At 41.7% G+C, this 72,089-nt stretch overlaps 3 long non-coding RNA genes across 7 annotated transcripts; 1 reads left to right on the plus strand and 2 right to left on the minus strand.

Moving 5' to 3' along the window:
- Nucleotides 1-474: 474 nt before the first annotated feature.
- On the minus strand, nt 475-19,002 carry LOC137470178 (uncharacterized). Its single transcript, XR_010996925.1, has 4 exons — nt 18,844-19,002; nt 17,555-17,625; nt 1,623-1,697; nt 475-622 (listed from the first exon to the last, which is right to left on the minus strand). It is a non-coding gene; the product is annotated as an uncharacterized lncRNA (long non-coding RNA).
- Nucleotides 19,003-30,055: 11,053 nt separating this feature from the next.
- LOC137470179 (uncharacterized) lies at nt 30,056-34,924 on the minus strand. 3 transcript variants are annotated; one of them, XR_010996928.1, is made up of 3 exons: nt 34,787-34,924; nt 30,392-30,485; nt 30,056-30,308 (listed from the first exon to the last, which is right to left on the minus strand). It is a non-coding gene; the product is annotated as an uncharacterized lncRNA (long non-coding RNA). The 3 variants fall into 3 exon arrangements; XR_010996927.1 differs by lacking the exon at nt 34,787-34,924 and adding an exon at nt 32,874-33,099; XR_010996926.1 differs by lacking the exon at nt 34,787-34,924 and adding an exon at nt 32,199-32,867.
- Nucleotides 34,925-35,612: 688 nt separating this feature from the next.
- Nucleotides 35,613-54,211, plus strand: LOC137470180 (uncharacterized). 3 transcript variants are annotated; one of them, XR_010996929.1, is made up of 4 exons: nt 35,613-36,093; nt 41,832-41,928; nt 43,595-43,781; nt 54,003-54,211. It is a non-coding gene; the product is annotated as an uncharacterized lncRNA (long non-coding RNA). The 3 variants fall into 3 exon arrangements; XR_010996930.1 differs by lacking the exon at nt 54,003-54,211 and adding an exon at nt 51,268-53,996; XR_010996931.1 differs by lacking the exon at nt 54,003-54,211 and adding an exon at nt 44,219-44,290.
- Nucleotides 54,212-72,089: the final 17,878 nt, after the last annotated feature.

The raw sequence follows: 72,089 nt of genomic DNA on the forward strand, positions 1-72,089 counted from the left end.
CAAGCATGGGGGACAGTCTCTAAGGGTGGGGAAACATCCCAAATGCCGGTTGTCCTCATCTGGACCTAGCTGGACCAGATCATGACTTTGGGAGCTGTGTGCCAGCAGGATGGTGACTGTTGTAGTAGCAGGGCTTCAAGTGGTTTCTTCTCTTAGCACTTGTTGGGACGAGGAAAATCTCCGTGTGTGTCAAAAAATGCCATTTTTGTTCAGAACCATCATGTTTCAGGAGCACTGCAAGCAGAAATTTATTAGAATTTCAAAATACTCTCTGAGTTATGTCCAGCTTAGCCGGAAATCAAATTTAGAAGATAAATAAATGAAAGTTGGAATTTAAAAAGAGAAAAAAAAAATCCCTAAAATTTTGAAATATTACCTTTTGCCGGAACAGTATCTGCTCTAGGCATTGATGGAAGGAATTGGCTAATTTGAACAAAACAGCTTTTTCCCTACTTGTTTCTAAATGAACTGATCTAGCAATCCAAAGACAGAAATGTGGGCTGGGTTCCTCACCAGTGTGTGAGTCCAGTTCCACTGACTTCTGGCAGGATTTCCTCAAAGCAAGTTATTCAAGAATGAGTGCAAAACCCACCAGCTAAATTATTCACAACTACAGTCCCTGCTTTATTAGACTTTATTAGAAAAAAAAAAAAAAAAAAAAGAGAGAGAGAAAAAGAATAATTTATTTTGACTAATCACAAATTCAAATCACTTCTCTAGAAAATGACATGCAAACAGCTCTAGTCAGCTTAATAAGATTTGGGAAGGAAGCCAGGCATTGATTTGGCCTTTTGGAGCTCTGATATCACTCTGGCCACATTGCAATGGTTAGAAAAGTCAGAGATGCAACAAGCTGGATTTTTAGAAATCCCTGCCAGTGGAGACAGCTGCCCCTGGGACTGACACCTCCTGAAGTCACACTCACACAGAGGAGTGTGTATTCACTTGATAAGTGGATGTGTTCACACTCTCCCCACTTGCTGCATTGGCTCTGACACGTTGCTGTGTGGACACACTGCTCAGCAAGCTGCAAAAAGTGCCTCTCAGATAAGGTGAGTCCTTCCCTGATAAGCTCTGTAGGGGTCTGGAAACTCTTCCCTTCACTCAGCAAGGAGGGATTAATGGTAGTGACTAATGCAAGGTGGGCAGGGCAGGCTTCCCTTCATGTTTTTCTGTTTAGAAGTTTTTTCCCTCCTGCTCTTTGACAGGTCTCCACCACACTGAAAAATTGTATAATTAATGGAAATGCAGGCTCCATCAGCAGAAAAGAAAGGAGATCTTGTGGGACAAACACAATATTAGGAGGCAGGAGATGTTAGTTCAGGTTCTGGCTCTCCTACAACCTGCCTGTATGATCCCTAACAATTCATCCCATACCTCTGTGCTTCTGTTCTCCTGGTAAATGAGAAAAACAAATTGCAGACTTCCTTCCTCTCTTCGATTTGTTTAGCCTGCAAGACTCCTTGGAGCAGCCCCTGTCTCCTATTACACATTGATGCAGGGCCTTCCCCAACAGGTTGTAGACTCGGAGAAGATTCCTAAGTGCTACCGTAATAATGAGTCATTTACCCCCAGACTCCCTTAGCAGGTTATTGTAGATAATAAATAAGGGAAAGACTGACCTTTTCTGAAAGCTGAATACTTTTTGAAGGTTTAAAAATCAGAGCATGCCAGGACAGGAATGTCAATTCAGCTCCCTACAGAAACAAAGACAATTATCTCCAGTTCAGAGATTGAAAACTGGACAGCAAGAACAAATGATAGTTTCCCAGCTCCCAATCCCCTGTGGAGTTTCTGAGAATTAACCATAAATCTCTGTTACAGAGCTCTTACTCACTGGTTTGCTTCTTTGTATTTGAAAACAAAAAAAAAGCCAAGCATTTCTCCCAGGTTCCCAGCAGAGTCAGAATGAGACGGTGAAGTGTTTTTTCCAGTCCTTCAGTTTTTTTTGTAGAGAAATATTTACAAATGCTAAATCTAGTCAATCATGGGTCATTTTTTATTAAGAAAATGCTAATTTTCTTAATAGCATTCTTAGTCCAACCACTGGGCTACTATCCTATTACTTAATGAGATTGTGATTAACAGAAATGTAGTTTGAAGTCTCTTACCTCACAATACAGGCTGGGCAGAGAATGGATTGAAACCAGCCCTGCCAAGAAGGACTTGGTGGTGGTGGTGGTGGTTGAGAAGCTCAATATGAACTGGAATGTGCACTGGCAACCCAAAAAGTTCATCCTCTCCTGGGCTGTGTCAAAAGCAACAGGTCAAGGAAAGGGATCCTGTCCCTCTACTTGTCTCTGGTGAGATTCCACATGGAGTTCTGCATCCAGCTCTGGGGCCCCCAAAGTATGCAGGACATACAGAGGAAGCCATGAAAATGCTGTGAGGGCTGGAGCACCTCTGCTCTGGGGGAAGACTGAGATTTGGCATTATTCAGGCTGGAGAACAAAGGGTTGAGGGGAGATCTTAGAGCCCCTTCCAGTGCCTAAAGAGGCTCCAAGAGGGCTAGAGAGGGACTTTCTGCCATGGCATGGGAAAAAAGGGGGAATGGCTTTCAGGTGACAGAGGGTTAGATGAGATATTAGGAAGAAATTCTTCCATGTGAGGGTGGTGAGGCCCTGGAACAGGTTGCTCAGAGAAGCTGTGGCTGCCCCATCCCTGGAAGTGTGCAAGGCCAGGCTGGACGGGGCTTGGAGCAACCTGGGATGGTGGAAGGTTTCCCTGCTCATGGCAGTGGGGGGGAATGGAATGGTCTTTAAAGTACCTTGCAACTCAAACCATTTTGTGATTCTGTGATCCTGATCCTACAGATGAATGTGTATATATTTCCATGCATGTCTATACATATACTTATATACTTATATACTCTGAATTGCAAATGTTTGTCAAGCACACTAAATACTGTAAATGAGAACAGCTACAGCATTCTTTCCAGACATGTGAATAGCCCTTGCAGGATAATATATCTGAATCTTGCCTGTGTGCTTAGGCTTCTCCTGTAGATTAATTTCCTGAATAGGGCATCATCTCTGTAGGAGTCACAAGGCATCTTTTACACTGCTAGGTTCCAGCACTATAATGTGGTCAGGAACCATGAATTTTTTAGGCACCATTCCTGAGGCATTTTATATTCATTATTCATGAGAAGAGAAGGTGGGAATAATGTTTTTGGCAGACACTTGCCAGGATATGGATTGGATTCACGAGAAGATGACTTTTCATGGAAGTAGTCAACTCCACTCAATTTAAACCATGGCTCTTGGGAAGCATTTAAAATATAGAGCTTTAATGGAGCTGCACTGCAAGCAGCACAGAGCAAACTGTCCAGAGTGTGTGTGTGTGTGTGTGTGTATGTATGTATATAAATATATATCTATATTTACATATAGCCAGATGCTCAAGGTCAAAGGCACAGAGATAGCCCCTTGGGGACTGGAGCTATGAAAATGTTTGCTGAGACAACTGGCTGCTCAGAGCTCTGCACCCCTGAGAGGCTGCTCCAAACTAGAATTTGTCCTTGGGGTGAACTACAGGCTCTAAGACACTGCCTCAGCACCCATGGCAAGGGACATCTGAGGATCTCAGGCAGCAGATGCAAAGAAAACAATGGTGCAAGTGGATTGGGGTTTAAAGTGTAAAGTCAGATATCCCTGTACAGCTGCTCAAGACCTTTCACACCAGGACACCTCCTTCCCAAGGAGCTACAAAGCTCTGATCCTTACAAATGGTGCACACACAGCTACATGCTCAGCATAAGTGCAATAATCCATCTGTGTCTCAAGGCAGCACCTTGTGAGCAAAATTGGGGGGGAGAAAAACCCGTCTTGTAAAAGGCACAGTGCTCAGTGAGAGCGATCAGGAGTATCTGGTGCGTGGCATCAGACAGGACTTGGGGATAGCATTGAGAGCTGGGGGAGCTCAGCCTGGAGAAAAAGAAGCTGAGGGGAGACTTCATTGCTCTCTACAACTCCCTGAAATGAGGGTGAGTCTCCTCTCCCCAGTAACAAGTTGAGAGGAAATGGTCTCAAGCTGCACCAGGGGAGGCTTAGATTAAATATTAGAAAAAAATTCTTCATACAAAGGGTTGGAAAGCATTGAAAAGGGCTGCCTAGGGCAGTGGTGAAATCATTATCCCTAGAAGCATAGGCCCTGAGATTGGCTTGGTTGGTCAGAGCATTGTGCTGATAACACCAAGGTATGGGTGCAATTCCCCAATGGGAATATATTCACCTTAGAGTTGAACTCGATGAACCTTGTGGGTCCCTTACAACTCAGACTATTGTGTGATTCTGTGAAAAAATTGTAGATGTGGCACTTTAGGATGTGATTTAATGGTGAAAATGATGGTGGTGTTGGTTTGAAAGTGGACCTGGATGGTGTCAGAGGTTATTTCCAGCCTTGGGGGTTCTATGATTCCACGGAAGCTGAAATCAGTCTTGTCTTCTTAAGTCAGTGGAAACCAGAGAGATGGAGAAGCACACACATTTCCTCACCAAAACAGAGGGACTGACTCCTCAAGACACTGCAAAGCTACAGAAATTCTTATAATCCATTCCTTCTGACCTCCATATCCAGACTGCCTCCTATCTGCCCCAGGCACTTGTCTTTTGGCCTGGCCCTGAGCAGACTTAGCTTTGCCTTTCAGAACATTTGCTATGCAGTCAAGAGAAAGAAAGACATGAAATAGCTTAGCAGTCTGAATACATCATTAACAGATTAATATGTTATTAACAGACTTTGGAAATATGTAATCTGAATATAGTTCCAAAGCCTGTATTTGCCCTGCCTAACTTTAGGCTCACAGTGGAGCCACAAAAATTAGTAGCATAATTGCCTTCAGCTCCTCTCTAACTGAAGAGACAAGCACAGACAGAAGTGATGTGACTCTTAACTGGGCTGGAGGTTTATGCTCTCTTCTTTTCTTCTACAGTGGAGCATTTTGAATGATCTTTCTTGTGATCATTCCTCATTTCAGCCTTCTTGAATTTCCCCAGCCCTGCCAGAAAGTGCATCTTGGATGCTCTGGGCTATTTCTTTAGAGATTAATCTCTCTTAAACACTTGGACTTATTTTCACCTCTTCTCCAATCATCATCTTTACTTCATTAATGCTGTAGATCCAACCCAACCCTTTCCTTACTCTGACCAAATCCAGTTTAACCTCTGTTATCAAATCCAACTGTAATTTCTGTGTGAGGCAGTAATGGTTTAGTAAATCTACTTTATCTGGGTGGCTTCCCTGAAAGAACTGGGAATTAAAATTCTCCATCACTATAAGGTCAAACACACTGCAGGTCAGCCACATATCCTTACTTTGTGGGGCATTTTTTCCCCACAAATTCACTCTCAAAAAGATAGAGAAAGCAAGTTCACAGAAAGAGAACAGATAAGTGTATTATTAAAATAAGCTGTTAAGATTAGTCGTGTACAACTTGAGCTTGTTGGTGAGAGCTCCTACCAGCCCCCTCCAGGAGCAGCCAGAGACCAGAAAGCATCTGCCTTGGGACCAGTCAGTCATGTCTCCATCCGATGCTGGCGCCTGTCCTGCTGAGAAAGGGGGCTTGTCTTCACTAATTTCATGATGTCACCATTAGGGGAGTGGGAAGCATTATTTCCATGAATAATAATATGCCATGAAGGGAAATCAGTGCTTAAGAACAACGCCCTTGATCACTGTCCAGCCAAGCAACCCAAAGAGCTCTCTCCTCATGTAGGAAAACGAGTTATTGATATGCACATTGTTGCAAAGGGCAGTTCTTAATCATAATTAAGCCACTGTGAAAAGTCAAAGCATTCAAATCATGCGAGGGCTTTCACCATTGCAATCTGGCATCCATATGTTCAATGGCAACTCAAACAGACTGCTTTAATTTTTCTGTAGGTTGTTTTTTTTTCCCTCTGAATTGACTCAATATCATTTACCCCTTTAAATATGTCAGTTCTGTGATTTTGGATATGCAGCCCCATATTGTCTTTCAGAAGGCTAAGTTAAAACATAGCACTCTATTTCGATGCACTGTACAATAAGAAATCATTTCTTTAAGAAAAATAAGGCATGACAGTCACCATTGTGTTGTGAGATATTCCCACAAACTTCCATATTTCAATCTCAATATGGGTTGCTTCAGAACCTGACCAAGTTGTTTAAGTAAATTCTGAATAAAAGTAAGAGGAGCCAAAAATTCTTTTAGTTGATTGTTAATCTAGGGCACTGGATATATCCTTCAGATATTTCCAGGCATCGCTCAAATACTTCTAGCCTAAAGATTTAATGTGCATGTTCATCTTGGGTTCAGTCAAGAAAATTTGAAAAAAAAAAAAAATCTAACTAAAATCTCCTTCTGAATGGAGTCTAAAAGCAGTTGAATTCTGGTAGTGAAGATCAGTCTCTCTCATCAAGGAAAAAGAGTTAATGATTTAAAGAGGGGGTTCAAGTGTAAATGGGCTTCTCTTGGCCTGGAGTGTATTTACTATAAAAACTATACGTATTTTTCAATTTTTCAGATAGCTGAGTTGAAATCATCTTACAGTGGGAATGGTAGCAAAATACCTTGCTGGTTTTAAGGGAGAGGACAATCATTTTATGAAAGGATTAAGACTCTTCCTGAGAGAAGGAACAGGATCCCTGAAACTCTGCACCCCAAGTGCCTCCGTATGCAGGCCATGGGAGTGAAGGAGCTCCTCTAGCTGGTCCCCCCCACCCTGAAGACATAAAAACCAGGCCACAGAAATCACTTCCTGGACACACCAGTTTCTTTCCACTGACTCTTAAGTGATCACAGTGTGTCTAGGTTAGATGAACAGAGCTATGCCAGAGGAGTTAGATGATCTGAGTCCCATCAATGAGGCAATATTTAATTTCCCTCTATTACACATATCAACTTTTTATCCAAATCTAAAATTGGAAAAAAGCTCCAGGAATTTTTCAGAGATTCTGGAGTACAAAGTAGAACTGAAGATCATGTATTACATGTATTACAGAGGAAAATGTGTCTTAACTTGTCTGAAAATCACTGGAATACATTAAATTCATCAGTTCTGCTTTGGGTCTTTCTGACCTGCTTTCCTTCAGTTCCCAAATACCTCCCAAAGTGTCCTGCAGAGCACGTACCCCAGGTCCCTCGCTTGCAGAGCTAGCCAGCTTTTCCTCAGCAGCACATCACTCAGCAAATCCAGTAGGAAACAGGAAAACAAATGTCATTTTTTTGCATATGCTCTTGAATCCCATCCCAATGAGGATCTTCTGTTGACTCTATGAGCTGTGTGAGCAGGACTGAAATAAGGTCATTGAAAGGATAAGAAAACAGAAATTAGCCTAAAAGCCCCTGAAATTTTATTATTTAAAAATGCTAAAATGTGAGGCGATCAGGGACACATTTTCAATGTAAGAGAATGTTAGTGATTGAAAGTCTTAATTAACAACAAAGGGGAGAGTTTTAAATCATCTCAGACTACATTTGAATGGGTAAAATATTAAAAAATTGCCACATTCACCATCAGTTCCTTAGAAAGTAAAAGTAGAAAATTTCAGCAATGTGAGACCCTGGGACCACTGAAGGATTGAAGAACCCTCAACTAAACTTAAAATCTAAACCTCAGTTCCTTGGGTAGGACTCATGGCAGTGTCTGTTTAGAGGGTGAATGCCACATGGCGTCTCTAAAAGTACATCTCCAACTCTTCATGGTGATGAACTTCACAAAATAAAATCCTCTCCCTGGCACAAAAAGGAGATAGCAATTAACATAACCACACAAATTCCTGTATTTATGGTGGTGCCAGCCTGACTTAGATGATGTCTTCATGGCTCTCCAGCAGCTGACAGACCATATGTCTCAGCAGAAGAGTCCTTTACAGCAGTGTATTGGCATGACAGAGTCTTCCAGGACAGATTGGAAGCATCACCTCTTTCATAAGGCCTCAGCCTTGCAAACACTGGAAAGGCAAAGCTGAAAATGCCATGTTCTCCTGAAGTCCATAAGCATATAATAGTATGCACTACTCCAGCATGGATAACCAGATTGCGTTCCTGATTTCCTCATGTGAAGCCCAAGCAACCCATGGAAATAGAAAAGCCTCCTCCTGTGTTTTCTTAATGAATTACATTGATTAAGCCTGCTTTAGAAAATTAATTGATTTGATATGACTTAGAAGGACTAACTTTTCCACTTTCTTTTGGCATTTTACAGCCATGCTGCCACATCTAAAAGACTCACGGAGGGCAGAGGAGTTAAAATGAAGGACAGTGGAACTGGCAGCTCGTCTGGCTCCCCATTCCCTGCAAAAACAAGAACCATTCTGCATGGCAGAGTCCTCTGTCTTACCCCCAGCCCAAAATACTATGAATAAGGACCACAGTTCTCTGTTCACTCAGGAATGTCAGATATGAAACCACAATCAAGCTACGATCTCTTTAGCACAGCATGCTCCACATGCCAATCTACGTTTGTTGAAAAAAAAAAGATTCTGCTGGAATAAGTTTCTATTATAAGCTTTCACTGTGTACATTTTTTGGAGTTAGTATATAATTCCTGCAGCAGAAACCAATATCTTTTCTGTTTTACAACTGCACATAAATACAACTGCCTTCCATCTAAAAAAAATAAATATTCACAATGTCTGTTCAGTTTGCCTTCTCGCAGCATCTCTCTCCCTCTGCCCAAATATAATCACACTTTCTAACCCAAATCACTCGTGGAGGGGGGGAGAGCCAAACAAATCTCACATTCATAAACTCAGATGACAGCCACCCTGAGCCACAGGAATAGCACAGAATTTATTGGAGCCATTAGCCCAGTACAAAGCAACTGGAGTAAACAGCGACTTCCAAAGCAGGCACAGTTATTTGGAGCAGCTCCAGCATGCAAATGGTAGAGACATTGATAGCTGGGGCAATTATTATTTCCTTTCCCCACACCCTTTTCCTATTTGAAGCTTGGCCAAATGAGTTTTTCTGCAGATGCTGGAGGCACTGGAATCAGATGAAAATGATGTTGTTTTTTATGGTTGCCCTCAAGTTGTCAATACAAGAATGAAAAAAATTTCCAGCTTGCCCATCACCATGAATTCACGGTGGGAATAGTGTTTACACGTATAATAAGCTCACTGGATCTTGGTTTCTTCTTGGAATTGTGAAGCAGGTTGTCTGACCAAGCGATTTGTCTGTGTGGAGCAAATAGGATAAGGGCCACTTTGTCTAGAATTATTTTTTTTTTAAAAATAACCAAGGACCCATAAATAAGACCCGAACCCAGATGAGCCCAAGTTTAAAGCTTAGACTTAAAAAATAGGATAATTATTACTATTGGTAATGCTGTTACTATTCTTAGCAGCCTCACACCCACAGTTACAATGAGAAAGATGTTACAATGAGAGTTGTGCAAAAACTGAACAGAAAAATAATCTTTGCCCCATAACATACAATATATACAACATATAACATACAATCTTATGCAAGAGACTAACAGGGAAAGTTCACAGACACAGGGAGCAGTTGGCAGCCTGAATGAGATGAAATAAGTGGGACTCCAGAGTCACCTTCTTTTTCTTTCTGGTTTCTTTCCCCTAGCAGACCTCTGCGCCAGGGAGTCTCCCTTTCCACACATTCACACAGCTCCAAGCATCATCTCTGCTCTGCCTGCAAATTTGGGGAGGGTTTCAGCAAGTTTCTAAGTGAAAGGTATGCAAGTGGATAAGACAGACAGCCTGGCCTTATTGGTGCTCTTTATTCTTGTGTTGAATTCATGCATACGTGGGATTGTGCCATGTGTTTCCAGTCAGCCTTCAGACATGGGATTCTGAGCAGGCAGGGAAGGGAGAGGTTTCAGCAGCAAAGGGTGTTGCAGCAGATCCTTCTGGCTCCACTGCTGATATTGCTGTGCTTCTTTTGTGTTGGGAAGAGGAGAAAAGCTGCCCTGGCAGGACGAGCTGAAAAATTGTTTGGTTTGATGCTTTGGACAAAAACCTGAGAGTGAACCAGTGGGCTGAGCACTGAACCATGATCTGCCTGATGCTGTTTCAGTTTCTAGCTCTTGCTGATATCCTTTATGAAGTTTAGGAATACATATACACATTCCCATGGTGTTTTGCCCTACCTGGTACTTCTGCTTGTTCACCACATTCTGTAGTTTTGCTGCAACCCAGACATCCCTAACCCAAGTTCTGTTGCACATTTGGAACATTTCAAAGACTTTTGGGCCAGACACAATTATGCAATTGCTTCACGGATCAAAGAGCTAATATGCATTTATTATTCCCTTTGTAATGCATTATTAATTGGCTGCCTAAAAATTGTCCCTCACACAACAGCAAAAATCTCATTCTTAAAACCATCATAGAAGGTACATGACAGCACACAATCCTCTGACACATTTACTTAATGCAATGTGAACTCACAATGTAGCTTAATGGACATTGTGGACATAATTGATAATTCCACAGCATTCTTCAGTGCCAGTTCTGGTCTTGCATCAAAGATTTATAAAGACCAGTTAGTTTAAAGACCTGCTAAAATTTTACAGGATAAAGGCCAATATTGTGCAATCCAGTACCTACAGGGGTGATGCAGCTGATGGAGGCAGAAGAGAAGATTTCTGCATCAAAAAGGTTGATCAGCACCTGAGCAATTGTCATGCACTCAGCTTCTTTTGTACTTTTTCCAGGTCCAAATTTTATATTTATCTGTTGGCAGGAGGCATTTCAGCTACGAAATCAAACTGATCTTTTCTGAAGAGGTCAGATAGGAATCCAGTTCAGCTCTCAAACCATCACTAATGGGTTTTATTTGCATTTTAAAACTGGACTTAAATGTATTCTGATAGGATTTGTGACTTCAGGTTTTGGTGAATTTTTCAACATAGATAGCTGCTGTCTGTAATTCTCTAAGCTATTTATCAGCTAGATAAAAGCCAGAAATACGAAACGTAGTGTCATCTGGAGATGTTGGTATGTTGGAAGTATTCTGGAGCCATACTTGTGGCCTGCAGCAACAGTTGATAGCAAAAATCACAAAAAATCTCCATCTAACAAGAAGAAAGTCTTAGAGTGGCTGAAGAGTAACTTTAGATGAGATTATGCCTTTCAAGCACCTATTTTATCTCCTGGGGCTGCAATGGGAACTTGGCTTAGATGCCAACATTCCCACTGTGGAGCTAATCAGATGAAATGAGTTCCAGGATCAGGGTCAGGCTGTCTCACCGTTTGTCATGAGCAGCCCTGAGAATCCTCTGAAGGCTGAGAGCCACCAGCCATGGCAATGTGGACTCCATGAAACCATGATATTCTCAGATGGACTGACAAGCCTCAACCTCCTCAGCAGACTCAGCAGAGCTGTACCCTCCCTGGCACAGCCAAGCTTGCCCCTTTCACATTCCTGGGTACTTTTGCCATATATCTCCTGTACACAGTCCCAGTCTACTCTCAACAGTTCATGCCTCAGGCTCCAGCCATTCCTAATTCCTTTCAGGGCTCTTGGTCCCATTTTCCTGGAAGTCATGAAATGCTTGGGCTGGAAGGGACCTTAAAAATCATCTCGTTCCAATATCCCTGCCATGGGCAGGGACACCTTCCACTCTCCCAGGTTGCTCCAAGCCCTGCCCAACCTGGCCTTGAACATTTCCAGGGATGTGGCAGCCACAGCTTTTCTGGGCAACAAGTGCCAGGGCCTCACCACCCTCAAGTATTCACAGTTATGTTGCTGGGATGCCCTAAAAATTCTCAATCAGTAAGGATCTGAATTTCTCTTCTCAGCTCCTCTACCTATATATCTGATTTGGGTTTTTTTAAACCTAAAATATTCATTCCCACCCTTTCTTCATGTCAGATTCCCACTGGATCTCAAACTCAGTGTATTCCATATCTAAAATTCTTGTACCAATTTGTTCTTCATCTTTTCATTTGGCCCTAGATTATGTTCTGTTTTCACTTTTACATGATAGCCTCCTTGCTAAGCCTGAATTTCACACAAACAAAACAATTCCCCTCTTAACTTCCACTTCTTCTCTATTTACTTTCAGAAATAGAAAAAATATTTTTGACAAAACTTAAAATAGAGATTTCAGAATTTCAAAAGGTGAAGCATGAAAGAAGCACTGTAAAGCAAGGCCATGACTGAACATCAGTCAGCTTAGGAGTTGTGTTTAGTCATATTTATCTTCACTAAGGCATCCCTAAGGATTGTAACACACATACACAAAGCCTGGCTTTGCTCAACAGGCTTAGAAAAGGTGGCTGAAAACAACCTGACTGGCTCTTGTCCTGCAGGTGTTCAGGCACTGTTTTAAAGCTACCTTTTACACACTTGCAAGAGGAACTGTTTTAATCAGACCAATAATGCAAGAAATAAACACATCTTTTAACCACTAAAAGGTGTCTGTGCAGTTTGTAAAAGTCACCAGCACCTTGAAACCATTTGAAACTCAGGCTTCATCACTTTTCCCCTTCAGCAAAGTAGTTGCTGAGTTAATGGACACAATTGAATCCAGTCTGGGCTAGTGGGGTGGGGAATATGAGGAGCTACTCCTCAGTCAACAGGAGGCAGGTCTTCCAACTGAATGTCAGGTGAGACTTCTGCTGAGACTTCTGCTGAAAATTCCAATCTCCATATTTACAATCCCCATTTGCTGTGACTCCATATACAAGTATTAAATTCTGCACTCATATTTAAAAAAAAATTGATTGTCTTCACAAATATCAATGTTTTTATCATAACTTTGTAGTATTTTTATTGTCTTTTTCTGGTCACTAATGTCCCTATACCTTAGAAGCCATTAAAATCTGCAAAATCTATCAATTTATCCTCACTTCAAGTGAAAATCCAACAGGAGTAGGAAAGATGAACTGCACTTGTTTCCAGATTAATCTTCGCATTGGACTGTTAAGAAACTCTGTTCTTTTGTCAATAGGCTCTGTCATTCCATCTTCCTTTCTCATTTCCAGGAGCCCATGACTCCTACTGATAAATTCTTCACAAGCACAAATGTTTGGGCTCAGTGCAGGAATAACCAATCAAAGTCCTGAAGATCCTTTATGCTGAGCTATTCGTCAGGATTTCCACGGGAAAGAGACAACGTGGAACAAGCATGTTGTCATCTCTCAGCTTCAATAAATATTTGGAGCCAAACTCTCATGAAACAATAAATTCCATATCCAAACATTCCCTTAGGTTAATTCCAACTGAATTTCATGCCTACCTTCTACTTTCCAGTATTTTTCCCTATTTTAACATCATCCATGACCTTGCTGAGGGGCTGCCTGTCCCATTAAAAGCCATTAATGACAATCTTCACCAGTATCAGCCCCCCTATTGACCCCAGAAGAAAAGTGCCAGCAACTGGTCTCCAGTTGCACATCCTGCTGATGCCCATTGTTCCACAAGCACAGTGGTCCAGTTTTCCATCCCAATTTTCAGTCCATCCATCCAATTCATATCTCTCTGACAGTCACCACAGTGTCACTGCTTCCATTTGTTCCTCATTTTTGTATTGCTTTAGGAGAACTGGAAAATGGAGCTCTCAGGTAAAACAAACCAGAGCAGCAGCAGTTGGTTCAGCTCACATCCAGACTTCTGAAACATCAGAAGCTATCAGATACCTTGCCTGTTGTAAAGATGCTTGGCATCCTAGGAAGTCAGGAGCTGACTTTAGATGACTTGGGGTGTCTTTACCTCTGGAGTTTTCTTTTGTGATTCCAGATGTGCATCTGATAAGCATTAGCTCATATTTTCATACCTGTCAGTCTCAAGGCCTGGCAGTGAGTTGTGCCAGAAGAAAGCTGTTCTGCACTTTTTTTCACTCCAAGGGAGAATTCTGCGGACCACTAAAAAATAAGTCATCCCAGGAGTCCTTTGGCCAGAAAAGATGATGTTCCAAGTCCAAAATGCAGCTTGGGACAACATCTTTTGCTTAGTTAAATCCAAAGATCAAGGTCTGTGGCATTTCCCTATCATTTTGCAACAGCAAAAGCCTGTATCTACTTTTCTTCCTGCTGAACTAACAGCACTGAGGGTTCATCTCTGTAACCTAAACACTGCCAGCGGACACTCTGTGACTGACCCTGAGATTAACTGGCACACTCTGGTCACATCCCTATTGCTAAATTCCCTTAACTATAACACAGGGATGTTGCCTCATCTTGCCTATAGGAAATGGATCACAGACAAAATGTTGTGAGTCAAGAGAAGTAAAAAGGCATAAATCTTTCTTTTTCGCATAGTACATCTGTATGTACATTTTATACAGGTATAAAACAACCAAAATCAAGAGTCAAGGCTTCGGATGCATCCAGCATTGCTGATGATGCAGCTGACTTCAGCAAGGGCCATTAACTTAATGCTGAGCACTTTTGCCTCAAATAAAACAGCTCGATACAACTATTTTGGGAGAAAATGCAGGCTTAGGACTCAAGCACTTTGGAAACCTATTCTAGGCTTCATCTCTTCCTGTGACAAGGAACAAATCAGAACATTATTTGATGATACTACTTTTCCACTTAGCAAAGCACTATTAGTATAATAATCTACCAAAATGTATAAAGAACAGGAAAAGCAGAAAACACTGGCAATGCTATATGCTGTTGCTATTATTATTTTATAATATAGGTATTAATTTTGGATTTGATCCCCAGGAAATGAAATTTAGAAGCACAGATAAAAATGGCAGTTTGACTAGCTCATTCTGGAAAGTTCAAGAGCAGAAAAGTGTGAGACAACAGCTATCAGGCATTATCTCCAATAACTCCTGAGACATAGGTGAGCTCATGGACAACTAGATCAAATTCAGTGCCTATCTCTGAAAATAGGGGGAAAAAGAATTCTCTGACACTTGAGTTGGGCTCACCATAAAATTCTGGGACAACCCCTAAAACCTTTAACATTTTTCCTTCATTTAAATGGAGCCTAAGAGTGGTTGTATCTCAATTTGGAAATTTACACAAAAGTACAAAGCATATCGGAGAAGAATCTGCAAGAACAAATAAAAGCAAATTAAATATCTGTTTGTCATATCCACTTTAATAAATTTTTGACAGTGTTTTGTCTGAGTTTCTTATGTATAATTTAAAGTAACATGGACAGAACTACAGTAAAGTGTTTCTGCTGCTGTTCATAATCACAAAGCAGTTAGTAACTGTCACAGTCAAAGTGGAAAGATATATCCAGTAGTTTTCCTCAAGTATCTGATCTGGCTCTGTACAATGTATTCATTAATGACCTGAATCCTGAACCAGGCCTGTAATTGCTAGAAAGTTTGTAGTTAATCTTGGTTTGAGTTTGGGAGTGGACAGATGACCAGCTTGCTAATCTTTGCTATTCATCTCTTTAGTGTAATACAACCCAGATGATTATGGCAAGGAAAGAAATTTTTAAAATAAATGTATTTTAAATAGTGTACGTAATGCTACCCAAAAGCAGGGTTTGAGGTTTATTCTTCAAAGTATTTGTTCTGTCCATTAGTTATATCCTGAATAAACACAACTGGTTTTCTATGCTGCAGTATTTTTCCCCTGAGATTTACAGGGCACTCTTTAGAGCCAAGCAGTTTTGCAAAACCTTCACAGATTTTTAAAGATGAAGGGAACCATATTTATTATGTAGCCTTATCTCCAGCCTAATACATGAAATAGAAGAATACATGAGAAACAGGTTCAAGACATCCCAAAGTTTTTTAAAACAGCAGTAATTATCTGGAACTGATGTATTCATCTTCCTCTCAGGCCACCACCCTGGAATCTTCTTCTGCCATTGCCAATTTACTGAGTGGGGCATGGATTTAAGCCATTGCTGACCCTGGAGGAAAACCACAGCTACGCCACAGACTGGTTTAGATTTAGGCCAGGGAGTCCAGGCCCCAACTTGAAATGCAGAGGTCAAACTTCAGTAACCAGAAATAATCTTCAGAGCTTTAAAATGGCAGGCATCCAATGATCCAGCTTGCTCCTTGGTTTGATAAATGCTGCCCTGCAGTAAATCCTGGAGGATTTGTATGCTTCTCACATATCTAGAGGTATGCAACATCTTTGTCAAAGGCTTCTAGCAAAGGCAAACCCTCCCTGGCACTGAGGCTGCCGAGTGGGCATCTTTGGAGAGGTGGAGATGGGATTTAGTGCCGTGTAACTGTGATGGACAGACTCAGGAGGTACCAGAGCCTTGTCCCTCTGTCTATTTGCCACAAGAGATTGTCAGACACCAATCATGCGCTCACATTTTCCACATGCAGGGAAGAGGAGAGGCCTCCATCTCTCACTCCCTTTATATCCTTGTGATCACAACAGAGATGATAAAGAAGCAGCATGAAAATTTTATGCTTAGGGCAGGTTTTAAGTATGAAGGTGGGCAGCACTTTTTTTTTTTTTTTTTTTTTTTTTTTGTAAAAAGGAGGAAAAAAAAAAAGCACTTCTGCATAAATCCAGGTGAAGGGCAGCCTACAGCAAGAGAAATCCCTATTCCCTTCCATTCCTCATCATCCCTCCTGCCTTCCCACAAATTTCTCCCAGGTTAAAGTGCTCACTGCAGGCAAGCAGGGTCTCAAATTTATGTCTCATCTGAGCTGTGGCTCTTCTGAGCACGATAATGCTCAGTTAACACAGTACCATAGCACTAGATCAGGTATCATCTGAGGGGGAAAACGTGCCACCTCTCGAGGCACAAATACAACTTCCTCAGCACCTGGGTGTTCTTGGAGAGCTCTTAACTTACTAATTTGTTTTTTAATATATACTGTTATTCAATAATGGTAGAGGGGGCTGCTGGGTCTGGGAAGAAAATAAGAAACCTTAGCTGAGCAGAGACGTGGCTTCAGAATGGATATGCAGAGAATCATGTCACACAAGGCTCACAAAACTCAAACCCTGCTGGGATTTGTTTTCCTCTCTGAGTAAATTATGTGACATGGAGGGAGTGTCCTGCAGGAAACCTAAGCAGGAGATTCCAACTTCAAGTCAAGGAGACAGCATGGAAAAACAAATCCAGGTATGAGAAACCTCCTCTGTTTTCAGCTACAGGTTTGAAGATACCTTGGCTCTCCCCAGCCTCTGACATGAATTGGTTTGGTTCTCTGGCTTCCTTCAGAGCTTGATATGAGAAACAGTGCCTCTATCCCAAAGGAGAAGCTCTGCTTCATGTTATTCTTGCCGCTCTCAAATCCTCATGCTGTGTGTCCACACACACTGCAGAACAGCAAATCCACTGCAGTAACCCCAAAGCACCTTTTGGGAAGATATTGATTTTTCCTATTATCCATTTCCTCTCCAGACTCAAACAAGGAAGTGAAAAACCAAGGAAAATATAAAAATCAGTCAGCCTTGCTGTGGATACACACTTGGGACTCCCCAAGCCTGAAGTGCGATGTGTGTTTGCGCATATCTGGAGCCATAATAAGATCCTTCAGTTGTTGTGAGATGCAAAGCTTGCACTGAAGAGCTTTAATCCAGAGCCAGTTTGGGACTCAAACCACCAAATTATCCAAATACAACAATTTTTTTCTTTGGCTAATTACACAGCTAGAAAGCTGCTAGAAGGTTTCCAGGGTCTGGAGGTGTTTTAAGGCAAGAAGCTGCTAACCTCAGTACTGATGATGTGGGAAAAGGAAGGGAGAGCCTTGTTCTTGTTTGCCTCTGGACTTCCCATTTTACCTGTGGCTGGAGGCAGAAATGCTGTGCTGCAAAAGATGTTCTTCACTTTCAATTCCCTCTTAAAATGGTATATAGTAGCCCTTTCCAAAACAGAGAAAAACTCAACTAAATTATTTCAGCCCCCTCAAGGTTCAGTTCAAGGCTTTGATAACAACTTTGGGTCACTTCTGATTTCATCCAACTGTATTTGACCCACCCTAATTGCACCAGCACATCTGGAAATGCTACACTAAGGCCCTGCCAGCACTTTCATTTATAAACCCTCCTGTTTTCATGGGTTTGTAACTTTTCCTGAAGAAAAAAATAAAGGAACAGCAGAAGGGATGAAACTTAATGTGAAAACTTCTCAGCTGGGGAGCAATTTTTGTATGTGTGTTGCAATATTTCAAGGAAATCAAATCAACCCATTTTGAAAATGACGAAAGAATTAATAGGAAGGGGTGGGAAGGTAGAAGAGCATTTTCTTGAGTTTGCTTTTTTCTTTACTTGAAACACATAGGAAAAAATATTGTAGCTATAATGCATTTCTCAGTTCTGACCTGTGGCTTGGATTAGAGGCTTTGGATGACTCTTTCAAGGGGACAGCAAAGAAAAAGAATGTTTGCTCAGAGGACCTGCTTAGAAATTACTCTGAGGGACAAAAACCATCAGTATGTCTCTATTATTTGGTGCAAAGTGATGTGAATTGCTGGAAACTCTGGGAGCAGCCGGGATCTCTGCTGCTTAAAAAAGAATATGGGCTTGTTTAGTAGGACTATTTGACAGAGGAATTGCTAAAGCACCATCCTTCCAGACATGGAGAGAAGCATTGAGCTCTCTTTCCAGGCAATCCTTCCTGGGGTTTACTCCAAAGCCCCTAGCTGAGGGAAAGTCCCACTTACCAAAGCCTGCTTGTGGTGAACACTGAATAATCCACAGGGTGACACTAATTCTGAAGAAGATAATATGAAGATAAATACAAACACCTATGAATCTGTCACAGGATCACATTATGGGTAATGAAGTTCTACTTTCACAGTCATGAAATGGATTGGCTATACAAGAAAAGCACACAGGAGCTGGTTCCTGCAGGATATTAGGAAGGTACTGCTGAGATGCTTCAGAGGATCATAAAATGGTTTGGCTTGGAAGGGACCTAAATCTATTCCCAGCCCCCTGCCATGGGCAGGATGCCTCAGCAGCTGAATCACACAATACTTGTATATATTTACTACTAACTGAAGAACTTACTGGACTTCAGTGTTTCCACAGCAACTTTGTGCCCTCTAACTACAGGGCAAACTCAAACACCTCCACCCAGCTACCTAAATTACCCAGAGCCTCCATCCATCACTCTGCATCAGGGGCCATACAGTCAAAGAACAAATCTCATTCCTTGATCTCAAGAAGCAGGAGAAAGGAGCACAGTGTTTTTTCCTGCGTCCACTACACTGACACAGTACACATTAAAAATACCTGCAAAAGTTATTACTGCAGATGACCCTTGATCCATACATCAGGTTCAGCTTCATCAAAAACACATGAAGGTGTATCTGAATTCTTGCATTGTTCCAAGTTATGGGGCAGATTGCAACCCAGCTTGGCTGAAGATAAGTGGCATAAAATGTTATTTGCAAGTGACCCCCTCTCTCTATTGACTATTGACAGCCCCCCTGCCTCAAAGGTCCAGCTGAAGACATTCACTATTCCATCCCTTCATGATTGTCCAGACACACACTGGCTGTAACAGAAGCTTGAACGCATGTGAGCACTAAATCTGAGTGTCTTAGCCTGGAGTTTATCAAAGTTAGCAATTTTATGGAGATTACTTCCAATCCTCATCCACAGCATCCAACAGCTTCTGCAGCATAGCATCAGACTCTGTGTTGCATTATATCACATTTGCAACAAACACAGCCAACTGTGGCAGGTCAGCTGCCACATGGCAGCTTGCAAAAACATAATAATTTGCTTGAGTCCTTGAGCCACAGCCCTTAAAAAGCTCAGATGCAAATATGCAATTTATATTCTCACCAATTCAAAGGCACTCAAATTCTAATGTAGGTTGACAAGAACTTGATGGAAGAAGAAGGTTTTTGTTACAGTTTTTTTTTTTTTTAAGCCTGTCTCTTGTCTAGATGGAGCTGAAAGCACTGTGGAAGCATTCTGGGAATTGTATTCATCACACAAATGAGCCTGGCTAAAATCAGAACCTCACTGACATGTCTTCACTTGGGTGAGCCAAATTGAAAACTGTGGGTTTGGTGACAACCATTGCACAAGTACAAAACTATTTACTTCTGGAATAGTCACAGGTCAGGTTACTTGTGACCAAGAAAGATGAACTGGAAATCAGGATGGTGCAGAGAAAGGCACTGGGATCATCTAAGGAATGTGGAACATCATACATGGGAGGAGATGCTTGTTTTAAGTATCAGAACGGAAGCTGAAAGTTGATATGACTATTTAAACTACAGGACAATTTTGGCATGAGGACAAATGGGTACTAACTGTCCATGAATAAATTTCAGATGGACATTAGAAAAGAGTTTCAAACTGTCAGAAGAGTGAGGGTTTGAAGCAGCCTTCCCATAGGAGTAGTTATGGAATGAAACCTAAGCCCTTTTATGAAGGAACACACCAAATTTATGAACAGATTATGTTACGTGGGAGGCTGAGGTAGCATGTGGCTGAATTGGTTGATCCGCAAGGCTCCGTTCAGGCTACCTCTGAAAAATTTTGGAATTCAATTTTCAAATGTCCTTTGTACTTTCTGTATATAGTACTGAGAGTATAAATACTTTCACTTACAGCTAGAGCCCTCTATTGTGTTGTTTCTACCTTAGACAAATAAAGGAATTAATTGGAATACCACCGGAAAAACTGATTTTGTGACATTACAGACACTAAAACAGAAAGATAAGGTAAAAGAAACCAGTCCATGTTCATTCACGGGGTGATTAACACCCTCTGTAAGATTTTGGTATTAGACCCTCAGGAACATCTATTTTTATTTTGTTTACCTAGACCCTGAGCAAAGTGTGCCAGACTCAGTTATACAAAGGGAATGAGCACAATCATTCAAAGGAATGAATGCACAATCCAAAGTGAGTCAGTGGCAGGCAAAGCAGCACAGAGGAGAAATATGTGGTAGATAGTCAAATAAGCTAGTTTCAGAAATGAAGGAATTATATCTGTATTAGCCCAGGACAGTTGTCTAGAATTAGTCATTCTGGAATGGGACCCAGTTCACTTAGATCCCAATTCTGTGTCAGACAACAAGCCAGTCCATATATTTTCCTGAACTGCTCATTATACAGCCCATAAGTTCATTAAATGCACCTTTATTTAATCAGAAACTTTTCTGGACTCTTATATGTACCACTCAAATTCTGTTGTGATCCAAATTCTAACCTTTCCCAAGTCTATATAACTTTGTTTTCACCAAAGTTTCCCCAAGAGGGCTTTAGAGTCATAGGTAACAAAGATGAGCTAGTGTCTTCCTGCTAAGAATCTAAAAGCTGCAGTTCTAAAATCAGCTCGCTCTCTCTGGTTATGCTATGCACACCTCTTGGAGGAAGGTACTGGAATTTTTCAGCAGGAAACACACAGACTGAGCAGGCTGAATTTTGGGTTCCCCACCTCCCAGCTCCTACAGGTTCCTGGATCTGAGCTTTTGTCTCTACATAGCTCAGCAGCTCTCTCCACAACTGAGCATTGTCCATGGTTTAAACAGCCCCTGCAAAAGAAGTTGTTTTCAGGCTACTTAAGAGACCCCAGCTCAAAGCAACAGAATGTCCTGGGCCTGCACAACAAGCAAACTAACACCTATTTGAAATTAAAAAGAAAGGATGATGATCTAATTTGAAAGCACAAACATACAAATTAGAATAGAGAAGACCATTCAGATCAGATTTGGCCTTTGGTCATTGCCCTCTAATTTTCCTCTGACAGCTTTGCTGCCTGAGCACTGTTCAGGAACAAGATCCAGGAAGTAGCATAGCCAAACTGGGTTGTTCCATAAAAAACTTTTTAATATGTCTCTTTTGCCACTTTGGTCTACTCCAGATCATGGTGTAAGGCTTCTATTTATTTAATGAAGATGTTCACCACCATTGATCATACACAGCTACATCCACTGGCTGGCAAAGTGCTAAGGACCATCAAAAATTGTAAAGAACTTAGAACCCATCATGTCACTTCTCATCTGCCTCCAAAAATTCCATCTGTTTTGTCATACATGACTTTCTGTTCCAGAAACTCTCCCAATTCCTTTATATCAGCTTATATTTTTCCAGATGTTTTGTGATCTCATCCTCTGCTAATGTCTCCAAGACCTTGCCTACTGTCAAAATCTAACTTTATTGAAAGCCTGCAACTCCCTGATTTCACCTTAGTTCTCTTCTTTAGGAATGGGTTTTTACATTTCCATTGTTCTTGTCCCTTAGTATTCTTTCCTGTTATAATAAGCTTCTAAGTTTTCTTTAGCTGACCAGAATCCTCTTCCATCATCTCTTTCATGGGATTCAGGTATGACCAGCTGAGCTCAACAGCTGTCTCCTCTTCCTAGGGATTTTAAATTTTTTTTCATTTTTTTCCCTAAAGATTGATCCTCAAATTGCTTTGGCTTTCAGAATCTTTTCTGTTAATTTCTGGCACTGTATTTTGTTTCTTCCTGGAGACCTACTTATCACTGATGGTAGAGGACTAAGGCTGAAGTAATGATGATACATTGGCTAAGACAATCCACAGACTGACCATTGTTTATAGAGCTTTTTATGTCCAGACAAGACTGGTAGTGATAAAAGATAATGAATATCAGGTGTCTTCTTACTGCTTTATGTGCCAGTGAAAAGCTACTCAGTTTACTGAAATTTTTATGTGGAATATCAGACCTGGCAGATTGTTCAGAAGTTCTGTGGTCATGTGTGCTGGCAGAATGTGTTCATGTGGACAAGATGGTCACAACTAAGGGATGCAATAGCTGAAAATCAGCTAGTTTGTCCACCATGAATGTGTCCAGACCCACGAGGAAAGGGAATAACAGATTTGCACTGAGACATCCTCTCTTCTCATCATGGAGGTGAAAATATTTGGGCCAGTCCTGACCTGGAGGAGTGATTTGAGTCTAGGCATCTTGCAGTCTTCTAGGATCCCCAAAAGATATTACTCATTTTGGAAACATCTTGCAGAATATAAAAGTAGTCAAAACCAAGGAGGATACACAACAACTTCAAAAATGCTTAATATTTAACAAATTGTATTGCACATTTGTAATTCATCCTGTGAAATTTTGTGGAAAAGATGTATTTCCATTTTAATATTATGTGCAGTTTTAAGAAACATAGTTACAGTTACATAAAACTTATATATGTTTTAATAGAGAAAAAAAATCTAATTTTAAAGACAAAAGCTGACAGTTTAGTTCTTGAGTAGCTTTATAATTCTTCAAATCAGGCAAGGACCCCTTTTAATCAGGCCAAACATAGACTTTGTGCTTTGAAAATGGTTTGACTGGGTGCAGGGATCATTGCCTAAACAGGAACCAAGGATCTGCACAAAGCTTTTGTTTTCTCTATACCTTAACTAATTGTATTAACCTCTATATCTTGCTATATTAACCTCTTACTCTTGCTTTCTCTATACCTTAACTAACCTATTTCTTAACTAACTGTAGGGTTTAGTTCTTAATGAGCTCAGTTTAGCATCTTTTCTGTGGTTCCAAAGATGAGCAAGTTAAAGGTAGGGAGATTGCCTTACAATGAGGGAGCATAAATATTTTTAATATTCAAGCACTTGATTTATTTAACATAACCCGAATTCCTCCCTCCAAGCTTTTGGTCCACGAATAGGTAGTTACCACTCTCTCTATCATTGCTCTGTTCTCTCAAGAGAAGAAGCTTTTGGATCATTGGGGTCACATGGAGTCTGATGTTGCAGATTCAAGTCTACTTAGCAGTACACTTGGACAATTCACAGGGGCTGAGATCCTGCACCAAAGAATTGAGGGATGACATCTCTCAGAGATGTAGGACTATGTTTGATCCATTGCTGCTCTACTTTGTAGGAAATTTCCACAAGGACTTGCACAAGGCAAGTTTGTTTCTTTGTTTAGACTCCTCCTCTCCACCCAACAAGCGTGAGGTTCCTAATATAGCTTTGAGGTTCCTAGTATAGCTTTGACTCAGCTTCCTATTCCACCTGAAAAGTGGAGATAATGGCACTGTCCTCCTTAATTGGTGTGATTTAAAACAAATGCACTGAGGGCTTTAAGCTGCCACTTAAGATAATGGAAGTTGGTGGCAATTTAGTACCAATAGACATAAATAACCAGTAGATGGGACCTCACAGGCTTTGAGATTTTAGTGAATTATTTGAACAGTTTAGACTATTCTACCACTCAAATCAGTGACAGAGTTTCCTTGGTTGGCAGCAGGATGAGAATTGTGTAACAGATAAGTGTCCTTGGATAAGAGCCCCATGTATCAAGCATTAGTCATTTTTAGCACAGGAGTTATCCAGAGAGTTGAAACTGGTGATAACTTCCCTTCTTGCTGAGTTTGTGCAAACATTTCCTGAGGCTTTCAGTTTTACCACAATAGAAGGCTTTTAAAGGTTGAAGGGGAATAACTTGAATTATTAGCATTGGTCCCCCAGCCCAACCACAAGCATGTCTGAGCAGCTCTTGCTGATAACACACTGCAACAACTACATTTCCCTCACACATACCCATAAAATAAGCTGATGCTCGTGATCACCACCACATAGGAAATCACTGGTTTGATGCCACTGATGCCCCCAAATAACCTTTCCTCTTCTTCTCTCCATTTTTAGCTTGACCATTTGAACACACAGTGCAAGCAATTTCTCCATGAAACCACAGGTATTAACCACTTTGTTAACAGGTCTTGAGGGCACCTGAGGCCAGTGGAGTCAGTGGCTCTCTGTGATGACTAAAGCAGCAGGTTTGGTGCTCTGTGACTGCACTTCAGGTGGGAGGGTTTCCTCACACTCGTGGCATGCACAAATGGCTCTGGAAGCCATCCCACTGGTTTCACCCTGGCTTTCAGCATTCATAGCCAGAGAGACCCTGCAAGTGCAGGAGAGCCGATCATAAAACAGAGACTTCATTTCCTTCCATCTGTGAGCAGAGCAATGCTCCATCCCAGCTGAAGGCCAGCAGCATGTTTATAACTCAGTGACCTTTATATTTCCTTGCCTGATACTGGCTCTCCTCCAGTTTCTCTCAGTGGCCAGCCATCCCATATGTACACAGGCCATCAGGAAATGCTGACTACTCCTTAAAGAACCTCACGGCTAACCCCCTCCTGGCCCAGCAGTTCCCTTTTCAGTATTCAGTTATCCCCTCATCACTTTTCCTGTCCCAATTCCTCCACATGAGCTTGCATCTGCTCACATGTCATGATAGGAAAGGTGTCAATGAAGACTTGGCAGATTTCTCCTTTTAGGCTTCAGCCAAACACAGAAATCTGTTCAAAGAGCCAGCCCAGGTTTGCTGAAGGCCACCACACATTTATATGCACCTCTGTGTCCAGGCAGCTGAAGACACCAAGGGACAGGTGGCAGCCACAAAAGTCACCCATGATTTGTCATTCCTTTCCCACAGAGGCTTTCACATACAATTCCAGATTTCACAGAATCATTAAGGTTGAGAAAGACTTCTACAGTCTTGGAGTTCAACCATTCACCACCATATTCACCACTAAACCATGTCCCCAAGTGCCACATCCACCCACCTTTTGAATACCTTCATTGATGGTGGTTCCCCCAGTACCCTGGGCAGCCCGTTCCAATGACTGATCAGTCTTTCAGTGAAGAATTTTTCTCCTAATATCTAATCTAAACCTCTCCTGGTGCAGCTGGGAAAGTTGTCTTTCAATTTAACTGAGAAGGCTAAGAGAGGGGTTTCATATTTGAATATTTTTTTCTTTTCTCTTTTCTCATTCTTCTCTGAAGAAAGAGGAGAAAAAATGTATTTTTTTCCAATCACTTTCTTCTTAAAATATTTATTTTTCCCAAATAGATCCTGTAATAATAATCATCACGGTGAGCATTTCTTTCTGTCCTAAAAAATTATGGATAATGTTGCATTTACAAAAGCTTCTGCAGTACTGCTATAAAAACAGTGGGACTAACACGAACAACTGAATAAGTTTATTGAAATCTCAGCAAGACACAGCATTCACAATTCAGAAAAGAAAGGGTAAAGGTACCTACCACTGTAATGTTTAAGAATGAAACCACTTGAAAATGAGGAAGTCAGGAGATTTTAAGAAATAAAAAGGCACCACTAAAAGGCTCCAATGACAGCAGTTGCTATGGAGACTTTTAAAAATGAGGTACTGTAATGATTTACAATATTAATCAACTAAAATTCTCCCTAAAATTTCCTCTGATCCTCTGATTTTATTTCCTTTTAAGAGAGCAGAAGGGTATTTTTTTTATGAAAGGGATGAAAAAGAGAAGAGCATACTATATTAGGTTAAATATTAATATATTAATAAAGCAGGACAAGAAATAATTTGAGGAAACTTCTGCCAAAACCAATAACAAACACCTTAAAATGTTCTAAATACTTTTATTTGAAAACCAGCCTGTCAGAGAGCTCAAAGGAATAACAATTGATTCAAAGAAAATATAGTTCTCAGACAAGATAGGACACAGCAGAAAATCTCAACACTTCTTTGTAAAGAAGCAGTGAAAGGTTCTTGCAAAATGTTCCTCTGTGTTGGATTAAGCTCAAGAACTGTACCAAGATGAAGTGTTATTAGCAGAAATTTTAGAACAAACCAATAAAATTTAGCAGTAAGAAATGGCCAAGATCAGACATCACTCACTCATGAATTCTGAAGAAATTCACGTACAAAACATAAAACTTATTAATTGTGATATGGTATACAACACTTCACATAGGACCCCGTGCTAGAGGGGAAGACTACAGCAGCCATAAAGATATCTCCAAAAGCTCCAAACATCATATTGGGAATGCCAAATAATATTCCAACTTCTCTTTATTGCACCTTGGTAGGTCTTGTATTAAATTTCCCTGGAAACATTCAAGGTCAGGTTGGACAGGGCACTGAAGAGCCTGATCCCATGGAAGGTGTTCCTGTTCATCAAAGGGGTTTTTTTAGTTTTTTAAAGGTCTCTTCCAACCCAAATCATTTTGTGATTCTATGAAATAGCAGAATTAGTAGACAGTAGATCTGATGAAAGGAACACAGCACCACATTTATCAAAAGTCAGGAGTCATAAATTATTAGAAACCTCTGAAGGAATAAAAAGGGGATGTAGAGTTTGGGAAGCCAGTTGGACCACTCAGATTTTTCAAAAGCTGTCAACAAAATCTCCCAGCAAAGTATTTTTAAGAAATTATCTTGACACAAACTAATGGCTGAAAAGTTGAAAATAAGATTGGTGTTTTTTTGTTTGTTTGCTTGCCTTTTTTTTTTTTTTTAACAGGGAAGGAATTTTTTCATGTGGCTGAAATGAGAAAGCATCTGAATTGCGTTGCTTGTTTTGCCACTCCCTCAGCACCAGATTTTACTTAAAATTCTCTGTGCCTTAGTTTCAGGGTAAAAATGGAGAGAACATTTCTTCCCTTTCCTTGGGGCTCCTTATCTCACTGTTCTGTGCAAAGCTGTTGTAAATCTGAATATTAAAAGTGCAAAGAATTAGAGTTCATTAATATTAGCTAATACTGCCTTCACCACACGTAACAATTTGACTTTGGAAAGTCAAGTCTACATAAAAAAGAGAAACCCTTCTTTGTACTTGGTGTGGATGGATTATGATCATTCTAGGACTCTAGTTATGTTTGTTGGCATAAACTTAGACAAGTTTCAAACAGCCAAAGTAAAAATAAATCTTATTATTGTACATTTATACTAAGCAGGGTTCACAGTTTCCTCTTTATTTTTTTTAGATTGCTATTTTGATTTTTTCCCCTGAAAAACAAATACTGGAATATAATGTTATTTTAACTTTGAAATTTATGGTCTTCCTGACAACAGGTAGTCACAGTTGCATTCTTGCAAAAGAAAACAAAATTAAAAATATAGACACAGGAAATAAAATTAATTTTAAAATATATGAAAACATTTATTCTGTGCATCAGCCCAAGTGAACAGACAAGTCTCTGACTGATACCCACCACAGACTGCAGTTTCTTGAATTGATTGATTAATAGGACAGAAATGAGGAGGTGTGAATTTATTTTGGACTTCAACGGGGTTGAACAAGGTTTGGCACAGTTCAGCTGGACTTAATCTGCATTTTAAAGTCTATGAACAGTGACCACCTACTGGCACCCTTCAATGTGTTAGGTCCCATAGAAAGGAAACATTTTGCACCAGACTTCATTTCAGCTAATGTTCCTGGATTTATAAAGGTACTAAAAAGGCAACAGCAATCTGATTTCAAACTAACAAAATACCCCTTTTCCCTTAGCGGGATCGAAACTCAACAGAAGACTCAGGGAAGGAGGAGGAGGGTAGGTGGGATTGGAGAAACAATTTCTCATTGTTTGGAGGCAGATTGTTCTTTTGAGGGCAACATTACCCTGAAAATAAAATTAAATTCCTTTTGGTGTTTTCACCGTTAAGCATCAAGATTTTCATTTAACTGCATGAAAGGTAGTAAAGAAGTAATAAATAACAGTTCAAATGGGAAAAAGCTGCAGAGGAGAAAAAAATGCTGAAATGCTGAGAATTTTATCTGAGCTAAAAAAAATGGAAGCAGAAAGATCTCGCTGTATTTTGCAGCAAGGATAATTAAAAACAAAGCCGTCTTTTAAGACAGAGCACACATTCCCCACCATCTCCTTTTTCTGGCAAAGCCAAGAAACCCCCTCTGAAGTAAAATAACCATAACAAGAAAAGGCATCTTCTTGAAGAAATTTTGACTCATAGTTTACTGCTTTATAAGCAGTTCAATAGAAAGATGTTCCACGCCAAGGCAACAAGTCAAGAATTCACATTTTTAATGCTAGTTTAGTCTCCTATGTGATTATTTTTACAACATCTGCAATTAAAGACAGATTTTTCAGCTCCCTGATTGTGACTGGATAGAAAACGGTTTGCACACACACAAACACAGAGGGAAGGAAAACACCACCTCTCTCTGTAATGGTCTTCATTAAAAACAGCTTTCCCCAGCTTCTGTTTTATTTCATTTTGATGATTTAAATTTTTCCTGTCTGGTAAGTGGTGTTTTCTTTTTCTTCCTTACACTTCACTGGTCCAAAGGAAAAAATCTGATAGTCCAAACTCTGGCATTTTCAGTCCTTTTTTTCAGAAAAGCGTTGTCGTATTTGCAGGGGAACGATGGGGCTGGGGTGGGAGGGAGAAAGGGAAAACTTAAAACCCGCAGAAACTCTGCTCAAACTGCAGGTTTTTGACATTCACACAGTTTTTGGGGAATGTCACGCAGGTTCCAGTAGCACCAGAGCCTGGGAGTGGTAAAATTGGTCACTCCTTTCCACCCTATTGCACCTGTTGGAGAGTTAACGGCTAAAGGCACGAGTTCACCTTTCAGGCTCCCTTAGCTGCCCACAAGCATTTTTCGACACTAATCTGCAAATTTTGTCCCTGTGTTTTTCTCAGTTCTCCAGCTTGATTTTAAAATAAAAGTATGTCACTGACCATGAAATTGCCTACTGTGCCTTTCAGTGCTTTGGCACTTGAGTTGGCAGGAGTTGCATCTCTCTTTGCTAACCAAAATTGCTTTGTAGAAGAAAAACAGCAGAAAAAAAAAATTGCAGGAATCATTTTGCCAATTCATTATAGCATTTTTATAGACATTGACTTGATTCCAGGTAAAATATGACCTTGCAAGAAATTATCATTACTATTAAACTACACTTGGTCAAAATTTCTGTGAATCCGTTTATTTCAACTATAAATTTGTTTCCCTATGATATAAAAGAGAGGGACACATAAAGGTTATATAGCCTTGAAGGTTCCTTCTTTCATTACCCTTTCTAGACAAATCTGACTCCATTCAAGGGATGTGTTTATTCCAGTGCTGGATTGATGTGGACAGGAGCCCAGCTTCAATTCTGTTGGAAATATCCATGGCGCTTCAAGGTGCTTCAGGATGGGCAATTATATGGGGGGCAGGGAGGGGACACATTTGGAGTTCCCATCCTGGTTTCTTGCTAGGATGGGAGTAACCCAGAGTTTTTTGCAATGTGTCATGTGGGAATGAGGATTTTGGGGCTTTGCTGGGTGGAGAGGAATGGGCATTGGCAGAAAACCTTCAGTTTCAGGCCCCAACACCCCTGAATGCCACCAAAGAGGAGATTATCAGGGCATCATATTTTTATCAGTTGGATCAGCCTTTAAGTTGTTGGGGTGGTCCAGACCTCAGTGTTCAACAGTTTAATTTGTTTTTTTTTTTTTTTTTTTAAAGAATAAACACAAACCACCAATTCCTCCTTGCTCCTTTAATGCCAAAGTCTCGGAGCTGTAGGCAGCACGAAGCTGGACTGCCATGCTGACCAGACCTCCTTTCTTGGGATGGGTTTGGATTTATAACTTGCTACCCCACGTCCCAGGGGGAAGGTGGGAGGCTCTGTGTCCATGTTTGTGTGTGTGTGTGTGCGTGTGTGTGCACACGCACGTACGCGGGAAGCGCTGGAGCTCCTGGGGCTCTCCAGGACCCTTTGGAGGGGAAATGCAGACCTGGAGACAAAAAAGAAGGTAGCATTCATGCCCAAGCACATAGTGGGGTAAACATATTTTGTAAATGGAAGTTTGTGACTCACATTGTATGACAGGAGCCGCTGTTTACCCACCGCTGGTCAGATGCCGGCGTTGCCAGAGGCTGAACGATTCAGCGGTGATCACTTATAAATAGTGCTGACCAGAAACAGAAACAGTCCTGAGTTTTCATTAAAAAAAAAAGAAGTCTTGACTATTTTTTCATTTTATTTTAGGGGTAGACTTAAAACTACTAGAGTTAAAACATGCTTTTATTGATATTTCCTCTTTTTCCCTCTCAACACTTTTGTATACCTCTTATAATTTTGTTTTGTGCTTTAATTTCTTTTGTTTCATTTTATTTTAAAATATTCCTATTTTATTTTATTATTTTATTTTGTATTCTATTTTACCTTGTTTTGCCACTGCAAAAAAGCAGAAAAGGCAAGAGAAAATAGAAGAAAAAAGAAATAATGAAATGCAGATATATCCTAGCATCTGAGCATATGTTGAAAACTCAATTTCCCATTTTTTAAATTAAAACATGCTTCGAATTAAAACTCCCATGTTGTCAGAGAAAAAAAAATTGTTATTAAGGAAAAAAAGTTTTTAGAATTCCTGATAGTAATAATTTCTGTGTGTTTAGGGCCTGCTGGTAGATACAAAACCTAATGCCCCATTTTCCTGGAGAGACAGATTAGCTCAGGAAAGCTAAAATTTAATAGAAAAAGTAGGATAACCCCTCTGTACCTGAAAATTTTCTGAGAACGTCCCTTAAATTCCCCACTCTGCAGGTCAGCTCTGGATGCCATAAAAGAAAGAAAGAGGGTAAAGATGTGAGGAATCTGGATTTTGCTCTTCAGCCAGGAAGAGTGTCCGTGATGGAACAGCTGTCCCTGGTGATACTGGTTTGCATCCTCCTGCCAAACACAGCCAAATCTCTCCATCATGTTGTTCCACACTGAAATTAAATACTGCAAATTCCAGGTCAGGCACTTGCTCTTTTTGAAAGCTAAAGTGATCGTTTCCCTGTGCCCAGTTTTGATTTCCTGAGCATAAAAGTGATGTGTGTTCTCCAAAGCGCTGGCCCACACAAGCTGGGCATGCACCCACAGGTTTTGAAGGTTTCCTTTATGAATCTCATGGAGAAGTGTGGCTTCAGAAACCAGACAAAAGTCTGCCTAAGTCAGTGGGAACTTTTCTTATGCAAGGACTCAGGACCACAGAGCATAAAAGCCAGGGGATATTTCTTTTTGCTTCTTACAGGATGAGAATCCATGGAACTTTATGAAAATTACAAGTTTTGATTGCAAGACAGTGTCCAGATGATCAGTCCTTGAGAAAGAAAAAGAAAAAAAAAAAAAAAAAAAAGAGTGCAGGGGATGGGAATTACAAAGAAGAAAATCAAAGACAATATACTTATTTCTGAGAATGAGCAGTGGAGTTGTGGGCACTCCAATTCCAGCTCCTTCCCAGAACATCCTCAGGCCATCGGCCCCTTTCCTCCTAAGGCACAGGACTATTCTTTTTAACTTGGCAGAAAGTACAAAAGTACAAGGAGGGAAAGCTGTTTTGTTTTTTTTTTTTTTTGTTTTTTTTTTTTTTTTTTTTTTTTTTTTCCCGTAAAGGAACAGAGTTCTTTCCTGTTCCACAAGGTGGCAACATCGCTTCAGTGCTTGCAGCATCCTGCAGGGTGCAAAGAGTGAGAAAATTCCTAACTTTTCAGCTATTTAAAACATGTTCTTTTGGACAATTTAAAATTAAGGGGGTAAAAAACCGTCATTGTTATAATTTTCAAAATCTTTATGTTTTCTAAACATGTGATATAAAATTATATCTACCATCTTTTGTACATTTTACTGTGTGTATTACCTATAGGATCCCATTTGCTTTACCACTTTCTTTACAACTCAGCACAGGGAAAGGCTGGTTTAACACTCTTTCTCTGAGTGGAGGCTCAAATCTTAAATAAAAATGAACAAAATAAGAAATGGAATAAAGCCAAGCTTTGATCTTCTATGTTGATAAGGAACCAAATTTTATTTAACGTTTTTAGGCAGAGTTTAACTTTACACTTAAGTAACTTCTTAGAAGTCAAACTCTGCATCTTTCAGACTATCTTTTCATATCTCTCTTTCTTATATTCCTAACCTCTATTTATTTTCCTAAACAATTAGTTCTGTTGTCATAAACAACACCTCTGCATTTTACCCATGGCTGCATGGCTATTTGTTCTGTGGAAGTTGAAATGGAATCAAAGAATCCTATCTTCCTAAAAAATTTAACTCGCCCCTCTGCTTGGTTTGCATAGTAATAAGGACATAAAAGCATGACCGATATGAAAAATAAAACAAAAGACAATGTTGTGAAGTTCAAAGCCCTCTATTTCCCACTCTGGGTCATGCCAGCTCTGAAATAAAGGGTGTGAATAATTTGCCATATGTATCTAACATCCTATTAGCCCCTAGATCAGAAGGAAAATGATTTGTGACCATTCTGGGAATCATCAGCCAGTGAAGACCAGAAGAATCAATCCAAGGGTCCTACCATAATTAAAACAGTGTGCCCAGGTGGCCAGGAAGGCCAGTGGCACCTGACCTGTACTAGCATTAGTGTGGCCAAGAGGACCAGAGCAGTCATTGTCCCTCTGCTGGGCACTGGTGAGGCCACACATCAAATGTTGTGTCCAGTTCTGGGCCTTCAAACCAGGAAGGACATTGAGGGGCTGGAGGGTGTCCAGAGAAGGGAACAGGACTGAGGGAGGGTCAGGAGCACAAGTCTAATGAGGACCAACTGAGGGTGCTGAATGATTCTGTGATTCTCTGACCCTGTGACTTCACCACCTTGTGTCTACTTTGGCTGTGAATCCAAGCAAGGCTCCTGTAACATTCCAACCACACTCCCTGCCTACTACATCAGCAGCCTTTTCTTTAATGAGCTCTTCAATCTCTTCGAGTGTGTCTGCACTATAGCAGCTCAAGAGATGTCCCAAGACCATGTTATCCAACTCTGGATACTCCACTACTTCAGGGAATCTTCATGGCCACCTGTAGAGCCAAATGAACGTATCTTGCCACCTCTGCGCACACTGCATTGCTCCCAGCTGCGCTTGCACACTTAGGATCAGGCACACTTGGGATCAGGCACACTTAGAAACAGTTGTTCCCTAAAATTACACTATGTTCTCTGCTACCAAGGCAAGAGGGATCAATGGGCAAGCAAAACTTAAGTTGCTTTCATGCTTCTCGTGAGTGTTTGGAACTAGATGAACTTTAAGGTCCCTTCCAGCTCAAACCGTTCTGTATTTCCACGGAGCCTGGTACTGGCTCTGCAGAGCAATGTGGCAAATGTATGCATAATGTGTTCAGAGATGAGGTTTATTGGGGATAGAGGCTCCAAGTGTGGGAACAACCCTTCCAAACACACTGCCAGGCTTATTCCACAGCACTGTTGGCAGTATCAGGCCTGGTGCTGGTGAAATGTTTCTACCTCTTTGTAGATCATCGCTGCTGCTGATGAGATCATCACCCCTGAGATGAGAGCTGAGCACAGACAGTGTCTTTCCTTAACCCCTCTGCAATCACCAAGTCTCCTGCTGCTCAGAAGTGGACTGGGAGTGGGGGCTTTCCTTTGCCTGTGCCTGTCTCTTCCCAAACCAAGTTTCTCCATCATTCTGTGGAGAGCAACCGTATGTTTGTTTTCAGTTGGGCTGCTGGGCCCAGAGATGCCTTAATATTGGACCCTTATTTGATTTGTGTATACATGAGTAGCTAAAGAGGGCAACTCAGTTCTTATTTTTTGCAGCCCTATCTTCTCCAAGGAAACCTTGGACACTGCTCTTGATTAACAGCACAGATTGTAGCTCAGAGAACAGATAAAAAGCTGCTCCCCTGTTAGCAGCTGCACGGGCTTTAACTTTTCCTTTCTTCCTCCTCTCCTCCCCCCTATTTTTTTTCCATTGTAACTCAGAGTGCATTTTTGCAAGATATCCCTGAAATTACTATTACTACATTGCAATATTAGATCAATGCAGTGGTAACACACTCCAGATTGTTATGGCATTCGCATCTTGATGCCTTCCATACTGTCTTGTGGAATCTAGCCTAATACCACGATTAAAATGCCTTTTCTATTTCTCTAAGACACTCTGCCTGCTGCCATTACATAAACGTCTGCCTATCTCGGGTTTTGTACTGGCACCCAGCACCGGGGTCTTTGGGAGCCTAATGAAAAGAACCTCCACTCATTAAAGGGAGATGGAGGTTCTTGCCAAAGCCTGGGATTAAATTAGAGTCTGTTCGGTTTCTCTTCTTACTGACATCATTATGAATCAAGAAAAACACTATTCAAGTTGTCTTAGAGAAGTGCAAAGGCACCGTGAGTTCAGAATTAAGCCCATTCAGTTTAACACCAGCCTCCCTCCATCTCCTCTGGCAGCTTGTTTCCATTCTGCAACTCACCTGCTGAAAACAGCAAGCCCTGGTGTAATACAGTTCCTTCTCATGAGAAAGCAGCAAGCTTCAGAGACAGGAACTTTTCAAAACTCACCCTCAGGTGGGATGGGAGAGAGGATAAAAATTACCAAAAGTATGAAAAAATAAAAGGACACATCCAAGCTCCAACAGATTTAGTGCCACAGTCTTTGAGGTGGCAGAAAGCACCTTGGTTGCTGCCAACAAGAAGAGTAGGCTTCAGATATTATGTGACCTTGGACTGACTGCAGAAGGAGAAACAGCAGCCCATTTCTGGTGAGGCACTGGGACACACTTGCCAGAGAACTTGTGGACACTCCATCCCTGGAAGTGTTCAAGACAAGGTTGGATGGGGTTTGGAGCAACCTGGTTTAGTGTAAGGTGTCCCTGCCCACAGCAGGGGTTAGAACAGGATGATTGTGAAAGTCACTTCTTACCTAAACCATTTCATGATTCTCTGTCCCTTGTTGAGAGCTCCAGCCCCAGTCTTGCACCCCTCTTCATATCCCTTTTGAGGATTCAGAAAAGCAAAGTAGATGCACAGGGGGAGGCACCACTCACACCACCAGATTTTCCAAGTCTTTTCTCCAAAGGGCTGCACTCAAAATACCTGAGAATTCTCACTCATATCCCATGAAAACCCATGAGAGCAGCCGGCAGAGGAGCCTTCATTTTTCAGTGTCTCCAGGGATAGGAATAAACTTGCCATGAGATTAAACGTCCATCAGGAGCTGTGCTTCTCTAGGCATGGCATCCACAGGCTGGTAAGGGCAGTTTGACAAGAAGCTCTCACCACAATGAGAGCCAAGAAGGAAAAAGGAAGCCCTTGATGACAATCCAACAGGTCTTAAATCCATTTTCCACAAATGTGAAACTACTGGCTTCAGTAAGATCCCACAACACAGTTGGCATTCAACTGAGAAATCTTTGTTCGTGGTATAATGCCAAGGTTTCCTGCATCAACGGTGAAGAAAAATAAATACTTTCAAGGGGCTCTTTGGATCTTGGGTGGAAAGAAAAGAGGATGGGATGTTCCAAAGGGATGGGATGAAGCTGGGCCAAAGAGAACAAGCCATTTGGGAAATCGAATGGAATTTAAAAGGGCTGTCAATTAAAATGTTTGTATTTGTCCACAAATTTTCAAAAATTCCTTCCAGGAGGGTCATACTATCATTCCACATAACATCACAACAGCCATCCTGTGCCATTTTCACTTTAAAGCTGAAAAAACCACCTGATTTAAAGGACTGGCTCTAGAATGTCTCCTGCCTGCTCTTCTGACATTATTAAATGAGGTCAAGTTTCTTATTTTTTCTTAATGAGGGCAGATTTCTGGGAGAATTTTCAGTTTGAGGGATGTTTGTACATCTGCTGCCTATGGCAGCAGTGCTAGCTCATGGAATCTTGAATTATTTAGTAAACTGTGGTTTGGTTTTCCAAGTGGTGGCTCTTGCTAGGTTATCTGGGAGAATTCTCCAAGTATAACAAAATGGAGTTGGACCCTCCCCTACTTTCTGTGTCTGTGAACCCTGCAGAGGCACAGAATCTGTTTAATTTGGTTTATGGCAAACGGAAGCACTGGGACTTACTTGTGCATTGATGTCTGGGCACTGGTGATGGGGTCTGTCCCATGCATCAGCATCTCTGTGATGCAGATGTTAGTGCCAATCTTCCTTGTAGAGCCACAAGAAAAGCCATGAGATATAGTGTAAAAACCAAGGGACATGGAAAAAATAATCACAGCAATGATTATAATTATTTGTTACTGTTCTGTAAAGCGAAATTAATTCAGCTGTGTAAAATGAACAGATTTCATGAAATAGGTCTGCAAAAATCCACAAGCAAGCACTGCTATATCTCTCTTTTGTTATAAAGAAAATGGTTTGTTAGGAGAAAACAAAGAGTTCTCATAGCCACAGTAATATTAATAGCAGTGCTAGCAATAAAAATATAAATCTTAATACAGATAATGGTAATTATAATAGTAGTAATAATAATATTATTTCAATTGCACCTCAAATTGAGAAAACCCTTAACAAACAATCAGCCAGCAAATCATTCTCACTGATAACCTGCATGGAAAGCTGCTGGCTAAGTTTAATGGAATTAAATCCTGGACCTACCTTGAGTCACTATGGAATGCCAACATCTTGTCCTCAGTAATTAAGCATGTAGAAGAGAGAAGCTATTTTTGGCATCACCACAGGCTACATGGAAGCACTTGGACACACTAGAAAGTCAAGGGCAGTGCAAGGCTGACATGTGTTGTAAATTCATCAGGCAGGGAGGAAACTGAGGCAGAACTGAGTTGTGCATTGCAATCACACTGCAAATCCACAGCACTCCGACCCGCACGTTCTCCAGCCCTTACAGCACAAGCATCACTCCTCATGCACAGCAGCATTTCCAAGTAAAAGTAAGAGATCAAAAGCAAAAGACAGCCTTTCAGATATTCCATTTCATCTGTAAAGGCAAGCGTAGGAAGATTGAAATGATTATTTTTTTTCTTCTTCCCCATTCGATTAACATATGTTTGTCTGTGTTTCAGTATTTTACCACATATTTATATGAAATCCCTCTGCCTGTTTTTTTTTTTTCCCCCTTGGCCTCTCAAAGGCTTTCACTCATGCTAGACCACTCCAAGAAACTTGCCCACAGCACACCATCCTCATCTTCAGAACCCCAAACCAGTTCCTACACCTCAGCCAGGCAGTATCGAGTGCATCTTGGTTGTCTCCAAGAGGAGCAGATGCTTCTACTTTAACCAACCCACAGATGATTCCCAATCTCCTCAATGAGCTCAGGAGTGCTCAGAAGCATGTGCCACCCAGTTGCAGCCATGACACTGCCTTTTTTCCCACTTGGGAAGGTGCGGTGAGTCACAGCAGATGACGCTCGGTTCTTCTGGCCAGCTCTCAGGATTGCGGTTTCCAGCGATAGATTCAGCCCATGGGCAATTTACTGAGGAATTACATCGTGTCCTTCCTCAAGCATTCAAGCCCCAGGAACTGATGAGGTTCAGTGCAGAGCATTCAGATTTGGTTTCTTTTTAATAACACTTACTGAACGTGAACAGTGTTAATAATCCCAAGCAGTCATTAAAAGCTTTTTATCTTCAAAGTGCTCTACATATGCTAATTAATGCTCACAACCATCCTGTGATGGTATTATTAGACCCATGTGGCGGCAAGGGAAATGGAAGCAATGAGGTTAAGTAATTTGCCTGAGGTCAGAGGGAGCTGATGATGAAGCCACAAGCAGAATGCCTCATCCTCTGCTCCACCGTGCATCTTCCTCCCACAGCTCTGGCTCTGGTTTGTGCTATGTGAGCATGAGACAGGTACCAGGAAAAGGGTGGGAAATGACATTTTGTCTTGCATCCCCACAGGCTCTGGCTATGCCACCAAGCCTACATGTGTACTAGCCCACATGTGATATTACTGTTGCATTGATTAACATAGGTCAATTTTCAGGATAAAGTTACCGGTGCAGCCTCCTAAGCCAACAGAGGCCTAAGCCTTCCCTTCATGTCCTCTAGACCTAGTGGCCCTAAAGTCAGGCATCCCACGGCTGATCCCACCACCTACTGGCCCACGTTGCCTCTTTTTAACCAGTCTGTGGACATTTTGTCTATATTATTTCTAATAACTAAACCTACCATTGAAACCTGCTGGGACAATGGGGATGTACCTTTGCTTCAAGTCTCAACTCCTAAGTCATAAAATCAGAGAATCTCAGAATGGTTTGGTTTGGAAGGGTCTGTAAGATCATCTTGTTCCACTCCCTGACATGGGAAGCAACGTCTTCCACTATCCCAGGTTGGTCCAAGCCCCATTCAACCCTTGAACCCTTCCAGGGATGGGGCAGCCACAGCTATCTCTGGGCAACCTGTGCCAGGGCCTCACCACCCTCAAAGTCAAGATTTTCTTCCTAATATCTAATCTAAGTCTTGTATTTTTGTTTAAAACTGTTCCCTCTTGTCCTATCACTACCTGCCCATGTAAAAAAGTCTCTTTCACTCTTTTTATAATCTCCCTTTAAGTACTGAAAGGACACAAACTAAGGTTTCCCTGGAGCCTTCTCCAGTCTGAGTGAACATGGTGACCCTATCCAAAATGCCCATGGGGATTAATTCCAGACCATGTCTGAAAATTGCTGATAGTACTTTCCTAGGCCTATTTCTTTGGCCTATTTTCTTGGCCTATTTCTAGGCCAAAATGTTTGCCAGATGCAATTTCAATACTTTAATGGCACAGCCAACCAAGTCTAGTGCTTAGGACAAGGCTTGATGCCATTTAATTTTCTAGTCCATATGCAGTCCATGTGGCCAAAGTACAGCTAGAGTCAGCAATGTGGATATCTTGTCCTCAAGGATTGTCCAAGACAAGCTTCACCATCTCTCAGCTGTTACCATATAGAAAAAAGCTCAAAACCCAAAAGACTGAGTCATGATTTAGTCAGGATCATGCACTATGTTGGCGCCACAAACATAAGCCCCACTTTGACCCGCTGGCCCAAAATTCAGGACCAGATTATTTGATCAGCTTTGCCTTTCCAAAGCACAGGTACCTGCTCATTAACCTGAGCACACCAGCTTGTTTTACATCCAGCCCCTTTATGATGGGTCCAACTGCCAAGGATTTGCTTTTAGCCCACATGATGAGAAGCTTATGAACTTCTCCTTCCATTCTATACCCATTGAAATAAACACAGAGCTGTGTTTTATTTTTAAAATAAACAAAGGCAGGCTGGACTGAAACCATGGTAGGAATGGCCCTAATTCTGCTCTTGGCTGAACTGCCACTCGTAGAAGGTTGTTTTACGCTTATAGGGAGAAATGACTTATTGGTATCAGAATAATAAACTCTTTCCTTTTATGCTTCAAATCAAACTGCAATCTGGCCTGTGCAGAACACATTTCCCACTCCTCCTCCTCATTCTCTTCTTCCTCTACCACAGGCTTCAAACATAGAATCCAGATGCAAGCTATTTTTCCCCCAGCCGAAGGATCTGACTTTTTGGCAAGCTGTGCAAGCTGTTGTGTGGGTGGTTTAAAACTTCCCTCTGGGCCTGTCATGTGGTTAGGGCTGTCTGGGTTGCTCTGAACTTCTGGACACCATTTTCCTTTGACTCACCTTTTATTCCAGCAGAAGCTGGGACCAAGTGTGCCTAGCAAATGGGTCTGCACAGAACTGCTCTGTGGAGACAGGGCTTGGACAGTTTTTCCCGCTCATGTGAAGTCCTTTGGCTGGGTTGACTAGGCGATGCTGTCAAGAGGAAATCCCTGCAAATAGCTGTCTCCCTGACTTTCCTTTGAGCCACTTCCTACTCAGCTTCTGAGTGTCTCTTCAATGAAAATTCATGCTTTGTCATGTGCTGCTAAGTTAAGTCAGCAGCAAAGTCTGTTCTGAGTCTATCAGGAAGGTGGAATTGCAACCATCATGGCTGCAGCTCTGCCTTTCCTCTGCACCAGCCAGCCTTTTGTTAGATGGTGTCCAAGCAGTGGTTTGCTTCTGCATCTTGAAACAGATGGAGACATGGCCCCAGTGACTCCATAGTACCACGGATCAAACAACCAATTTATCCCTTTTCCTTTTATTTAATTTAAGTAATAATAGAGTTCTGCATCTTCCTGGTTAAGAGAAGATACAGCTCTAGTGAAGCAGCCCCAAATATCCAGATCTGCAAGCAGTGTGCTCCAAATTGAGCAAACCACCCCCTTCCACCTCATCTGGATTCCATTTGACATCAGCAAGACAGAATTCTGGGTAGGTCCCCAACACTGTGTGGGTCCCCAAAAATATTTCATCACAGACTTCTGAGTGTATGGATCCCTTACCTGCTGTCTTCCCAGCTTTACAAAGACAGGCTCTACACAACAGTCTCTACAGTCAGGGTCATCTCCACTTTAACTGCCTCTGAAAGCAGAAGAGATTATTCCTCTGTGAGGAACCTTTGCTATTTCCCAGAGAAAAGCCACTGGATAACCCAGAACTGCAGTGATAGGATGGCTGGCACTGCTCAGAGAGGGTGACCTGCATCCTGTGACAGGGCTGGGAGCTGTGATCCAGAGCAGGATTGTCAGTGCTGATACATTTAGTGTATAATTGGTATATATTGGCAGTTCTGGGTTAGCAGTTGGGCTTGGTGATACTGGAGGTCTTTCCAGCCTTACAGATTCTAGAATTCTGTGATTATATATATATATATATATATATATATATATATATATATATAATGGATCACTAACTCACCAGTGAGAGTATTACAGGCAGATGAAAGTAGATATGGGTTGTATTTCACAAAATACCTCTTCCCTATGATGAGCTGCCTCTGGACGCTTACAAACCTCCCCAGGAGTAAGCACAGCCTCTTTTGAGGGCACTTCAAACCCTCAAATGTCCAAAATTATTAGAGCTAGTCCTTGTGTTTCTTCCCATGGGGAAAAAAAATCGATTTAAAACCTTGAAACCAAACCCACAAGTGTTCTGTACCACCACAGAAGGTACCTGAGTCTCTACCTGAGCTTGCAAGCAGCATTTTTGGATAAGTTGCCCAACCTACACATTATGTACAGTCTTGCCTGGAAGAATCACAAAAGAGCTTAGAGAGTCACCATAAATATTTTAAACAGTAAAATGTTTAAAACCTTGAAATGGATTTGTCCCTTCACATAGAGAAAGATAATTTTCTAAGAGAGGTTGAAAATATGTGCTGCAGAAATGAAAAGAATTAAATTCACCAGATCACACAATTATTATAACACAAAAAAAAATGTAAACACTGGCAAACAGGCCATGACAAGTTATTCCTGCAACATGCATGAGCAGGAAAAGTTGTTATGCTTTGGAGTTGCTATGCTCAGAAGCCGTGGAAGTCAATTCAGGACATGAAATATAGAAATGAACATCTTCAACTCAAGTTATGTTCAAGTGAAGTACATAACTAAGCACAGATCTTTGCCCAGAGCTACTTAAATGATGCCAATCCCATTTTTTAAAGCTCTTAAAATGTTTTGATAACCTTCCCTCAGTCTTCAGAAAACACACTATCTACCATGTCTATCCTTGAGCTCTGGGCTCCTAGGAAGATGGTTCTTCCCAGGTATTTCTACACAGTTCAGAAGCAAGGTGAGATTTCAAGGGGATTTTTATTTCACTACAGAGGTTCCCATGGTTTAGAGAACCTTCACACACACACCTGTATACTAGAATTCTAATGCTTGGTGTCTAGTGCTTGTCTCCACCTATTTGTATAATCACAGAATAATTTAGGTTGGAAAAGACCTCCAAGATCATTAAGTCCAGCCTTTTACTGAACACTGCTGTGTCAACTAGAGCAGAGCACAGAGTGCCACATCCAGTCATTTCTTGACCATTTCTAGGGATGGTGATGACTCCACCAATTCCCTGGGCAGCCCATTTGAATGGACTAATTGTTAACAACCCTTTCGCTGAAGAAGTTCTTTCTGATGTCCAGTCTGACCCTCCCCTGGTGCAACTTGAGGTTACATCTTCTTGTCCTGTCCCTTGTTCCTTGGGAGCAGAGCCTGACCCCCACCTGGCTGCCCTCTCATGTCAGGGAGTTGTGGAGAATTCAGAAGGTCCCCCCTGAACCTCCTTTTCTGCAGGCTGAGCCCCTTCCCCAGCTCCCTCAGCTGCTCCTCGTCACACCTGTGCTCCAGCCCCTTCCCCAGCTCCGTTTTCTTCTCTGGACACACTCCAGCCCCTCAAGGTCCTTCCTGAACTGAGGGGCCCAAAATTGAACCCTGGATTTGAGGTGTAGCCTCACCAGTGCCCAGCACAGGGGGCCAGTCACTGCCCTGGCCCTGCTGCCACACTTCCTGGTACAGCCCAGGTGCCACTGCTCACTTTGGCCACCTGGGCACACCTGGGTCATGTTCAGCTGCTGCCACCAGCACCCCCAGGTCCTTTTCCACTGAGCACTTTCCAGCCACTCTGCCCCAGCCCTGCAGCACTGCAGGACACAGCACTTGGCCTTGCTGAACCTCATACTGCTGGTCTCAGTCCATCTCTCCAGCCTGTTCAGATCAATATATCAATAACATAGGTTATACAATTACGGAACAACAGAATGGGTGAGGTTGGGAGGGACCACAGAGGGTCACCCAGTCCAATTTCCCTACTCAAGCAGCATCATCCTAGAGCATATATTTTATAATAATGCTTCACATATATATAATATTATATTAATTATATTATATTTCGAAAAGATAGGTTGCTCAACAGGAAGTCTGGATTTGGCTAAGCACAGACCCATTCCCTTCACATCAGCATGACTTTATAGATTGTGAATGCTTATTTCAGTACCTCGTTTTTGATTCAGAAGCTTAACTGGCAGCATTCAGGTTTGAAATCTGCCCACAGGTCCTGCAGTACTTCCATTTCATCACCTATAAAATGGAGGATATCATTTCCCTACAGGTGTTTTATAAGGCTTAACTCATTCATGTGTGCTAAGTGTTGAGATACTTGAATGAGCAGCACCGTACCAGAACAATGTCTTATTTTGTAAATACAATCTCCAAAACTTTTCACACTCTCTTAGGCCTTCCAATACTTCCTTCTTCCCACTAGGCTGGGACAACTCCTTTCAGGACACTTATGTGCCCTATCCTGGCTATGGAAACAGCAGATGGTGAAAGGAACAAAAATGAATAGAGGTAGGAGGAAAAGTTATTGTGGAACTTCAGAAGAACCTTCAGACAGGAGTGGAGTGAAATTGAAAAGACATTTTCCTTTTTCTTTTGTTTTTTTTTTTCTTTTTCTCTCCTAGAAAGTGGGTTATCAATTCCCAGCTACAGCAGTGACATCTTGTTCCCCTTGACCACATCATTTTACACAGAAAGAACCAGAGGACTGTCACCACATCTCTGAGAGTGGGGCAAAAGGGCCTGCAGAGCTGTTGAGATGATTTTGTGCCTCTGCTCCCTCCTGGAGGCTCCAGGGGATGGAAAGGGGAGGTAATGGCTGAGGCCCTCCTGCCAGAAGTCTCTCTGGCTGTTTTAAAGCTCTGTTAGCTGGTGGAGGGTTAAACCAGTAAAAAGGCAGATGGGGAATTTGAAAGGCACAAATGTGGTTTCAATCTGGTTCATCCTTTCTGCTCGTCTTGCACTAAGTGCTTCTGGGGCAAAACAGCAGCATCCCTCTAACTCCTCCCTGTGCCCAAATCTTCTGATCCTTCTCCCCACTCAAACAATGTAGGAGCAAGTCCTGAGCAGGAGACAGTGAGTGAATATAAGTACTTTCCCTCACCCCCCTTCCCAGCCCTGACATAATAACAAACAGCTCTCCAAAAAGCACTTAAATTTACGAACAGTTTATAAATTCACAGACGTTGATTTATAGACGTTGGCTTGACCCAATATTAGACACTTTGGTTTCTTTTCTGTTTTCAAAGTGCTGCTGTTATGGCTTGGGTTCTGAGCACCGTCACACACCAGAAAAGGCCTCCAGGTCCTCCCTGTGGGCTCTGCTTCCCCGCTAGGATGGGCTGGAGCTGGGGCTGGGCTCCCACCCTGCCAGGGGTGGCTCTTCCCCTGCTCGGCAGGATGGCTCCCAGCTGCTTAGCAGCAGTGATGACAGGCTTTCTAGGCAGCTTCATTTTGCCTTCCCTGTCTGCAGGAATGGTGGCTGTGACATGGGGAGTGAGGAGGAGCCCGTGCCTCTGTGTGTGGTATTCCCTGCCTATGAGTCCCCAGTAGGAGCATGGAATTAACCAGGGGAAAAAAAACCAAAAACAAACTTCCCGCCTCAAAAAAAAAAGCTCAAACAAAACCCCTCCATACCCTGCCTGGAGCCACTGTTAATTGGCTAAAAGAAATAAAAGTGAGCAATTTTTTACTCCGGGAATGTTAAAATTCCGCCCTGAAAAATCGCAGGGCTGGTGTGTCCAGATTTCTCCTTCTACGGCCACCCAGCATGAACAGAAAACCCCATGTGCAGACCATGCCACCAGGTGAGATGAGGGTGAAGGATAACCGCCTTCCACCCTGTGGAATTTCACAGGCATGTCTGGCTTGGAAACCCAAAATTTGTGGTAACATACGGAACTGTGGGCTTTGATGGGAGCCACGAGGGCCTGGCTGGGGGATTGCAACATGTTGAAAGGCAAGAGAGACCAATTCCTCCCCACCCCCTCTACACACACACGCACATGAACACACAAGATTTTACATCTATCAATCCCTGCCATTTCCTACTTTCTGCCTCGAGGCAGGTCACCCGAGTTCCTCCAGCTGTGACAAAAAGAAGTGATGGTTCATCCTGCATCCTGATCTCAGAGCTAGCGATAGTGGAGAGAGTTGCCTTTCCTTATTGGAGAAAAAGAGGACAATTTTAATTAGCTGAAAGAAGGCTGTAGCAATGTGGGGATTGGTCTCTTCTTCTGGATAACAAGGGGTAGGACAAGAGGAAACAGCCTCAAGTTTTGTGAGGAGAGGTTTAAATTAGATATTGAAAAAATTTCTTTAGGTGGTCGGGGTGGTCAAGCATTGGAACATTGTCCAAGGAATCACCTATGCATGGAACCACCATCCCTGGAAGTGTTCAGTAAATGAGTGGATGCTTAGGGACATGCTTTAGTGGTGGCCTTGGCAGTGCTGAGGTGTTTGCCATTTTGCCTCACTCCTTACTGCACCTCAAGTTGCTCACCTTGGTAAACATCCCCTCATTCACTCCCTGACAGACACTTTACCACCAGGAAGAAAATCTGGTGGGGTCACCTGGAGTGCTGCCTCATTTTAAACCTTTGTCTTGGAGTATGGAGTCCATTTAACCTAATTTATTTTTCCTCATACAGATCATTTTATAAAAAGCTTAATTAATAATAATTATTATTAGCATTTAAAAGCCTAGGGTTTGCCATAAAAACAGAATTTTAATGTAAAAATAAAATAAAAATTAAAATTAAGGAACCAGTCTACATTTTTCTTTGAGAAATCCATGCATTTTTTTAAAAATTGAAAGAAAACCAGAACTCTTTTTTGTTTTGCTTTTAAAGAAATAAGACCAGCTGTCACCAGGACCTCTATATCTTAGGAACCTTCTCTTCCATGAGAAACAGGTACTGGGAAAAGTGAACATTTAAAAACAGGTTGAATTGACCCTATACAGGCTGGATTGTTTGCAGGCAATTTTGCCTCTGAGTAGCCCTTCCCCATTGCTAATCCAGCCCCAGCCATGCTTTGAGGATGTCTGTCACCCTGCTGAGGTTTTGTGACCATTAACCAACCAGAGATGCACCATGTACCCATGTTAGAAGTGCATTTTAACTTGTGATTTAATACAGGGTCTGAATTCCAGGCCACGGTTTCCTCAAGAGTCAACAGGCTTGAAACCTTCACTTTCATGGCTTTGCCAACCCATATTTGCATCAAATATCATCCAGCCCACCTCAGGAACAGGATCTGTGGCCAAGACAATGGACTGGCTTCCGAGAGACCTGAAGGTTAAATCTAAAAGCAGCAGCTTCTTCAGGTTAAATTTCAATCCTGCTTGAGTCCTGGGGAAACCACCCCTTGGGAATCTCAGTCCCACCTTAACATTTTTTCAGTGTGGGGAAGGATTCAGCAGAGCAGTTAAAAAAAAAAAAATCCTTGTGAAAAAGTGCGCATAAACTAAATTGCAGCAACCCCCATTCCTAATTGAAATAACTCAGCTCTTCTTTTCGTGTGTGCCCGTGTTTAAAGAGAAACCTGAAAGGCACAAATTCATATTATGAACTAATAGCCTGGAAAATTTCAGTTTAAAAAACAAAGCTGGCTTTGAGTTACACAGGAGAGGCCTGAAAAAAAGCATCTGAAACCACTAACTTCTATTTTTTCCTGCACTTTTTACAACATAATATGGGTGAATGGATTTTATTTTATTTTATTTTATTTTATTTTATTTTATTTTATAAACTTGGTTTAAAAAAATAATCATCACAAAAATCCTCTCTCTGGCCTTCATGTGCCAAATTTCAGCCCAGGGCAAATTTTTTACAGCTGAATTATACACCCTGAAAAATAAGGGGCTTATAATGACAACATTGAAGGTCCCCTAACTATAGTGGTATGAATGGGGAGGGAGGTATAATAAGAATGGTCCATAGTGTGTAGCAGCAGCAATAAGTGAAGGAGCCCTTACTCAGCATGAGGAATTCTATATATCTTGGAAGGCTTTCATGAACCTAAACATTATTGCTAAGAAAGGAATAAACAGTTTGAACTGCTGTTGCCATTCATCCAGCGCTCACACACTGAGGAATACACAGAGTTGTTCTCTCAAAGCTGGAGTGAAATATTCCAGACATAATTCTTTCTTACTCCAGGGCTGGAGAGGATTTTGAGCTGCTGGAAGGGAAGTTGGACAAATACTCTTGCTCTGGGAGAATTTTTTTTATTTTTTTTATAGCAATGATGATAATAGACTGTGTGCCTGCAGGACACAAAGGATAATTTTTGGCCAGGGCTGGTATCTGTAAGTGAAGTGAAGCCAAAAGAAAGAGGTGAACAAGATCACTTTTGTTTGCTTTGGGTCATTCCATCTTGAAAATGGACCAAAACTGACGGCCCAGAAAACATACAGAAAACAGTTTTTAGAATTTTTACATCTTTAGGACTGCTATTTCCAAAATCAAATCATCCATCAAGTTGGAGGCAGAAGTGGGATTTAGGCAGACAAGGGAAACAGGGTGTCTATGCCAACACAGCCTGGGCATCTCCTTACAGAAAGAGATCAAATGTCAGGATTTCCACAGAGCAAATCCCTTCTCTGCAATGCCATTTTTCCTTCTGCCCTCTAATTACATCAGCTCAATCAAAGCATTGAGCTTCTGTCATTCATCCTTCATTTTAATTTCTGCTCATCTATGTATGAACAGAGTCTCAGTTATAAACAGCTGTACCTACACTTATCTCTATATTAAGCATCTCCCCATTGTAGTTTTATTTTCTGTTCCTTCACATTTTCTACATCAGAGATCATGTCAATATTCATAGCAGAATTTTGTCATTTTCTGGAAGGAAAATTAATCTGAATATTTTTCAACAAGCTCAGTGACTCCAGTCCTATTTAAAAAAAGAACATGAATTTAACACGTGATGCTCATCTCAAAGTGAGCATTTAGAAAAGTTGTCTTAAAAATATATTTCCAGTGTTACTGACTTCCCAAGAGCCTATGCATTGCTAGCTCAACTCCACACGTCTACTTTGGAACCACCTAACATTATATAAGAAAATTTCTACTTTATTTGTTATGGTGCCTATATCCCAAAACTGCTGCTGCCTTTCCTCTCCCTCATTAAAAACCACAATTATCAACAACAACTGTGATGGAGATTAAACTTGTGTCTCTTAGCAGAGAAATTAAGATTATACCATGCTTCTTTCTTTATTACTTAATGAAATCCTCTTTTTTTTTTTTTTTTTTTTTTTTTTTTTTAATATACTCCTGCTGGAAATCAAGCCCATGAGCATAAATTGAACTTGCAAGTAAGTATTTAACAGAAAAAGTCGTTCATAGTCTTAAATTCACACTGCTCAAGTAAATTCAGTCTTTAATCTCTGGAACACATCTTGGACAAACGTTTCTAGAGTAAGTGTCAAGTTTCTGGCAGTAAATTTGGAATAATAAACAAAAACCTCAGGTGAAGAAACTTTCTAAGTCCCAAAACTGCATGAGTTACAAAGTTAATGTTATTAAGAAGAATTCCTGAGCATGATATTTTTTCCATACCTGTGAAAGAACTAGAGTTTAATGAGTTTGCAAAAAGTTTGGATGTGGAAATAAGTAAAAGTTACACATAGGCATGATCCTGAAGGTTTCGACATGTAAATTAGCAAAAACTACATACGTGAATAATCCTAAAAGTAATTTCCTTGAAGAGCAGTGAATGAGTAGTCAAGCATTTAATTCTTAATTTTGAAAATTTCCTCCCAAAATTTGCCCTAAACTAGGACAGAGATTTAACAAGATGCTGGAAAGCTAAAAACCAGCACATCACTCTTGAAAGTTTTGCAAGTTACTTTTTACCTTGTATCTCCCCAAAAGAATGTTAAAAGAAAGTAGGACTGAAGGGGAAAAAAGGTCTTTCAATGCACTCTCAAAGTCTTTTCATCTTTATTTCATAAAAGCAATTCATTCTTTTTCATAGATAATAGGGAGAGGTATACATTTGAAATAACAGTCCACTGTAAAGTTATTTGGGTACAAATTATTTTGTATTTATATCTGTGCAGTAACCAGAAGATTGGTGGATATGAAATTTTTCTATAAAGATGGAAAGGCTGAAAGGTTGTAAAATTATGCTGTATTGCTGCTCTTCCAAGTAGTGGCAAATTTTATTAGCAGATATTTTGGTTTGAAATTTGTATATTTAATAAAAAATATGGGGATTTCCCTTCTAAATGAAGTGGAGCAGGATATATGTGCATTGACAATATGTTCCAGGTTATATTTAACCAAAAAAAAAATTTCAAAGCTTTTCAGTGAGGCAAAAATATTTTTCCTGAATGTCAGAAAAATTCTTGGAAAGACATTTTGGAGGGGAAGGAAATGTTGTGAATTGAAATGCTGAAAAATGATTGGAAAGATCTTATGAACAGTACCCTGTCCATGTAAAGTCAAATGTCTTTGTGTAGGCTCAAGTGAAGCCTTATACCAGCCACAGGGACAGTCTGGGGGCAAGGGCTGTCCAAAACCTCTCACAGCTTTCTCTGTATGACTATAGAAAGTGGCTACTGCAATAATTTTTTAAAGTCCAGGTCAAGTTGCTCATCTTCCCCAGGCCTCCATGAGTGATGGGCACCCTCTAACCAGACTCCAAAATGATATTCAGCAGACAAAAGTCAGCTTTCATCTATCCACAGAAGGAGGATGGAAGAGGGAGGATAAATATACATAATTGTGTTCACGATGAAAAGTTATTTTGTTAAAAGCTGTCCATCAGACCTTTGTGCCACAAACCCTCCTGTTTGGGTTGTCCACCTTGCCTTGCTCTGCAAATGGTGCTGAGAATCCAATCCCAAAAAAAATCAGGTCTTCTTCATAAGCTGAAACTTTTCACAGTCTTGGCCTTATTTTGTAGCAGTGCGTGCCCACAGTAGCTCACAGGAGCTACTCAATTTCATTCAGCTCTTTTTCTTTACACAGGGACTTTGACTGGTCTCCTTCCTCTCCTTCACAAGAAAAGTGATTTTCCTAATGACACAGGCTAGACAGATGACAGATTGTCAGGACACAGCACATGTTTTCTTTAAGTGAGATTTTTATTTGTTATTTTAAGGTTATTTCCAGATCCCTGACACTTATTCCAAAAACTCAGGTAACCAAGACCAAGCTCAGAAACTGAAGTTATTCTTAGACTAATCAGCCACTGATCTAAATCCACGACACTAATCTCATAATTTGGCACCACAGAGCTTAACCGGTCACATCTGGATAAGGTATTCCGAGCGAACAGCCATATTAGGCCCCAGTGTTTTTAACTTGTTTACCCTGGGAAATAAAACACTCAGGCTGTTTTATTCTGGATGCGGTGAGACCTGCTTGGGTGGAGAGAGGACAATAGTGACCCTCAACGAGATGGGGCTGAAATCACAGCTGTCCTTGGAACACACAGCTCTGCATTATTTTGTAGCTCCTTATTATTTTGTAGGATTTTGTAGACGACACTTGTCTCTTAAAACCTATTGCACCCTTCAACGAGGTGTTACAATAGACTGGTATCCAACAGCCTCAGCCGGGTTCTCACGTTCAGCAGATCTGTGCATGACATTGTCACTAACAGGGTCCCACAGCAGAAGAAATAAAACTCCTTCCTTTTGATTGCACCCACTGAAGACCCTGAAAGAAACCCCATTATACCACCCGTCCCATCCTTTCAACACACAATCCTGAGAGAAAACACGGTTACTGTGATTGTTGCCATTACAGTGGAGCAAGAGGGCTGTGCCAAGCCCAGGTCCCAGCCGTGTCAGTGCTGTGCAAACAAACACGGGGGGCATTCATGCTCCAGGCAGAAAGAGACAAAGGCAATATTATTACCGTGCCCATGAACTGAGGCACACTCAGATTATCCAACTTGCCCAAGGTCATGCAGGAAGTAAGTGGCAGAGCTGGAAATTGAACCCAGATTTCTTGAATTGCAAGCCAGGATTTTAACCACAAGGCCATCTTTCGTCTCTCTCTCTCTCCTTCCCTGCCCCTCCCCAATCTTTCCATTTTAGCACACTTCTGAAAAAAATTGCTTTTAAAAATCCATTCGGCAATACTTTAGGTATGCTGTGGCCTCCACAACTGTATTTAGCACAATTATAGGCTAAAAGGAACTCTTGCAAATTATGTGCAAATAGATATGTCTCTATGTAAATCCAACTTCTTGGAACAGAAATCTACAGCCAAAAAAATACAAAGGTTTAAGACAGGGAGGAATTAAGCTACAATTTTTTTTTTCCTTTTTGAAGGTTGGTAACTGAGGTACAACACTCTCCAGCCAAAGAATGGAGGGCACAGACTGAATGCCTGGGGAGTAGTTACACCAGCTATAAAAAACCTGTGATTTCACCTATAGAAACGTGAAGGCAACAGACACTTGGTCATTGTTTTAGAGGATTCTGCCATATGTATGATTTTTTTATATACATGTGCATCTTCTAAACCAGTTACTGCACAACTTGTGCAAGAACACTGACAGCCAGGAAACTTCCTGACAGTGCACAGCCCTATAGCAGACAGGAGAGCTGAGCACTGGAGGGTCTTTTGGTCCAAACTATGCATCAGGAACAGTCTGTGGCTGTGAAAACTTTAGGGGGTATTAGGTATGTACTACATATACCAGAGACTGTGCCTGAGTCTCAATGCCCAAACCTCTTTTCAGGCAGTGTTAGATTTACCAGCTAGAAAGGAAGATTCTCTGAGACTATATTTAAGCTTAATGTCTTCTGCTCAAAATCCTTAAGCTTGGTCCACATGCTGGCCAATGTCAGTATATGAGAATTAATTCATTTATTTGTCTAAACAGAGCTGGGTTTGGTTGGGGTAGCACCAGGAGCAATGGGGGAAGAAGGAAACCATGAGGTTAAACAGGGAATTTTGGAGGAAGAAGACAAAGAAGGGCCAATATTTCATTCCCTGCCCGGGACACTTTTCCTGACTTATACTTGAATACATATATGGTTTTCTGGAAAATGTCAAAGACTAAAGGAGTAAGGGATCAGTCTGGTTGGGAGCTGGGGGGCAATTGCATTCCAGGACCACTTCTTGGGGGCAGCACTGGGGATCAGTGGATCTACTCAGCTAGCAGCTTTCCTGCTTACACCAGTTCAAATGAGCATCACGGCCTGTGTTTCTAAGGGAGAACCACCTGGCACTCTCTGCATGGTGCATATGGCATCTGCAAATGGGACCAAATAAGAGACAGCAGTGCCCTGGCAGCCAGGAGGGACATCCCTGTCCTGGGGTGCATCAGGCAGAGCATCGCCAGCTGGACAAGAGAGGGGACTGTCCTGGTCTGCTCTGGGCTGGGGCAGCCTCACCTTGGGTTCTGGGGGCAGTTTTGGGCACTGCAATATAAAAAAGGATATTAAACTGTTGGAGAGCATCCAAAGGAGGGCAACAAAGATGGTGAAAGGGCTTGAGGGGAAGCTGTGTGAGGAGCAGCTGAGGGCCTTTGGTCTGTTCAGCCTGAAGAAGAGGAGACTGAGGGGATACCTCATGGCAATTACAACTTCTTCATGAGGGGAAGAGGAGGGACAGGCACTGATCTCTTCTCTGTGGTGACAGTGACAGGACCTGAGGCAATGGTTTGAAGTTGTGTCAGGGGAGGTTTAGGTCAGATATTAGAAAAAGGTCCTTCATTCAGAGGGTTGGTGGGCACTGGAACAGGCTCCCCAGGGAATGGTCACCAAGCCTGACAGACCTCAATGAGCTCTGAGGCACAGGGTGGGATTCTTGGGGATGGTGCTGAGCAAGGCCAGGAGCTGGACTCGATGATTCTTGTGAGTCCTTCCCAGCTCAGAATATTCTATGATTCTGTGATTCTCTTCACAATGAGGATCACTCAGGAATGGCACTGGTGGCTTTAGCAGAGCACTCCAGCCCTGTAATATGGTAACCTTTGGCAGTACTTGGACACAGGCAAAGGCTGTGGAGTTTAATTTCAGACTGATCCAGCAGCAGGCAGGAGTACCAGCAATGCTGGCTCAGCACTTCCACCAGGACTGGCGCAGCTTGCTCTAACTCATTCCTTCTGGGCCTTTTTTAAAGTGCCAGCTGGGACTGTGCTGCTAAGCTGTCCTCTGAACAACAACACTGTTAATAATAATAACAATATTCAGGTCTTACATAGCATTTTTCACCTTTAGATCTTGAAGTGATTTACTATGGAAGGCTTTGGAGGGCTTTAAGAACAGATTATACAGACATCTGTCAGGAATAAACCAGATTTCCTGTCCCTGCCACAAAGCAGTGGAATATTTCGATGCTCTTTCCAGTCCAGAATTTCTGTGATTTCCCCCATTTTGTATAGAGAGGACGTTAACTCATACAGCAACAAGGTGACCTCTGTGGGTAACGCAGATGCTGCTTTCAAGCCCCCATGGCAGCCCAAGATATCATAAATGGTAAAAGAATTTAAGCTCTCCCCACCCTAACACTGTGCCCAGCAATTGTGGGTGGTCTCTGTGGAAATGCACCAGTATACCTCAGATTGGGCAATTATAAAAAGATAACATTTCCAGTGGTAGGAAACCAGATGTTGTGAGGAAGCCTTGAAGAAGGCTTTTGCCAATGGAAAAAGTAGGATTCATCCTTTGGGATGGGGATAGACAGCCCCCCATCTCTCTCTTCTGATGAAGGGGAGCTGGAGCAAGTAATTAGAGTGGACACTTGACTTCTTGGTTGCTGAAGATAGATAAGAGACATCAAAACCAGCCTGGGAAGGGGGAGCAAGATAGTCTCATGCTTTCTTTGCAGAAAGAGAGCTCCCATGAGCACCCAGACATCTCAAGGTGTTCATTTCAAAGTCAGGCTACAATGACTCTGAAACAACACTTTACCTGCATTCTCGTGAACATCAGGAGAGGCCAAAACGCTGTCACAGAAATTAGTTAGTAGAGGAGTTTAAAAAATGCACCTTGGCAGTGGCAGAATGGAAATAATGACAGCAGCCTGTGCATTGCTGGTGATGGTTTTGTTACAGCGACACCCTGATGATCTCCGGCTGCAACTGGAATAAAAGAAGCAGATCTCAGGGTGCTCCAGAAAACTGCACCTTCCAGATGAGGAGCAGCTGGGCTGACCTCAGAGCTGCTGTGAAAGGGTACCAGAGATTCCCCAAATGTCTAACAGTAAAAAAGTAATTTTTTTTTGAGTGTTGGATCTTAGGGATTATATTATTCCATTGCAGGTATTTGTTTGGGTTTTTGGGGTTTTGTTTTGTTTTATGTTTTTTTTTTTTCCCAACAAAAACTTAACTCTTTCGCTTAACAACAACAAAACTTGATTCTGGTTTATCTAGTGTGCAGTGGTGACATGGCCACTGAGCATTTTTAGGAGCAAGAGATCCAAGCACACTGAAGGTGTAAACCTGCCCTGTGGACACTGCAGAGCAATACATATTTAGTGGCCCTCAGGGGACTGAAATTTCTTTGTAAACATCAGTCTAAGAAGCAAATCCAGTAAGTGCCAACAAAAAGAGGAGCATTCTCAAGCCAAGCACAACTTCATGTTCTTTTGCAAGGGACACAGAAAAGTGACGAGAAACGAGAACATTCTGAACTGTAGGAATAAACTCCTCATTGTCACCATTCAGGGTTGGAGTTTAGTCATCAAGTACTTCCATACCTGTATGCACAGACCTGCACCTAAAAGGCCTCTGGGAAAGTCAAACAGCAGAAGAGATCTTAGATGAACAGCTGTTCTATTCAGATTTCATGATTTTAAGAACAATTTTATGAGATGGAAATTATTTTAAACTCTTTTTTTCAATAATGAAAGTATTTTTAATGACCTTTTAATTTTCATCCAGATTTTCTTGTTTTCTCAAATAAGAAAATATAAAAACAATACACATCAACCTCTTCCATTCTGCAGACCATTTTTCTGCTTTTGGAAAAGTTTTTTGATAAAAAGCTTTCAGTGCTCAGTAAATAAAGTTGGTGCATTCTTTAAAATCATTTTTTTCTGTCATTTGTGACAGAAGCCCACTTTTTGTCAAAATCAGGTTTTGGTGGAAGAATTTGGACCACCTGTGGAAATGAAATTTGCGAACAGCATGTAATTTAGGAGTCGGATGAAGATAAACTCAATGGACTGATTTTTAGTTTCTCATGTTTCGGAGTGAGGCAGGGATCCAGCCCCTCCATGCCAGCACAGCCACAGGGTTGGACTCTTATCAAAGCAGTTGCCTTTGGGGCTCTCACGAGATCAGGTTTTTACTCAGTGAGAGCTCCACATCTTTGAAGGGAGCAGGAAGGCCACAGGAACAGCCTCATTTCAGCATTGACCCCAAGGAAAACCAGGGGAATGGAGGGACTTCAGAGTTTTAAGAAATGGCAAACAGAAACCAGTCCTTGTTTCCCCATGGATATAGGAAAAAGACTTTCAGACATAGTGTAAAGTTTTTTACCAGTTTAAAAAAAAAAACAACAAGAACAAAAAAAACCTCCAACAAAACCCATGTGAACTTGTTCACTCATCACCTTGAATTAAAAAGGGCAAACCCTCCCCATTCCATGAAGCTATTCTTGGCCACTGTGAGCTGAAAAGCAGGGAGGGCGGTTTGAAGGGGGCAAATACAATTAATGCTCCCACTTTTGCCATATTTCTGGGCCCAGGGGACAAATCAGGAAACTTTATGTCAGCAGGAATGTGAACAATAAAGGCAAAGTGGGTTGCATGTTAGAAAACCGTTTCACTCCCTTTTTATACTTTTTTATTTTATTTTTTTGCCCAGCAGTATGATGTGTTAACAATTTTGTTGGTTTAACAGTTCACACTTCCAGCACATTTATCCATTGGCACATGGGGGTTTTATGCATTTAACAGTTTTCTTCATTAAAGTGGGTTCCACTGTGTCTTAAAAATTGTTTTCCTTAGACTGCATGTTTGTTATTTTATATGGTGTGACTGAAAAGCAGGCCAAAATTTTGGCCTTGGAAAATGCACACTGCAGAGAGGAGTCCAGAGCGGGCAGCAGGATTAGCCTCCCTCAAAGCCCAGCACAAATTCTTTTAAGAACTGCTGATTGCACTTTGAAGCTTTTCTCCCCTAATTGCTGGAAGATTCTTAATTTGTCCTGAGCTTGAGAAAACGAATTGCAGATGTATGTGCTGCAATCAAAACCCTCTCTGCACAGGATCTTTGTGCCTTGGTGTGGAGACGTCCTTCACCCCTTTCCGCAGCGCCTTCCAACCACCTGTTTTTTCACAAAAACAGTGCCAGCATTTCAATTTCTTTTTTTATTTTTGAAGGGAGGGCAGGGGCTGGGGGAAGGGAGAGGGCGGCTGTTATTTCCACAGAAGCGGGACTGGTTCTTAGAGGCATGAGACACCCAGGTGTTTTCACAGCGAGCCCTGTGCAGGGCCCTTTTGGAGCCCAGCTCAATTCCTGTTTGCCAAACTACACTTTCAAGAGGTGTCAGATATCCAGAACCTGTCTCAAATGCCAAGTCAAGCAATGGAGGAAAAAAAAAAAAACAAGGGGAGGGAGGAGGGAAGAAGGGGGATGTGGGGAAAAAGGAAAGGGGGAAAATGTTCCTCCTCGAAGAAAAAGGTAGTTGTTCCAACTTGGCTGTTTCTTTTTAAAATAATTAGTTAAGCAGTGCATAAAAACAGGTAAGTCTGTTCTGCATTGCTCATAGCCTTGGCAGGCCCTGTCCTTCCCCACGTTGGAGGAATGCCTGTGAACCACTGCTGCACAGGAGAAGGGAGGGGAATTGTATCGCCATGACCTAAGGCAACCCAGCTTGTAAGGTTAACCATAATTTTTTAAACTAACATGACCTCTGTTAACCTCTCCACTCCAATCTTGAAAAAAAAAAAAAAAAAAAAAGGGTAAGAGAGAGAAACATGTTTACAAAGCACTAGAAGAGTAAAGGGGGAACAAGAAGCTGAACATCTTGTTCCTTTGGTATCCCCTCCATCCATTCCTCACTTGCTCCTTTGTCCCTGTGTATCCCCAGCAGTAACTGGTGTTTACTGGGCCATGATGCAGCATGTCTAGGGACTTTGCTTTTTCTAATGAGTCACAGAATCATAAAATTAAACCATCCTGGGAAGCCAAAAATTCATCTCCATGTGTGCGTTCAGGGCTTTGCAGGAATGCTCATGTCTGGCTGTCTGAGTCATATGCTCTCACAGTAAACGTGACACATCCTCTTTTTAATGACACCATTTGCCTGATTTATTTATTTTATTTCCCTCTACTTGTCCCTCTCCCCTCATTCTGCAGAAGAACGCAGGCTATTTCCTCCAGCTGGGATGCCAGGTAAACCCACCTCAGGCACTCTTTGCCCTTCCCTCTCCTATAGCTGCCTTAATTCAAGCAACCATAGGCAATGCCAGCCCGGCTGTGGGCCAGATGGAGGTGGCATGGGGCCATGGTCTATGGTGCAGTCAGCTTTTGTGTCAACATTTGGATGCTGAGTTCATCTTAACCAGAATATACCAAGCTCAAAGGAATCCAAGTCTGCCACAGAAAATATATATGCAACACACAGCCCACACATAGACATTGGCTCAGGGATGGGACCAACTTATTCCTGGGTCTCAATATTTATCTATAGCTCACTCCTACCTCAATTCACTTCTGGTCAGTCAGAGTCAGGTGTGGCATGAGGGAAAGGGTGCAGGTACAATATGGAGAGACCTGGCTTCATCTCCCACCAATGCACAAGCTGCAGATGCTGCCTGACTGCTCTTGAATACTCACCTCCTGTGTGCTCCACCAGTTCACACAAAAATCTGACTTCACATGGGAAGTGAAGTTAGGCCCCTCTTAAAATATTTTTTCTTTGAAATGCTTCCTTCCCTGCTTAAACAAGCATAAACAAACACTCCTGCTTATGTATTTATAATTATTAAACATGGAAAATCTGCCAGTTAAGTAAAGTTAATGTACAAAGTAAGGGGGGACAGGCCAATTTCTCAAATGGTATGAACTGGCAGACATTCAAGCCTTCCCTGGAAAAATAGGCTTGAACTACCATTCATCTAATATGTAGTCCAGCCCTCCATCCCAGAACAAGCTCATTTACAATTAATTGTTTGTATAGAAACGTAGAAAGGCTTGGGTTGGAAGGAACTTTAAAGACCATCTGGATCTACCCTCCCAGGGTTGAGCGCAGATAAGGCTGCTCAGGCCCCATCCAACCTGGCCATGAGCACTTCCAGGGATTTCTAGTCCTGCTGGGGTGCACCGAACATAGGAAGTATCATGTCTGCTACGGACCACTCACCAGGAGATGCACTGAGCTCCACTCTCCCCAAACCCACTTTTTGGAAACAGTAAAAAATGTCTGCTGTCACTGTCTGTTCTGGGTGGTTTTCCTTCATAAAAGGTCCCTGTCATCCAAGAGAAAACGAACACCTGCTTCCAAGGATGAAGCTGAGCACCAAGTTTCAGCATCTGCTTTCTGGAAGTACCTCCCTCTACACTAAGTGACAAAGAGATCTGCATCCTTATGAATTTAAACAAATTCCTCTCACCTCATAACTACAGTCAGTGACATGAGGGAAGTGCAGGTCTGAAAGCAAACTTCCAGCCAAGGAAGGAGCTTGGGAGTTGTGTGAGGGGTAGAAATTATCCCAGAGAAAGTCTGGGGTCTAGGTGTGATCTCACCTTTTCGATCTGAGGACCCAAGGAAGGTGGATTCTAAAGGCCTTGTAGATGTGATCTCTGTGCTGCTCCTGTGTGTGCCAAGAGGGTCCCATCCCAGATGTTGAAGTCTGAAAGCAGCTGTGGCTGGACATAGAGAGGCCAACTGGGAGAGCATCTCAGCCTTTGGCAAGTCTTCAACATTGTCCTAGGAATTGTCTGGGTGAGTAATAGTTGACCTGGGCCCTGCTGGGACCCTTCTAATAATTTAGCAGTACAACCAGCCAAGCCTTAAAACCAGGCCTTAATACAGAAGTAGCACATCAGGCCACAGTCAAAATAACTCAGTAGGTCCCACTGGAGCACTTTGTAAGGCAGTTCCAAGGATGGAGCTGCAACCCATTCATCTGTACTTGCATGTCAGCAACTCTTTTCATGGACCATGTGCTTATAATTTCATTGTCTGATTTCTGGACATCAAGAAAACAAAACATTGGAGACTCATTTTCTAAACTAAGCAAAGGGGAAGAGAAACTGCTGATGGAGAAGAACAAACTTGTCTCATGCTGAGGACTACAGTTCCTCCAGAAAGGCATCACTGGCACACGGATGTTTGTCCAATTCCCACCCTTCCTCCAACCTGCTTTTTCTATTCTAAAGCTGTTTGGAACATACTGCAACTCTTATTCATCATAAATATTTAGTGTCTCAGAGTTTGAATGAACCTTTGCTGCTTTTACAAATTCACTTTGAATTGAAGAAAAAGAAATCAGTAATTTTTTTTTACCCCATTCACTTACAATGTTGATTTATGGTGGTCTTCTGCAGTGGGGAGTTGACTTCAGCATCTTAATTGATGATGAGCAACAAGACATCTCTGAGATATCTGTGTTAACAGAGAAAAGAGTTCCTGAGGCTATCTGTCATAGTAAAATAAAAAGCCTTGTTCCTGATATAGTAAATAGTAAATGCAAAGAATACATGATCATCTATCTGAATATGACTTCCCAGTCTCAAAAAAAAAGCTGATAATGAAGTCTCACCCAGGTTTGAACTGTTTTTCAAGGTTTGGGGTATTTTTTTCATTATTCCCAGACACTATTTACATTCTTATTCTATAGTCCATGGACTCCATGAGACCTGGTGACTGAAGGAAGGAAAGTGATAGGCAAGGGGCTGAGAGACCTGAAAACAGCTTGGTGTCAGATTCTCATTTCTGGGCCACATTCTCTACCTCACTGTCCCCTGCTTTCTAATTTCCTTCCAGATTTCTTCCTAATTCACAGCCGTATTCCTTGACATTGTCTCTTGAGGTTTTATCAGCCAGAGCAGAGAGCAGTGCATGGAAGATTCATTTGGTCTTAAAACTATTGCTGTAATGAAAAAATACTCTTTTTTCCTCCCTTTCCTGGAACACCTTGAGATTACATCAGAGTCATGAGGGAAATGAGAAAGAATCTGGGTCATCTTTCCTCACTCTCCCTTTCTGTACATTTTTGCCTGATGACTTAGGTGAAACATCCAGTATGAACAAGAATATGTTGGGATTCTCATTCTAACTCCTCAGACTCCAAACTGATGAACAAAAAGCACTGTCATTTGTTCCAGTCCTTGATTTGGACTAGTATTGCATATACATATTTTGTAATCTTTTATGTAGTAAAAGGACATAAAATAAAATTTGAGTAACTTTAAAAGTACCAAAAACTATTATTAACTCCTCAGAACTTGAAGAGATTTTTTGAAGCTGCTGAAATTATTTTATTGCTTCAATTTGATGAATTTAAACTTAAATTGACATCCTGTAATCCCTGCTAAACCAGGCCACAGATATCAGTAACTGGGCATCTGAAATGATGGTCTAATTTGAGGCATATTTCACCTTCACTCTCTTCACAGGAATATTGTAAAGTATCATAAAATACTTTAACGTTAAATAAATGTGTGGGTGCCAGTATGAAGGATACCTGGAAGGTTCAACAAGAGTGTGAAGTATTCACTCCCTGACCCAGAAATAAATAGAGCCTGATGTTGAACATCAGAGGAAACCAATCAGTAGGAGCAGCCAAAGCACCCTGAATTATTAGTTAGTAGCAGTATAGTATAGTATAGTATAGTATAGTATAGTATAGTATAGTGTAGTGTAGTGTAGTATGGTATAGTTAGTAGTTAGTCTGTAGTTATATCCACTAAAGACCTTTTTCTCCTCTATAACACCAAGCATAAACCCTTCCATTGATGCCATCAGACTTCTCACCCCTGTCACCCTCACCTTTTCTGGTTGCCACTCCTTTCTCAAAGCCTGTACACCACACAAATTTTCAACATTCCCTACAGGTTCTCCTTCCAGTCTCTTCTTTCATTCTGTTGGCAGGATCCTCACCATCAGATTAAGGAGAATTACTGTGACACTGCTTCTTTCTGTGCTCGGTATGATACTGGGATGGTGAGTAATTAAAGCATCATCATTACAGTCTTTCAGCCACTCCACATGCCACTGAAATGGATCCACATGGGAGGTGAGAAAATCAGGGTCTTCCATTCTAATTCTGAGCTGGATGATGGCAAATGCAGAGGCCCTCTGGGAAAATCAACTGCCTCAATCCTAATAAGCAGCCCTTAGATGAGATTTTCTGAGATATTTGCCAGATCTGGACAGATTTTCTCCAGAACTGCTGAATCCAAACTGACTTCAGAGAATTCCACATCTCCCATTTCAAATCTTTGGTCCACAGACCAAGTCTACTGGTAGTTTAACAAAAAATTTGCATGCTTTTTTTTTTAATATAGCCTAAAAATATTTTTTTCCTCTGACATTAAGAATAAATTTAGCTAAAATTTTGCAAAAGAACTCTGCTTATGAAAAGAAACCAGTGATGCTATATACACAGATGGGGGCAGGTATTGTTTTAGAGCATGTTGATCAAATAAACTTCAGTGTCTGATATTTCTATTTGAGTTTCATTCAGTTTGCATTTAGTGATCCAGAAGTGGATCATGATTATCATGAACCCAGTGTGTTTCCCTGTGAACACACAAAATTTTCAATCCTTTCTGGAGTCCCAGTAAGGTACTGTTAAAGAACTGGGGATAAAATAAATTCCCACTGAATTAAGTTGGCAGGAGGAGGAAGCAACCCCTATGGAAAACTAATGAAAATCAAGCCCTGATTCATCTGAATGGAACTCCAGTTTGTGAAAAATGCAAAGGAAGGACATTGATTCCCTCCCAGCACCCCCCCTCAGGAAAAACAATCAGCAAAACCAAATAATTTCAGCTCACATTCTGCAGAAGCAAAGAAATAAATCTGCATAGCCACTAATAGGATTCCTCTGAATGAACTTGAGCCCAACAGTAGCATATAGGCAGAAGCCTGCATCCCAAAATAGAAACCTCTTGGAATCCACAGCTCATCTGGACAGGATTAGAGAAACGCTCCCTGAACATTTAGTGAGTTGAATTGAACCAATTTACAACAGTTCTGGAATGTCCCAAACACAGAAGCTCTGAAAACAATGGGATAAGAAGGAATTCTTTGTCTACTGCCGCATAAAGCAACTATTTCAGGCAACAATATCAGTGACGTTAATGACTGCAACACAATCTTTGGGTAGCTCTGAAGGCACTGTTGAAATCTATGGCTGGCCCTTGGGTACAATGCTGGAATTGTACCCAAGAGAATTTTTTTTTTTCACTGGTTTCACAGTTTCTGGGGAGATTAGTCAGATTTGCCTCTGAGTTGTTTTTTGGTCACCCTGAAGCAGAACAATGCATAATATGATGACAGTGAGGTTTGCTGTGGGGAAATTAGGGTTTTCTTTCAGTGGGGTATCTGGAGGGGAAGGGAGAGACAATTCTCAATATAGCCGAGTCGCTTGAGCCAAAAAGCTCCTGAAAAAGTCACTCAAATATGACAGGACCAAGATTTAAATACTGAGAAAGATCAAAGTAACCAAGGCCTGTAAAGTAACATAGTTCCCTTTTTCCAAGGCATAATTCAAGCTCACTACCCAGATCCCAGCTGGCATTCAGGGAAAGTGCTTGGAGGAGCTGGACTGCACAACCTGGTAGAGAAACACTGTTCTATCAGTGTTACTCTTTCAAAAATTATCCTCTGTTTAAGTAGACTGTCAGTGAAAAAGGGACTTTTCTCATGATATAAGTATTGTTTCATCAAGGTATTATTTGGCAGCTGCGTATCAACATGAAAAAGTTAACATCAACCCATCTGTCTCCAGGGAAAGACAAGCAGCCCAGATTTGCTCCTGAAGGAAACAGAACTCACAGGAGCCACACCATTAACACTCAGATCTTGGGAATGAACAGAATATAAATGCCTAGAGAGGACAGATGAAAATATCAAGGATGTATTTGATCCCAGGTGGTGTCATAATGTTCCAGATCACATCAAGATGACATTCTGGAGTCTTAAACCTTCTCCTCCTCCTCCTCCTCCTCCTCTACACTACCAGATAGGCTGCAGCCACTCCATCCTGATGCCAATTAACAGCTTTCCAGGTTTATCTCCAACCCTGGTATTTTTAGATTGCATGTTCTTACCAAGAACTCTTTGAAACTGACGTTGAACAGAGTTACTCCTGGCTTATGTCAGAGCAGGGAAGACTCAACCCCTAAGAGATTTGGCGGCTCTTTTAAGCTTGTTTTGCTTAGGCTCTGGATGAGGAGTCAATTGCAGTGAGACCAAGAGTGCAGCATGATAAACAATATCCAGAGTTTTCATAATGGGGATTAGGAAAAACCAAAGATTTTAGAGGGGTTAAAATTTGTTTAGTTGGCAAAAAGGGGCAAGGGCTACCACATTTCAGATACCAAAAACCTGAAAATGCAAGGCAGCACTTTGTGTGAGTCTCTAGCTCAAAACTGGGGCCTGGATACAGGTACCTGCAATTTCTGTAGAAACCTTCCAGACTTGGGCTCAGCAGGCTGCAAAATGTCATAATTTATGCCATGAGAGTTTTCCTCAGACAAAAACAATCCTCCCTTGTGGGAAGAGGCTCACTCAGACACACTGAGTCATTGTCTGTGCTTCCCTACTGACAATCTTCACATTGAGGGGTTTTAACCATTGCAATCAAACTTTATAACAAATTAGAGGTCTTAGATGTATTACATTCTTGCAGTTTTAAAAAATAAAAATAGGTGGCTAAGTGGAGAAAGAAAGGCTTCTTAATTCTTCCAGAGAAGAAAAGAATTCACTGTGAGCCCAGTTTTTATTAGATACCTGACACTCCATGTAGGGGATGGTAGGTGCAGAAATGCCAAATGTGCAGAGGCTTCAGCCAGCATTCCTGATGTAGAAGACATCAGCAAACCTGCATCTCGCATCACTGGTTTGTTGTGATGTGGATTCTCTGATGTCTAATGCAGGGTTAATTTACATGCACCCTCAGTGCCACTGAGTTTAAAAGCCAACCAATGTGAAATACAAACTCTTCAGAAAGCAGGAGTAACCAGGGCACATACTTGTGGGTGTCTTAATGCAAATAATTGGACAGATAGATGATAATTATTGTTCCTAGAAGGTTTTCAGAAATACAAAATAAAACCCATGGCAGAAAGGAATAACATTTGCAAAACAATCAAGATGGCTTTCAGGAATATTATTATTTCTGTTGAACTCAGTTATGGGGTAAATACCTCAGCTGGTCTTATATGTATTGACTCAAACACCCTTAAAATATACAAATATGATGAAAAAGTCACAATATTTAAAATAATAATTTCACTGAATAACTGTGAGATGAAGAAACAGAAAATTTTCTGATGAGCCAGATAAAGTAGCCACAGCAAACACTAAAGATCATTAGAAACACATTGCAGCTTTGAGAAATCACTTCCTCCCTGGCATGAATAAGAGGTCACCAGACACGCATTCAGAAGGTGTGATGCATCATTTCTCCCATGAAAGAAAGGAAACCACCTCAGGCAGGCCTGAGTTGTGCATGACTCTATTTGGCAAAAAGTTGAAATATTTTGAAGCATAGTGTTTCTGAACAGAAATTTCAAGACATGCGTGTTTATCTTTTTATTCTTTGCAGTCAGCTTAGAACTCAGAGAGGGGAAAATATAACTTCCACTGCAGAAGGTTTGATAGAAATGACTAGTGCAATGGATTGTTTGTTGCAGTTTTGTTCAATGCTCAAAGATTTTCCATGAACTGTGAAAAACCCCTCACTTGTATACTGTATGGGGATGGCATTCATCTTGTCAAAAACATCTGCTTTGGCATTGATTTTGAGGGGAGATGTTTATTTTACCAATTACCAGTGCATTCTTTAGTATCCCAGTCCCAATAGATCTTCATCTGTCCAAGCCCTACATTGCTTAGCTTGCAATATGTGATTTTTGACCAAAAAACATCATTCTGGAGATGGTCTCATCTTGGGACTTTCCATGTATCCTCTGCTCTTAGATTCACATGAACAACTGTTTGCTTTAGGATGAATCATGTCATGTTTGTACGATTTCTGACACTTATAAATATTTTGCTTCCGCCTGGCGGTGAAGTCAGCCACTTACTATTATTAAATGTCGTGCTGCGTTATTCCCCTTTTTGGGTGATGATCTCAGTGGAGCCCTGACCGAATCCAGCTTCACACTCTCAGATCTCACAGAAATGCTACTGGTGTGTCTCCCATTTGTAACATCCCTGGTTACCAGCTGCTTTGAAAACCTGTGCTAATATGTTGGAATTACTTGTCCTCTCGAGCTGATTCCAGACCTGTGGTTTATGGATTGCCTTTGTGGTTTGCTAAAGGTCAGGCCCTGGATGGCTCTAAATTTTCTTAAGTGGAATTCAAACACCGCAGATGAGTATGTGTTCAAAGTAACTGTCTTGGGTGGTATGGATTCAGATTTGGTACTTGTGCTCAGGAGTGGTGCCTCTCCTCTTCTTCGGGGCAGTGATCAGATGTGCGTGTCTCAACCTCTCAGTGCACCATCCATCCACCATCGTTTGTTCAGATCCCAACTGCCTCCAAAATTTCAGGCTCAGGCTAGACCCCAAGTCACATTTCAAATTGTGCAACCACTTCCACCCCATCCCCACGCTGATGCCATCCCTGCCTTTGGCCTGACTCAGTAAGTGTAATTCTCACTCTCTTTTTGCTGGCTCACAGGCAGCGACTGCATCAGCCATAACTCAAAATTGTGAACAGATGAGTAGATTACTTACTTGAACTGTACTCAGTCATTACATCACCCTTGTACTGAAAATCACGCACTGGCTCCCCATAAGATTTTGCATCCACTTTTGGGTTTGGCTCCAGAGCTACTGGATTTACTCACTTGCTCCAGCTTACCTAAAAGAGCTGCTTGTGCCTCATAGACATCCTCAGACTCTGAGATCAGTCGGTGCCAATTTATTGATCATTCCAACACTCTGACTGAAAACTGCTGGTGTTGAAGTCTTGGTTCCTCCAAACATATTTTGTGGAAATCCTTGCAACCTTCATCCAAGAAGGGGAAGGGAAATAAATCTGCAAAACTGTCCAAACACAAAGAGAAAACATTTTCTTGAAGCTGGCAACAGCAAAGGAAGAGCTCAGATTTTTTTTTTTTAATTTTTCTTTTGTGAAACCCTTGCTGTGTAATCTTTGCATTCAGAAATTTTCCTGACTCAGGAATAGCTGTGGATGCTAGACAGGGTGCAGATAAGAGCAGTGAGGAGCCACAGGAGAGCTGTGGCACATAAGTCTGCCTGCCCAGCCATGATGGGTAAGCCCCTGGCAAGGCCTCCAAAAGCAGCAACTCCTGAGCTGGGATGCTCAGAACTCCAGGCACAGCCGTGACTCAGCACTGGGCAGTTTTAGCAGCGATCAAAACCCTTTTGGAGGTGCTGATCTTTCCCCACAGCAGTCAGTGCTGGCTGACTCCACCCATCCCACTGTCTGTCAGTGGCTCGCTCGCTGTGGGTCACCCTGCTGCCATCAGAACATTTGCCATGGTACCCACCCGCTCTTCTCACCATCATGGTGCTGTTTGGAAGTCAAGTCTGACCTATGCTGAGCAATGAGCTTCCTCTCCCTTGGTGAAAATCATCTCAGGACAAGATCAAGGGTTTGTAAACCATGAGTCAGGACACCAGTGAGGGCTTTCCAGCCCCTTCTGCTGCAATGAGGGGCGCTGCTGCCCACTCAATACAGAAGGAAATAATCCGTAAATGCTGCAAGCTGAGCCTGCCTGGGGACCACTGCAGAAGAAAAAAAAAAAAAAAAAAAAAAAAAACACTAAAGGAAAACCAGCATTTACAACCAGTTGGCACCTCCCTAAACAGGCTCACCTGATGGGTCAAAGTCTATGTGTTCAGGTGTGGAGAAAGGGATGATGTCCACGAGCCAGGTCAGTTCAGGCTGATGGGTCAGTGTCTCATCCGGTCAGCCCTTACTCTCAGAGTCACACATAAATCCTACAGCCTAAGGGCCACTAAGGACAATAGAAGAAAAAAGAATAAAGAGAGGAGAGGAGAGGAGAGGAGAGGAGAGGAGAGGAGAGGAGAGGAGAGGAGAGGAGAGGAGAGGAGAGGAGAGGAGAGGAGAGGAGAGGAGAGGAGAGGAGAGGAGAGGAGAGGAGAGGAGAGGAGAGGAGAGGAGAGGAGAGGAGAGGAGAGGAGAGGAGAGGAGAGGAGAGGAGAGGAGAGGAGAGGAGAGGAGAGGAGAGGAGAGGAGAGGAGAGGAGAGGAGAGGAGAGGAGAGGAGAGGAGATATGGCTGACAGCTATGGAACACATACCTGAACAAGGGAACCAAGGGGGAGAGACCTCCAGCAGCAGCTCAGAGGCAGGGGATGGGGGTAGGTTCCCAGACATCACTGAATCATAGAAACATAGACCCATTATGGACATAAAAGTTCTCTAAGATCTTTGAGCCCAACCATTAACCCAGCACCATCACGTTCACCACTAAATCATGTCCTCAAGATGCACACATTATCCTCTCACCAGCCCCTGAGGACAGAGCTTGGCTCAATCCTCAGCAGCATCAATGGCAGCAGCTTCAGAATCCCAGCCTTTGCCTTGCTTCTTCCCAGGCTGAGTTTCAGGCCTTGCCAGCACAGCACAGCTTTGGCACAAGCCGTGTGTGTGTCTGGACCTACAGGTTGTCTGCTCCCTTATTATAGTGCTCCCCTCTTCCAAACTTTGCCACATGTTCTTTTGTATTCTCCCTTGAAGCTTTCCACAGTTGGGCTGCAGGGAAGCCTTGGGAATGGCTTCATAAGCACAAGATGTCACACAATAAATGCCAGATGTTATTATCAAACACAACTCCTAGGCACATGCAAGATTGGCAGAGGTGCTTAACTTTAGGGAGGGCCCCCAAACAGGCTCTGGACATGTTTAGCTGCAAGGCTCCAACACTGCTTCACACAATCCTGGCAAAAATTGTGATAGTGTCTTGGCTCACTCAGGGAAAGACAGGTTTCAAGTTAACTGCTTGGGGCTTGCTGTGAGCGTTCATGTGATCCCAGGCCCATCCAGATGTAGCTCCATTCATTCCCACTCTACAGATGGCCAGAGCAATCCACTCCCTGTCACGTGTAATGAAGGGCAGGAAGGAGAGAGGATTTTTGACATGTTTAAATATTATCCAAAACAAAGAAATATCTCAAAAGCCAGGGATACATTTAAATAAAATAAAGCTGCCAGAAAAATCCCATATTTGTTACACCTCATTCCAATTCATCCTCAGAGCCATTCCTCTGCAAAAATGGCAGCTCCAGTAGTTTGGTGTCCAGATGTTCCCTGTCATACACTCTGCACTGCATCAAGAGGTTTTTTCGTGATGTGACTCCTTAAAAACAGTGAACTCTGATTCTAGGACAACCTGAGTACACTTTTCCATAATGAGGGGCGATTGAAAAAACACGGCTGTTGACTTGGCTAGTGAAACACGGGCCTTTTTGTTCTTCTCTTCATCTTTTTTAATCCTCCAGCTGGCTGCTAATCCAGCATCATCAACATCTTTTTGCATTTTATTCCTTAAGCCATTCATATTATACACATTCCTGTTTTTAAAATACAGATTTTAAAAGTTGATTTGATGTGGCTTGGAATAGTGACATGCTTACACATTTATAAAAAATTCATTAACTTGGGGGGAGGAAAAGAAAAGATTGAATCTTTTATTTTCTTTCCTTCCCTTCCTTCATTTCCAGCATACAAAATTATTTGCTGGTCATTTAGGAACCGCAATGTCAAAGTGTGGTTGCCCCATAGGGAGCAAAAAAAGACAGTTCATCTTTGCAGTTTTCAAATCAGTTGTTAAGAAGTAGCTTTGGCAAAGGCCAAAGCCAAATTGATCCTTGAGCTGCAATGTGTAAAGCCTGTGTTAGCAATTCTGCTCAGTTATTGAGAACACCTCTTTCCACAGTCCTTAAATCTGCCAAATCCTAACCAGAAGATGATTCTCTACAGCGCCTTTGTTCCAGCCTTGTGAAATCCCAGTCTCCAAGTTACAGCTGCCAGTTGCTCCTGCCTATGGGTTCAGCCATTCCTGGACTTCCAGTGAGATCAGCAAAAAAAAAAAAAAAGCCAATTTGGATCCCTTGTCAGGAACACTGAAATATCTAATTCATCTAAGCCATAAGGTGATAACTTGGTGTCCAGTTCATAGAGGGATTTAAGTGGCTCAACTCTCACTGAACTCAGCTGGAGTTTAGGCACCTAGAGGGGAAATCTGGAGTGCAGAAGAGAGTTCAGTGTCCTCTTATGTAAAAGTTCTGCATCACTTTTAGAGTGTCCTTCCACATCCTTGTGCCCCCTCCCTCCTTGTGCTTTATTCTGCTTTATATGAAAACATGACAAAATTTTATTTCAGGCTGTTGGGTGTTATTTTGTTGTTATTGCCAGGACACCTCACAAATTAACCAGTATTAAGCTTGAGAGAAAAGTTAGAAGCCAAAAACATTAGTTCTGTTCAACTTATAATGTATGCAGGCCTCTGGCAAAGATACCTTTAAAATATGGGCCCAATCTCACTGGCAGTGGGGGAAACTCCATTCCAGGTTGATGGTTCCTATGGAAAAGCTTTTAGCAGCCTATCTTGTTACCACCGTGTTAAGCCATATTCTCTCACCACTACATAAAAAGTATAAACTACTCCTCTCCCACTGCAGAGGAAATTTTTAAAGTTGGAAGAAATGAGTGATTGAATGTTCTGCCAGTTTCTTGATATGAAATACATTTTTTTATTTTCCAGGCTAATTTTGTCTTCAGACAAAAAGCCCTAAATTCCAGACTTTGTCTTCTAGAAATATTTGAGCCTGAGTCATATTTTTAATTAAGTTTATTTTATTTCTTATGACATAATTAAATCCCATATGATACTCATATTTATATCCAGACTTATACTGAAAGGGCAATCCACAGGATAAAAATGAAATTTTATCTGACTTTTCCTGTTATCTGGTCTCTTTTGTTGGAATCCCTCTGTTCTAATCCAGTGTTATGACACTGGATTTAAAGGAGAGTGGTGTAGAAATTCAGCCTCAACCCATTTTGATACAGTGCTGCCTACAAGTCAGGTGCACAAGACTGTGAGGAAGAATTCTGACTGCTTTGTCTCTGTGGCATGAATTTCATACCAGCATCAACTTGGAGGACAGGCAGAACATCACATTTATAAAATATTTAAGCACACGCTTTAGTTGAGATCTCAGGATTTCTAGATTGACCTGGCCTTCAAGACTTTAATGTGCTTTAGTTATTTAGTGAATTATCTCATCATAGAGATGTCCCTTTTCCCCCTGCTGGTGCAGCTGTCAAAATCAAAGCATGCAATACTGTACTGTCCTGTAAGATCTGTACCTTTCCAGGTTCAGTTCTAAACCAATATTTTATGGAAAAGGCTTGATCTCCAGCAGTTTGCCTCTAAAGTGACAGGCATACTGTGTGGAATACGACTTGCATTCAAGCAGTATGAATGCTGAAAGAAAAGAATATAAAACAGTCATGAAGTCTTATTTTTCATTCACACACAAAGCAGGGTTTTCAGCAATCAGTTATCACTAAAGTATATAATTTCATATCCAGTGTGTGTAATGATTTCAAGCCAACCTGAAGTAGTAGGGTCTGTCATTCACTGGCTTTGAGCCCCTCTGTGAGATGGGGAGAGTCCATTGATTTGCTTCCAGCCAGGGTCTGTGGCTGTCTCACGCCTGTCTTAGATTGTTCACGAGATGACAGTCTAACACCATAAGATATTAATATTTGAACTATCAAAAACTTGGGGCTGTCAGTTTTTGTTTCAGCCTAAAGATGCCTTTGAGATTTTTATTTTTCAGTCCATCTGAAGTCATCCAAAGATGACTTTGAAGATCACATGAAAGAGACACAGAAAGGACCAGCTTTGATCAGGACAACACAATGGAGCTATTAAGGGCTGAGGACAGGGTGAGGTGACCCACATGCCATATAGTAGCAGTAACTAATAAAAACAATTAATAATAATAAAGTCAGAGAGCCAGTCAGTGGCTCAGTGACCTCACATAGGAGCAATCATCAACTGGATTGACATTTTGAGCTGCCTGGAATATAAAGGCTGAAAGAAGATTATCACTAGATTCTTATAATTGTTTTATGAACCCCCTGGTGAATGCAAACAGGGACTGAAAAAGAGCCTTTCTTACATAAGTCGACAATTAAAGCCTTGGCAGGCCAAACAGTAGTTTCTAGTCTTTCAGCAATGAAGTTTAATGCTCAAAGCAGATCTCTTTTTTTTTTTTTTTTTTTCACTATTTGGTCATGTTTTCTCCAGCTGGTAAACATGAGTCAGGATTTGTTCCTGGGGGAGGGAAGAATTGGCTGCTTAGAAACCAGCTCACTCTAAAACAGGACCTCTTCACACAGATAAATGTCAAGGAAAGCTCAGCCTATGTTAGTTGATGTTACCTCTGACTTTGCAGAGCAGCTGGTCCGGGAATGGGATGAAAATCCATCAGGCCAACTCTGACCGCTGTCAAGTAACACCCTGAGTGGTGACCTTTTCACCTGAGTATCTCAGCTGCTTGCAGCCAAAGAAGCCTGGACTTCATTGTGGACCACACACCTACAGGAAAGCTACCCCATCCCACCTCACCTGCTTATTTTTCTATATTTCCAACAAATAGGAGCTGGGAATTGCAGTGGGAACTGCATATGCTTCCTTCTTCATCGTCTTCCTCCAAATGGAGCACCTGAAACACAGAGCTTTTCTAATATGAAACCTTGTGAGATCTTGTCTTACCTCATGGCTGGCCCTAATCTGAGGAGACCTATTGCTTCCCACTGCAGTTATTTATGCTCCTATGATATAGATAATCTGACCTGGGTAGCCCTTTTCTTTTGTTGTTGACTAGAGAGTCCCAAAGCCACCATGAACTCCTGACTTTTCTTTGTCTTCATGTAGCTATTACACACATTTCTTACAGCATCACAAGAGAAATGAGCCCTTAGGCAGTACCTGAAATAGGAGAAG

Source organism: Anomalospiza imberbis, chromosome 3 (genome assembly GCF_031753505.1).
Source record: "Anomalospiza imberbis isolate Cuckoo-Finch-1a 21T00152 chromosome 3, ASM3175350v1, whole genome shotgun sequence".
Lineage (NCBI taxonomy): Eukaryota > Metazoa > Chordata > Aves > Passeriformes > Viduidae > Anomalospiza > Anomalospiza imberbis.